This window comes from Acomys russatus, chromosome 2 (genome assembly GCF_903995435.1).
Source record: "Acomys russatus chromosome 2, mAcoRus1.1, whole genome shotgun sequence".
In the NCBI taxonomy this organism is placed as follows: domain Eukaryota; kingdom Metazoa; phylum Chordata; class Mammalia; order Rodentia; family Muridae; genus Acomys; species Acomys russatus.
Genome location: NC_067138.1, coordinates 57,021,183 through 57,092,610, shown reverse-complemented (window position 1 = coordinate 57,092,610; position 71,428 = coordinate 57,021,183). Strand labels below are relative to the sequence as shown.

At 48.1% G+C, this 71,428-nt stretch overlaps 1 protein-coding gene across 1 annotated transcript; it reads left to right on the top strand.

Annotated features, from left to right (window-relative positions):
• The first annotated feature begins 52,472 nt into the window (after positions 1–52,472).
• Positions 52,473–71,154, top strand: Xpa (XPA, DNA damage recognition and repair factor). Its single transcript, XM_051161652.1, has 6 exons — positions 52,473–52,726; positions 55,724–55,840; positions 57,383–57,488; positions 58,671–58,836; positions 60,027–60,144; positions 70,847–71,154. Exons 1-6 carry the CDS (start codon positions 52,552–52,554, stop codon positions 70,993–70,995), a joined length of 831 nt encoding a protein of 276 aa, XP_051017609.1. The 5' UTR covers positions 52,473–52,551; the 3' UTR covers positions 70,996–71,154.
• The last annotated feature ends 274 nt before the right edge of the window (positions 71,155–71,428 follow it).

The window sequence follows — 71,428 nt, the reverse complement described above, 5'->3', positions numbered from 1 at the left end:
AAACCATTCCAGACCACTGTTGGCTGTTAGGAGATCCAGAGTTTTCGTGAATGTCCAGTGTTCAGGACTTTCTGCTGAGCAGAAGGAACTGACCAGTGTCCAAACCTCAGTCCCTCCTCCTTTACCTGGTGTCTTAAGCACTGACCTGAGGAACACACCACCTGGGGAACAGCAGAGACACGCGGATATGTGTCCGAAGAGCTGGAGTTTTAGAGCTGTCTGCAAACCCCAACTATGACTAGTTGATGCCACTACTGTTCTTCCCCCGGGAGCCTCAAGCTGTACTAGGCTTCCTGAGGACTGAGAAAGGTCAAAGGTTGTGCCAGGTGAAGGAGCCATTGTCGCTGACAGTCTGCTGGGGCTTGGCTGCCATGCACATATGAAGACAGTTCCCAAGAGGCAGGCAGCAGCATCCCATTCTACCTAGGAGGCGACCAAGGCTCTGCACGGGGAAGCAGGAGAGTGGTCCACACCCCAAGGGATGCCAGCTCTGATGCTTTAGATCCATAAACTCCCTCATCTCTTCCTTCTGTGTGACTCTGCAAGTATTCACATGCAGGGAGAAGGATTTGACTTCGGTCTCCATCTCTTCTGTTTCCTCCTCTCTGGGTCTTTCCCATCTCACAAGCCACATGTCAGAAGGGATCAAATGGAGCTGGGTGTGGGCTGGGGAGACTGGCTGGCATCAGGAAGCAGGGGAGGAGGCTGTTTGTCGGAACATGGTAAGGAAGACAGTGGTCACCTCTCAACAGTATCACTTTACAGTTTTTAAGAGCCTTGCTTACTTAATTAGGGAATGTGGATGGCTGAGTGATGCTTCTCTTTAGATGTGGGAAGGTGGTTTGTGGTGAGAGGAACTTCGTGGGTATTGATGTGTCAAAGTCCTCATCAGAGAAAGGGCAGGGCGAATACTGGGACATGCATTAGGCGTGGGACCAGGAGACATGGATTTAGTTTCTGTGCAGAACCCTGTTGACAGTGTGATCTTAACCTCTGTGCAGCCGTTCCGTCTTATGGGTAGAAATGTGCAGTGTTGAGCAGTGGCATGGATAAAGACTTACACGGTTGCTAATAAGACAGCCGTTGATAAGCCTTACCTGAACAGCGAGAGGGAAGTTCCATGCGGCTGCCACCATCATGTGTCAACCATGGAGACCACAAAACTTTCCTTAAAACCCCAGGTTTAGGGCTGGAGAAATGGCTCAGAGGTTAAAGGCACTGACTGCTCCTCCAAAGGTCCCGAGTTCAATTCCCCGCAACCACATGGTGGCTCACACCCTCTATAATGTGATCTGATTGCTTCCTCTGGCCTGCAGGTGTACATGAAGGCAGAACACGGTATACATAACAAATAAATAAATATTTTTAAAAGCTCCAGGTTTATTATGACAACTGTAGCTGCTATTGCCCGAGCATCAATTTTACTTCAAGATGAAAAGATTATGACAGTCCTCACAGATGTATTGGCAGCCTCTTCTGTGTGGTGAATTACTAAATTTTATCCTAGCTATGTTTAAGGACCCAGGGAGATCACACAGCTGTGGGGTTGTGAATTCTAATGATGATAATGCTTTAATGTAGGGCCCTCACATGTGCCAGGCACTACGCCGCTGGCATTTCCCCACTCAACTGTCATTCCTGTGACGTGCCATTAGCACGTGGCTCATTTCCACACAGCAAGCTGAGGTGGAGGGAGCATGCAGCTTGCTACCTGGGTCTCGGTGGGAATCAGAAGTGCCTGACCACATACCTGTGGGCTTTAATGAGTTACAGCTGAGTGGCAGGGAAGAGGGAGGAGTTGGTGATACTGAGACCCAGAGGGTAGCAGAAGAGAGAAGGAAGAATGGGGGGGGGCATGACCAGGACTCTGGGCACAGATACTCATGGAAGCCATGGTCTAAAAGAGCTGCAGGCACTTGTCTTGTAGGAGCCTGGGAGATGCCATCTGCAGGCTTGATCTCTCAGGACAGAAAAGGATAAAGCTGGCATGTAGGGGGTCTATGAAGAGGTGCCAAAAAAAAACCCCAAAACAACAACAACAACAACAAAACCCAAACGCTCACTGGCCTGGAGTGATGCCAAGCTTGGTTCAGATACGCACCAGAGCCTGGAAGGTTTGGTCCTATGGAAAAGACACAGACACAGCAAAGAGCAAGGGCTACCGGAGGAAGGGAGGCAGTTGTGATGGTTGGATTTTGTCAACTTGACACAAACTGAGACACATCAGGGAAGAGAGATCTTCACTGAGAAAATGCCTGTTAGATTGGCCTGTGGGCAAGCCTCTGGTGCAGATTGATGATTTCTTGATTGATGATTAATATGGGTGGGCCCAGATCATTGTGGGTGGTGCCATCTCTGGGTTTGTGGTCCTGGGTTATATAAGAACACAGACTGAGCAAGCCATGAGGAGCAGGACAGTAAGCAGTGTCTGCTCATGGCCCTGATGCTCTTCAGTGATAGAGGTCAACCTGAGAGTTGGAAGCCGGAATAAACCCTTTCTTTCAAAAGTTGCTTCTGGTCCTGGTGTTTTATCCCAGCTGGAGAAGCCCTAATTAAGGTGGCAATGTAACCAACGACAGCCCATCTCTTCTGCACACTGTCTGTGAGGGTGAGCACATGGTGTCTGTGTCCATCACAACCATGGAGCTCTGCGGCAGCTCAAAACAGGAACCCTTGGGGCCAGGGTGTTGCTCAGAGGCAGAGCACTCCCCCTAGCAAAGCAAGGGTCCGGGTTGAATCCTTAACATGGTCAAAGAAAACAAAGCAAAACCAAAAAGCCAGCCTTAATATGAATGAGTTATGCGTTTTTGTTAAAAATGTATCCCTAGGGCTGGAGAGATGGCTCAGCTGTTAAGAGCACTGCCTGCTTTTCCAGAGGTCCTGGAACCACATGGTGGCTCATGACCATCTATAATGAGATCTGGTGTCCTCTTCTGGTGTGTAGGTGTGCATGTAGGCAGAAAGCTGTATATGTTATAAATAAATAAATCTTAAAAAAAAAAAAAGAAAGAAAGAAAAAGAAAAGAAAAGAAAAAAATGTATCCGTGTCGGCTCATCAGTTGTAACAAATGTACCAAACAATTCAAAGATGTTAATAAGGAAACTTGGGAGGAGGGGGTGGAGGAAGAAAGGACTCAGAATTCACTCTACTGCCCCTTACATTTTTCTATAAACCTAAAGATACTCTTTTTTTTTTTTTTTTTTTTTTTTGAGACAGGGTTTCTCTGTGTAACCTTAGCTGTCCTGGACTCACTTTGTAGACCAGGCTGACCTTGAACTCACAGCGATCTGCCTGCCTCCACCTCCCGAGTGCTGTGATTAAAGGCACGCACCACCATGCCTGGCTCTAAAGATAATCTAAACTGGAAATATTTTATTCGCTAATTTTAAGTTACATGCAAAGAAATGGGGTCTTATTAGGGTATTTTCATATTATAGATATATGGGGCATTGAAAGTGGTGGAACACTTCTGTTATACACATATCAATATTGCACTGAAGTTGAGCACCGTGGTGTACACCCAATTTCCCAGCACATTGCAGGTGGAAGCAGGGGGATTAGAACTCCAAGGCCAGCCTTGGCTGTATTATGAATTTGAGACTAGCCTGGGCTATATAAAACCCTGATTTTAAAATGTAAAAACAAAAACCAACCAACCAACCAACCAAACACAACACAACACAACACAGCAAAAACAGGGCAGGCAAGATGGCTCAGGGGGTAAAGGCACTTGCTACCAAGCCTGATGGCCTGAGTTCAGTCCCCAACACCCATGTGGTGGCAGAAGGAGAGAATAAACTCTGCAGGTTGTCTTCTGACTTCCACAGCATGAGTGCTCCCCCCTCCCCCCCTTTCTCCCTCTCTCTCTCCCTCCCCCCTCTCTGTGTCTGTCTGTCTCTCTGCTGTCTGTCGCTGTCTCTCTTTCTTTTAAAGCAAATAAATGAAAAACAAAACCCAAACGAAATGAACCAATAAACAAAACCCCAAATACATAAGCAAAACAAAAAGCCACAGCTGGAAAGGGAGGGGTGCTGCTATTTCAAACAGAATCAACAGAGCTTCCCAAGCCAGGCGATGGGGTAGCATGAGGTGTCTTCTCACGGAAGGGAGACCCCTTCAGGAAGAGGAGCCAGTGGAGACAAAGGCCTAGCCACACTGAGACTAGCTTTGTGCCAGACATCCTGGTGAGCACTTATGAGACGTCCTGGTTTGTTGCAAGGGCCTCCAGGAGCTTCGGGCTCTCATATCTGCGTTTATTTAGTAAGAGAGCAGGTGCCCTCCCAGTCTGGCAGGTTCCAACCCAGTGACCTGGATACAGAAAGGAGTGGACACTTGTGTCCCCTGAAAGTGCTTCAGAATAGAAGAAACTGAGCAGGGGGAGGAGACTGCCATCTGCAGAACCCAACCTGGAGCTGGAGACATGTGATATTAGGGTCATTTCAGACACTGAAAGAGTACAGGAACACTTCTTTGAGCCCCTGTATGCTTCCTCTCACGGCTCATGTTAGTGGTAGGGAGCCACAGAGCAGAGCTCATCGCAAGCATTTCACCAGGAGGAGGCTGAGGTGGGGAGGAAGGTAGGCGGTTGTCTCATGCCAGCATGGCCAAGGAGTGGCAGAGCAGAGGTTTGTGATGTTTGTGAAAGGCGGAAGGAAGGGAGCATTCATATTTATAAACACAGAGCTCTTGATAAGCATTTTCTTGCAGGAGCACAGGTAAGTGAGGACAGCAGGATCTGTGTGGTCTCAGTGGGAGAAAACACCCTGGAAGTGAGCACAGGGGCAGGTAGGGGTGGACGCTGTGAGGGTAGTTGGAGCTGAAACCAGCAGTCTTAACTGTGGTTATCTTACTATATGCAGACTGACACAGAAATATATGCACATGCTGCCTGCACATGTGCATATGAACACTTACAGGTTGAACATCTATTATCCCAAATGCTTGGGACCAGAAGTGGCTTAGGCTTTTTAGTTTTTAATAATATTTGCACGGAGTTAATCAAGTGAGCATCTCTACTCCAAAATCACAATTCTAAAGTGCTCCAAAATCTGAAAAAGATTTAAAGTCGTTTAGACTTGGCCTTTGAGGTCAGGGACTTACATATGTCCTGGCTCTGTCCATCTGCAGGGCCCAGAAGCAGTGCGGCAGAAGCCAGAGTTTCTTGGAGAATCAGCTGGGTCTAGGACTGAAGGGAAAAGAAAAGGATATACATCTATAAAACCCAAAGATGGGGCCTGTCATCACCTAAGGCAACAACGGGAACCATTACAGGATGGAACTGTGATCCTGAGAAAAGGGAAAGACTGATGACAGAGCGGATAGGGAGGTGTAGACAAATGCATGTACATGCACACGCTTGGGTATTTGTGTGTGCGTGCGTGTGTGGGTGTGCATGTGTGTGCGTGTGAGTGTGCGCACACATGCCTGTGTATTTGTGTATGTGTACATGTGAGCATATGTGTTCATGCGTTTGTATGTATATGCACATATGTGGTCAGGCACATGTATATATGTGTGTGGTGTGCATACATTTTTATGTGTGTGCTTATATGTGGGCGGGTACACTTTGTGTGTGTGTGTGTGTGTGTGTGTGTGTGTGTGTGTGTGTGTGTGTGTGTTCCAGAAATATCCTCTTCTCTTTCTCTCTACTTTTGGAGACAGGGCCTCTCACGGAATCTGGAGCACATGACTTCAGCTACAGGCGCTGAGCAGTAAGCCTGAGAATCCTCCCTCTCTACTTCCGTGGCACTGAGGTTAAGAGCACACACCACTGCACTTCGCTTTTTACCTGGGCATTGGAGATTCAGCTTGGGTCCTCATGGGTGTGTGGCCAGCATGTTACCTGCTAAGCCACCTCCCCAGTCCACCTTCCCCAGAGAAGTCTTTTCCATAGAAGAACTGACAACAGCGAGTTGGCATCAGAACATCACAGCGATAATTACACAAGCCCCTGCTTAGGATAAAATTGCCAGGTGAAACTTTCAGGAGAAACAGGATATTTGTTAGCATCAAAGAAGCTCTCCCCAAAGTTTATTAGTCATCATGGTGATCTAACAAGTCCATGTACTCTTTGATATCCTCCCTCCGGGAGGTGGGGCTTACACCCTCACTCCTTGAACTTGGTGTGTGGTTCCCACTGAGCTCAGCGGTGCTCTCCTCTGACCAGAGACTGGGAAGGGAGAAGCTCTGGGCAGTGGAGAAGCTGGTGGACACCACCTCAACCAAATGGCCACCAGCGACAATGTCAGTCCCATATCATGGACACAGCCGTGAGGCGGGAACTCTGGGACATTCTTTGCCCCAATCCATCAACTTCCCTAGGTCAGGAAAGAAGGTCAGACAGATTCAAGTTGATGATATCACAGAAAGGCTTGCACAGTGCTCTTCCAAAGCGTCGGGGACTGTGGAACAGCAAGGTGAAATAGCAGCTGTGTAAAAGCTGATATCCTGGGTTGTATTTCTGAAACAAGAAGGATGTGAGCAGGAAAAAAGCCTGTGTGTCAGTTGCTAACGTCTTACAATGCCTGGCAGTTGGGCGCTGGGCGAGTCTGTGCGGGGGTGGGGGGTGGGGAGTGGGGAGGGTGGGGGGAGTGGGGAGGGGTGGGGGGGCGACTATCTGATATTATAACTTTGCAACTCTCCCAACAAGTGAAGAAGCCTTTTCAACATAAAAAGTCAGGCATTTTGCTTCTTGTTTTTAAAAAAGATTTTGTTGTGCAATCTGGTGGGAGTCACCACCAAGGAAGTGTCCATGTTGGTGAGTTTTCTTCCCATATGCTATGGTTCTAACTCACACTCCATCCGAATGAGAACTTTGGTTCAGATCTCATTACCTTAAGTTGACTTTATGGTGATGTTTCTAACGACAGAGAGGGGGTGAACTCAGCTAATGTCCATTGCCCAGATGGGTAAACTGAGGCACAGGTCCTAGAACCACATCTCATGCTATAGATGAGGAGACTAAAGTGCAGAGAACGAAAAGCCCGTCTGTGGCCCTGGTCATGAAGCAAGCTGAAGGGCCAACCGAGGACTAGAACTCCCAAGCGTTGAGTCCTCATTATTTAAACCCTCGTCTGCTGACTCAAGACAGCCACAGACAAAGCTTGAACGTAGACTATTTGAGGGTGAAGGCGAGCCATTCTCATCTCGCCCCCACCTTCTTCTCACCTTCCAGTTAAGCAATAAAGCTGAAAAGATCCTTCAACAAACAAATCCCTCCTCGTTATGGAATCCACAGGCCCAGGGTTCTTCAGAAACCTGAAAGGCAGGCTCCTTAGGAGGAGGGCTGTTGGGACACGCCTGTCCGCCTGTCCAGACGCCCACTTCCAGCTCCTTCTAAGAGGGCTGAATGCCTGCCTTGGGGCAGCAGAGCAGTGGACACTCCAGGACTCCCCACCTCCAAGGTGGAACTGAGGTGGGACCAGCCTGGGTGGGGTGAGCACCTTCCAGGAAGGCTCCTGGACCCATGGCCAGCCCTTATTCCCCAACCAAGGCTGACTTCATCTGGACACTGGAAACTTCCCCCAAAACCAGCTCACTGTTGACTGGGGAGAAGGCAGCTATGGGGTAAGGGCCAGGTGCATGACTGCCAAGCAAAGAATAAATCTGGAAAACATGGGCCTTTTTCTCTCCATATGAAAAATGAAGTCTGTTGTGCTTTATGAACTAAGACCCAACTGGACTTAGGGGGAGATGGGTTTGCGCCTGAAACCGAGGAGCAGAAACTCTGGGTAAGGTTTGGCTGCACCAAGGGGTGATATTGCCTTGGAAAGGGAAAACATTCACATATGTCCTTGAGAGGCAATGAAGCCCCCCCCCCCACAAGGCACCTTGTTTAAGAGAAAATGGGGACTGGTTTCTCTATTCATGGAATATTAAAGCTCCTCCAGGGAAAGGACTTTGATCATCCCGCTCACGAGCCATCCCCTCTGAGCAGTGGGGAGCGGGGGGCGGGGGGGGGCCGGTGTCCCATCTAGAGTTCCTGATTTTGGTTGTGTGGCTTCTCAGAAAATGCCACATTCTTCCCCAGGGCCTTGGAGATGGGCACCGACAAGAGGACACCTGTGATGTCAGGGTCCCATGTCCTTGCCTACACAGCTCGGAAGAACAGGACCTAGGTCTGGGGAGATGCCTCCGTGGATTAAGCGCTTGCTGCATGAATATGGTGACCTGCGTTCAAATCCCCGGAACCTGCATAAAAGTAGCGTATATGGAAGGTCACCTCTGTGAGTGCAGTGAGATGAGAGAAGTCCCCCAGAAACTCTTAAGCCAGTATTCAGCAATGGACAACAAAGGCCCTGTCTCAAACCATGTGGAAGGCGAGGACCAACGCCCTAGGCTGTTCTCCGACCTCGACACACGTACCACACGAATGCTTCTGTGTACATCTACATATGCTCATACACACTTTAAAAATGTTTGGAAGCTACAGGGTGTCTCAAGGAAAGATTCTAAAGGGCACTGTCAGTCATGCCAGCCTGGGCTTGGCTCCTGGGCCTCTCTGGAAGTTTCTGGCTGACCTTCAAAGAGCTAAGGAACCACTCTGATCCTTTGGCTTTTCCTCTTTAAGGGAGTGATGGCACCTCCCCAAGTGAGCAGAGGCCTGGAAGGTGGGGCCTCAGAGAGGACTGACATTGAGCATCCTGAAATATCTTTTAAAATAATTTTTGTTTATTTATCATGGATGTTTTATCCGCATAGATGTCTATGCACCACGTACTTGCCTGGTACCTAGAAGTAGTAGTTGGATCCCTTGAGACTGGAGTTACAGACAGGTGTGAGCTGCCATGTGGGTGCTGGGAACTGAACCCTTGGTCCTCTGGGGGAGCAGCCAGTGCTCCTAACCACTGAGCCATCTCCCCAGCCCCCTGGAGTATCTTTATTTGCTCTTGAAGTTTTGTGTCCCAGGAAAGGAAGTTGATCAAGGGTGCCTCACTTTTTTCCTTAGGATAAACAAGAACTCCCTCCTTCCTCTCATGTCATAATTGCTACAGGGAACTTCTCAATCTTGTTTTGATGTCCTCTCTCAAAACATCCGGCAGATTAGCTAGCACTTTCTACTGGAAGCAAAGCTAATCACCTCTCCGTGCAGCAATTACCACTATTTTAATTGGCTAATTAATTGTGAAATTAATTGTTTAACAAGGATCTGACTCCCCAGAAGCTTTCTGAAGGTAGGGACAGTAGGGACAGTGGCGTCTGTTATATTCACTGCTGTGTCCTTCATACTGGGAGTTGGCTGTGTGTGCCCACACATATGCACATATGTGCACATGTGTGTGCCGACGTGTGTATCTATGCACGTGAGTACTGACACACATACACATTACATGTAGTGTGAGTATTGTCATTCTTTGCTGTTTTAAGGACAATATTATTTAGAGGGATCAGCCAACAGTTTTGTGCATCTGTAAATAAATGACCAAGAGAAGAAATAGGAGGGATTCTGGTAGAGACCGAATGCTGTTTTTATTTGCTCCACCATCACTGGACTCATGTCAGCAGCTAGAGGTCTGCTGAGGCTGGGTGCTCTCTGGCTAGGAGAGGAGTCATAGTCACACCTTGCCCCTGGAGGGCTGGCCGGGTAGGCTTTTAGAATGGGAGCTGGGCTCTGCTGCCAGATGAGAGGTGAATTTGTTCTGTGGCTTTAGGCAAGCCCTTCCCTTCTCTGGACTTTTGTGTCAAAGCAGGTCCATTTGGCAAGACTTGTGGAAGTGGCTCTTGGCGTTCGCTTGTTCTATAGTTCTTTGTATTATATGGTTGTCCCTTCCAGCAGTTTCCATCTCTTGAAACCTGGGCGGCCTCTACAGGAGGGTGTGTGAATTCCACCTTTGTCTTGGTGTGAAGGTTGGTGCTGACCCTGGGGAGGGAGTTGGGGCCACTCTCTGGGCCTCAGAATCCCATGAATGTACCATGGGGCTCAGGGTTCCCTTACAGCTGTAGAAAATAAGTTAGCTAAAGCACAGCCAGTTTTATTAAAAAAAACAAAACAAAAAAAAAACAAAAAACAAAAAACAAAAAACAAAAAAACAAAAAAACAGCCAACGCTTAAACTTTCCACTATCACCTCCTGCTATTCCCTATCCAGAATTCACCCACCCAAAATAGTTAAACCACATCCATTTTTTCTAATTTATTATTATGTATACAGTGTTGTCCTGCATGTACACTTGCAGGCCAGAAGAGGGCATCAGATCACATTATAGATGGTTGTGAGCCACCATGTGGTTGCCGGGAATTGAACTCAGGACCTCTGAAAAGAGCAGTCAGTGCTCTTAACCTCTGAGCCATCTCTCCAGCCCAAACCACATCCTCATATTGGGTCCAAAATACGTGCAGGGGGCCGTCAGACTCCCAGTGTGGACTTCTCTACCACTTGAACCCTGACCAATCATTTTAAAGGTCACCTCTGTTAGCCAATCAGTTGTTGACGAACCACTGTTGCTGAGTTCTGCCTCTGTAAAGGGTATTTAAACACTCAGCCTTTGCAGGACAGGGTCTTCCATCTCCTCAGAGCTTGGTGGACCCCTGGCGCTTAGGCTCAATAAAGCTCTTTGCTTTTGCATCGAGCTGTGACTCATCTCTCATTGGGCTTCCAAGAAGAGACTCCCGAGATTCGAGTCCTACATAGCTTTGTCCTGTTCTGCCCCATGATTCACCTTTCACGGGCTGTATTTCTTCGGCAGAGCACTGGTGCTCTGTGGGATGGAGCAGGCAGTTGCTTCTGTCCTAATTAAGCTTAGTTTCATTCCCACAAGGATCTTCTGGATGTTTAATGTGCTAATTTGTCCTCAAGGGACACTACTGTGGACAGAAGGGTAGATTTACAGAGTGGCAGCTGGGCACTGACTGGAGGCCTTCGCCTACTGCTTCCTACCCCTGTGACCAGTCTGGAGTTTACTAGCCTTTCTAGGTTTTCTCAGTTGCAATTCTGAGAAAAATGGACTTTCCCATCTCAGGATCTGGTGGAATGAAATACAGCCTTGTCCGTGAGGTGCTGTGCACAGGGCCTGATGCCTGTCAGGCGTGGTGTTGTTATGAGGTGGGCGGGGACAGGGGGGCGGCAGTTACCCACACAGCTCGGGAGATGTTCATCCAGATGTTTATTCTGGGTGCTTTGTTCTTTCTTCACATGGACCCCAGAAGACCTGGCTCCACCTCTTTCTTTATCCATTTGCTCTGCATGAAGCTACAGATTTACAGGCCTGTGTGTTGAGTCTGTGAAGCTGTGGAGCATCACAGATGGTGCTGTGGGAGGTTGGGCACCTCTGGACACGGGGCCTGACTGGTGGATGAAGAGCTAGAGGTGGGTCTGGAGGATAATAGCCTGACCCCCATTCCGCCTGACCCTCTCTACTTCCTGTCAAGAGGCAAGGATGCTGTGTGCTGCTGTGGCCGACTTCCCTCCCCAACAGGGAAGGACAAGTCAAATGTGTCTTCCCCTTTAATGGCTTCTTCTGGGTACTGGATGAAAATGGCACAATAGCCACCAATGCAGAGCAGAGAGAGGCGTATGGCTCTGTGGGGACACTTGGGAAGGAGTGAGAGGCGAGGATGGAAAAGTGGTGAGAGGAAGTCAGGGAGGCCTTGGTCCAGGATAAACCATTCCTCACCTCAGGACAACCAGAGTCATACTGGAGGTACCAATGCCCCCAAAATGCCCTGAGATGCTATCTCCTGTTCTGCCTCCCCTGGACATCCAGGGTCAGACCAGAAGGGCAGCAGCAGTGGCATCAGGACCAGGAGAAACGGCTGTGAGGCTCACTTTTCCATAAACAAGCAGGCCCGTGACTGCTAAGAACTTGAGCCACTGGCGGCAGCTAAGGATCCAGGGAGACCAAGTGCTTAGGTGGACACATTACGGTGAGGTCCTACTGTGTGCCACATTCACACATGTCCTCATTCTGGGGAAGATGGAGAACAGGGAAACATGACTGCCTCGAAGGCCCTCCTGTCAGCTTGTCACTATGTGTTAAGCTGGGCACTGTGGTGAGGTTCAGGCCACCGACGGGTCCTTCGCCTGCTGTGGGGAGAGAGGGGCATCCACTAAGTTTCCCTGAGAATGTCTTTTCCTTTCTGGCTGAGTCCTAAGGCACAGAGGGGGCATTGGTGGAGGAAGGAGGAATGAAGAAGTCTCCAGGTAGAGGAAACAGCATGTGCAAAGTGGCAGGGAAGTGAAATGTCACCTTCTATACGGGTGAGTGGCCAATAGGATTGTCAGGACCCACTGGCCTGTCCATGTCTGTTCCTTCATTCTTTCGTTTGTTCCTTCCTTCCTGAATTGCTGGGGGTGGCACGCTGGGCCTCCTGGTGTGCATTCTACACTCTGTTCCCAGCTGTTATTAAGACTTTGGATCTGAGCCACAGTATTGAAGAATTAATGGCACAGCTGGCAGGAATGGTATTTGGTTTTAGACAGAGGACACTGCACCAAGCTGGAGATGTGTAGCTCCAACCGCAGAATCCCAGGAGCTGGTTGGCAGGAAACTTTTTTGTGTCCCCGACAGGGCAGTCTGTTCTGGTCTCTTTGTGATGTAGCCATGGTGGAGGGCGGACCACAGGCCCGACCTGGCCCTATGCACCATGCTGAGGGGTTTGCTCTGTCATCTGCAGGCTAATGGAGACTCAGGCAGGAAAGCCAAGGATTTAGATTGGAATCCATGGCATGCCCCACACAGACAGAACTGCCTGAGCAAAGAGGTTTCCAGAAGAAGTGCAGAGAGACCTTTGCCCTCTTCCTGCACTTAGGTGAAAGGCAGAATTAACATGAGGACCCCCACCCCCCATCCCTCCCTTCCCCCAGTGATCCAGCTATTGTGGCTTTGTGGCTTCACCGTCCAATCTGCCACAGTGCAAGGGCTTAAGGCACATGCTGCCCTGGAAGCCAGGCTGTAAGCCTTAGCCACTACCGAAGCTTTGGGGAGCTTCCACAGGCAATCAAGCCCGGGATACAAAAGAAAGGGAACAGACACTCCCTGATGGCAGACACCCCCTCCCTATGCCCTCCCCCTGTAGGGGATGTCTCTCAGTTTGCTGCTCCTGTCAGCATGCATCCTGAGCGAGGCAGGTAAAGCCTCTGATCTACACACACATACACATATGATCTATCTCAGGAGAAGGCGACTCAGACATGCAGAGAGATGAAGCGGGTTTGCTGCGATCCTGTGTCAACGGAGGTCCACTCGTTTACATGTTGAATCGTGGGGCACGGGTTTGAGTCGGACTCACCTGTCTGTACCTCGCATCTGTGAACCTCATCTCTGAACCTCAAGTATGACGGACGTTAAGGGTGTCATCTGATGGCTGTCCGTTGTCCGTGATGATCATGGATGATGGTGCTCAGTCCATGCTAGCACACGCAATCATGCTTGCTGGTCCCCTTAGGGACCCTCATCGTTATCATATATTTTATTTAGCATATACTAATTATATCCAACAGTGGGTCTTATTAAGACATTTTCTTTTTTTTTATTGAGACATTTTCATGCATGTACAAAATATATTGGTCTCTCTCCTGCTTCCATTAATCATCTTCCTTTTGCCAATACCCCCACTTCTATTTTCAGGCCTATGTGTGTGTGCGCGCGCGCGGTGTGTGTATGTGTGTGTGTTTCATTAGGGCTATTAACAGGAGCATGGCTTACCACTGGCTACGCCAACCGTTAACTGAGTTTAAATCCTCAGGGATAAAGGGTTCCCACGAGCTCCTCCTGCTTGCGTGATTGCATGCTGACAGGCCCAAGACAGGGTTTCTCTGTGTAACAACTCTGGCTATCCTGGAGCTTGCTCTATAGACCAGGCTGGCCTTGAACTCACAGAGATCTGCCTGCCTCTGCCTCCCAAGTGCTGGGATTAAAGGTGTGGACCACCATGCCCAGTTGACAGGTCCGGTCTTATGCAGATCTTGTGCATATAATCCCAGCTGCTGTGAGTTCAAATGACACAGCCATGCCATGCCTGAGGTTTTTAATTTTTTTTTTGGTTTTGGTCTTTTTTGTTTTTGTTTTTGTTTTTTAGGTTGGTTTATTTGTTTTAAGACAGGGTTTCTCTGTGTAGCCCTGGCTGGCCTGGACTCTCTTTATAGACCAGGCTGGTCTTGAACTCACAGAGATTTGCCTGCCTCTGCCTCCCTGAGTGCTAGAATTACAAGCACGCGCCACCACGCGCGGCTAGCTCAGACTTCATGAACAATGTAAATCTGATGGTTAATATGGATCATCAACTTGGCAGGCTCTAGAATCACGGGAGCAACAAACGTCTAGGCATGCCTGCAAAGGCTTGTCTAAACTAGGTTAGTGGACGTGGAATGGTGCACCGCAGATGTGAGCAGTACATTCTGAGGACCAGGGTCCCAGAGTGAGTAAGGAGAAAGCGTGAGCAGCGGCAGTAGGCATCTGCGTCTGTGTCCTGGCTGCAGGTGCAGCGCCACCACTGCACCTACCCCACCGCGACAGACCGCACCAGCAAACTGTGAGCTAAGACAAACCTCTCCTTCCTGAAGTCATGTTGGCATCTCAACACAGTACTCAGAACAGTAACGGACACAGGAGTGCTCCTCTGGCCCTGCCTGCCAGCCTGACACTCTTTCTTCTGCTCTGTCTTGTCTGTTGGTGATGCTTGTTGTCACGTTTAGAGTTTGATTCACCGCGTCTGTCCTTCCATTTTTGTCTGCTCATCCCGCCCACCACGTCTCAGTTTCCTGCTGAGGTTTCCTTCTGTGTCGCTGGTCTGTTTCTTCGTATTGCTGTTCTCTCATTGATTTCGCAGACTTTCTCATTGTTTACTTTCCTCTCTAGTTCCTGGGTGCGGTCCACCTGCTTGCTTGTGTCTTTCCCCAGGACATTAGTCACTGTTTCTAGAAAAATTTGGGATTCCCTCACCCTTTTTTTTCCCCCTGTACCTTCTTCCGTATCTTCAGGGTGCATGTTTCAGCAGCTATGGAGTTAGGCTCTTAGCGTAGTTTTGCTGTTTGGCCTCTGTGTTTCCCGCGCGCGTGTGTGTGTGGTTTGTGCGTCTATTGCTTCGGCGCTCTCTTCCAGTTTTCTTTGAGGATCTCCTTATTAAGCAGCCCACTCTGGAGGGCTCGGCCCCCAGCCCCACCCGAAGAGGGGAAAACAAACCACTGTAACAGTGACAAGTGCAAGATATCAAAATACCCTTAGAAGACCTCATGGAGGTCTAAGGTCCCAAGCAAGATGCCAACAGGGATGCACATCCCGTGTAGGCTCTAGATAGAGTCCAGTCCTTGCCTCTTCTGCAGGGAATCAGGGAAGGTGAGGTGGGTGGGACCCTCTGTTGACCAGAGAGTGACATTCTAACCAGCTAAATCCAACAAGTGTCTTCACTGGTTCCTGCAGACCTCCACCCCCACCCCAGGAGGCTGATGAGAAGCCATGGTTGGTTAGGATGGTGGCTTCATGATGGCTGGCCAATTCAGGGACCATTTTCTAGAGTCAATAGGGAGGGGACGATTCTCCATTCTTAGCTCTAATTTAAAATTCTAACAAAACCTGATTGGCCCATTTTGGGTCCCATGATTGATTTTTGGGTCAGTCATCATGGCCCAGGAGATGTGACACCCTGACTCAGTTTACTCCATTCCTGTGCCTGGAAGAGGGATTTTAGTTGAGGTGAGGAGAGGAAAAAATAGGTCCCAACCCATCCGACTGCAAGTACCCTCAGGGACTCCCCTCCCTCTGCCATTTAACACACAGGGACATTGATCCAAAGGTCAAGAACACTTATAAGATCACACTGTGAGTAAATGGAAGTAGGAAATAAAGAGCCAGGGGCTCCTGGCTTCATCCAAGTGGCCTTTCTGTCCCCGGGCATCCCTTGTCACCACCAAGAGGTATTTGACACCCCTAAAGCCAGCTATACTCTCAGGCAGGCTGAGAACAAAGGCCCCAGAAGTCCTGCCAGGCCCCTGGCAGGTCCTGGTCTTCACACCCAGCTGCATGGTGGGAAGACAGGGGTCATCCTGGGGACATACTCAGGGGACAAGTGAGCTGACTCCAGGTTGGTGTATGATACAGACTCAGTGCCCCTGACTGTCAGAGAGGCAGGACATGGACTCCTGATATCAGTCAGGACCTCAAGAATTGCTGGCAGGGTTCAGGAGGGAGTCTGGCCCTGGATGGTGCTGGATCTTGGCAGGATCACAGGTGTCCACTCCTTAATGGATGATGGAGAAACTGGCCAGATTAGTAAGGGCAGTTTCAAATATGAAAAAGGAGCAGTGGACAGTGAGGAGACATAAAGGCATCCATCTTGTACTTTTTATAAATCACTTGGTATTAGTTAGCTAGCAGCCCCCACCCCTCTGTGGTCCTGAGGATGGAAACAAGGACCATGCACACAGTAGGTAAACACTGATCGAGCCTCCCAGTCCTTGGTTTATTGCAACAAGGTCTCACTATGTAGCTCAGACTGTCCTTGAACTTGTGATTTTCCTGCTCCAGCCTCCTGAGTGCTGGAACGATAGGCTTGTGCATTGTTTTTTGGTTTTGTTTTTAAAGAAGGCAGTTGCCATGCAGGTTGGTGGTGGTGCACACCTTAAATCCCAGCATTCAGAAGACAGAGGCAGATGGATCTCTGAGTTCCAGGCCAGCCTGGTCTACAGAGTGAGTTCCAGGACAGCCAGGGATACACAGAGAAAGCCTGTCTTGAAAAAAAAAAAATCAATCAAACAAACAAACAAACAAAAAACAACAAACAACACCTGCATTCCTTTGCGTTGTCCTACAAGTAGATGCTGACACAAAGGTTGAAATGGAAGTGGTTTCTCTGGAAGAGATTTCGGGAGAACCATGTGAGGGAAGAGAGAGAAAGAATCAAAAGGGATTGTTAGAAAGCAAGTGCTGGTGGGCAGTTAAGCTTGACCCTGCTGGGGTGGGAGGTGGAGCCAGCAGATGTCTGAACAGCCTTAGAATGATCTTTTTGTGGGATGGCAGCAATAAGACATTGCAGCTACCACCTCTGATCACTCACTTGGGGAGGGTGCTTGATTAATTCCCCAGCAACAGTGCTGGGGATAGCCCTCAGGGAGGTGCCCCACAGAGAGCTGGAGAGGCAGAAGGGGGTCAACCCTCAGGCCAGTCACTGGTAATGAGCTGCAGAAAGTCACCTGCCATCTCTCAGCTTCGGAGTATCAAGGAATCTCTCAGAAATTCTCTCACCCATCAAATGTGAATGGGTGCCACCCTGTCCTCAAGGGAAACCAAACTGCGAATTAAGGAAAGGGGACGGATGCAGATGCTTACATGCCCCGCTCCAAGCCATTCCCTCTGCCTGCCCCGCTGCCCTATGAACTCCTCACAGAAGCCATGGACACTCCCTCAGCCCCCAGCCCAACCATCCCCAACACAACTCCTAGAATGGGAAAGGATTTTACATCTAGGAAGATGTAAGATTTCTATGTTCGGGCTGGAGAGATAACTCAGAGGTTGAGAGCACTGGCAGCTCTTCCAAAGGTCCTGAGTTCAATTCCTGATAACCACATAACCGCATGGTGGCTCACAACCATCTGTAATATGATCTAATGTCCTCTTCTGGCATGCAGGTGTACAGGCAAATAGAGCACTCACATAGATAAAATAAAATTTTTAAAAATTTCTATGTTCGAGGGAAGTAGAATGGCATGGCAGACATAATATGGGTCTGGACATTAGCAGGTCTGGAATGAAATCTGTGATTATTCAGTGTGTGTGTGTGTGTGTGTGTGTGTGTGTGTGTGTGTGTAGCTGGGAATTTAACCCCAAACATTGCCCACCTTAGACAAATGCTTTACCACTGAGCTACACCCGCAGCCCCCTGTTTAACCCTCTCTTTATCACAGATGCAGCAAACGCGTGGGGTGAAGGTGCTTCATGGGATTCTTGCCTTTTTTAGGGCTGGGTGACTCCAGAGGTCCCTTCCAGCACTGTCACTCTTCGCTTCGGGCACATGCCCATCTCCTTGGGATCTGCCAGACCAGTGGAGGAAATGGGTGCCAGAGTCCTGCTGAGGTTGAGGAGTTGGGGGGCAGGGAAGGTCCATGCTGGTTGCCCCAGGGAGCTAGCCTAGATGCCTCGGTCTTGTCTACTGTGAACACAGTGTAAGCTCTGCCAACAGCAGCTGAGGAAGCAGGATTTAGTCAGCATTAAACTGTATTAAGCTGTGCTGTCTCTACAAAGAGTGTGTTTTAGGATAAATACAATGCCAAAGGCACCCTGAGAGGAAGTGGCTCTGTGCCATCCAGCCCCTGGTGCAGAGAGCTGGTCTCCTACGCATGCACTGGGCACAGGAAAGCCAGCTTCAGCCTCTTCTGGTTTCTTCTGGCAAAACACCTCCCAGGGATAAGCATTCAACCCAGGCTGAACCATTTAAAGGACTCAAGGCTTCTGGGATTGTCCCAGGCTGGACCACTCAAGGGACTCCAAGGCTGCCGGGATTGTTGCAGGCATACCATGTGACACCAACAAGGCAGAGTACTTTCTTGGGATCCTTTCCACTGGTGGGAAAATCCTTGTTACCAAACTGTTGGAGGTCACAGAGCACCTCTTTGGTAGGACAGAAGGGCGTGGCTGTCAGAGATGACAAGTGAGTCTCACTGTTGTCTGAGTCTCTGACCTCCCAAAGCCAGCTCCACTCCAGAGCTTCTTGATTCCTTACTAAAATACTTTGTTTATTTATGGTACTATTTGATTTTTAAAATTTTTTTTTATCACTCCAAAAGAATTTTACGTGGGCTGATTCCCCACTCAGTTCAGAGCTGCGATGCAACTCGCCTAGGCTTACCCAGCACACCTGGTGCAGTGTAGAACTCAGGACCCAATTCTTTTTTTTTTTTTTTTTTTTTTTGGGTTTTTCGAGACAGGGTTTCTCTGTGTAGCCTTGGCTGTTCTGGACTCACTTTGTAGACCAGGCTGGCCTCGAACTCACAGCGATCTGCCTGCCTCTGCCTCCCGAGTGCTGGGATTAAAGGCGTGCGCCACCACGCCCGGCCCCAGGACCCAATTCTTCACTCGATGTAGTCCCTTTTCTGATAGGTACCCTTTCAATTCAAGGTACCAAACCCTCTGCCACAGGATCCAGGCTTAGGGCACAGTGGCCGCGGTACAAAAAGAACCTACTTCGTGCTTCCTAAAACCTGCCAAAGCCGTGGGCTGAAGATATGCACTTGGATTCAACGAGAGACAGCCCCATGTCATATGGGGGCCACAGCAGCCCCTCCCTTGACTACCAACTTCCCACCTTCCAAGAAAAGGCAGTCACACCTTTACTGAACAGTTTGTAGACAGAGGCATCCACACTGGCCAGCAAGAGGCATTGCTGTCCCTTCTTACAACAAATAGTAAACCTAAGCCGAGGAGTGATTACAGAGGGGTGTGTTGTAGAGATGGTATCTCATGTTGCCCAGGCTGCCCTCACACACCTGGGCTCAAGCCATCCTCCTGCCCCAGCTTCCTAAATGGCTGACCCTACTGATGGGAGCCACTGCGTGGACACCTCAGTGTAGCATCTCTTTTAGGAACCGTGAATCAGAGGGTTCTCTGGCCATTAGGCAGATCTGACTTCAGGAGGTTGCAGGGGTGAAAGGGCATGACAGGTGTTTTGAGGTTGAAATCAGCAAGTCTGTATCTGGTTAGTATTATCTATGGCTTAGTCACGTCAAGGAAGTCTATGTAGCTTATATGATCTCTTAAGATAGGGCAGACAGGGACTCTGGGCATGGCTCAGAGGTTAAGAGCACTGGCTCTTCTTCCAAAGGTCATGAGTTCAATTCCCAGCAACCATCTGGGGGCTTACAACCATCTATAATGAGTTCTGGTGTCCTCTTCTGGCCTGTAGGCCTGCATGAAGGCAGAATACTGTACACATAATAAATAAATCTATTTAAAAAAAGAAAGAGGAGACAGTTTTATTCTTTGCTATTCTTGGGGGCTTCTTGGATGAACATTATTATTTCAGGAGAGTCTTCCTAGTACTGTGCAAGTTGCAAAGCAACATTTCGTGTTCCTCGATTGTACGAATCCTTTGGGAAAGCAAGAGTAGCTGAAGGCTGAGAGGGGGCTATGCCGTTCATGAGTGTGCAGCTGTGTTTTCACATGCATGTGCTTTTGTGTGTAAGAAGGGCTGTGATTGCTCCTGTGAGAACGGATTCCAGTCGTGAGGAGCTTGTCAGCACGGAGGTGTGCGTTCCGCCCGCTGCCTGTGTTTAGAGCCACTCAGGCTTAGCTAAGTACACAGCAGCCAGGAGCCTAATTTCAGCAGCTGACATCAGTAAGCAACACAAAAAATGTAGGTGCAGTTTCCCCCCCCCCCCCTTACTTCTCCCTCTTCGTGGGCCTGGCTCAGACAACAAGTCTGCACGAGCAGCATGCAGAGAACGAGTGCAGGGCAGCTCTGGGGCCACGTGGGAGAACATGCACATGTATGCACCATATGTCCATACAAGTGGGTTTCTGGGGTGTGTGTGTCAGAGGTGTGGCCTGTAGCTTCTGGCCTAGCTCAGCTCTGACTCCTCCCTCTGAGCTTTGACCGCCCACCTGTCCAACAGGCACAAGGATGCCTGCCTCCCAGGACTGTTGACCCCTACACAGACAGCGAGGTGGCAGAACTCTGGCCTGAAGGAGCCTTGGGAGACATTTAGCCTCCGATTTCACTTGGTGGACAGGGATGATGAGACCAAGATGAGGACAGTCCGGTGCAGACTGACTAGAGCGCTGGCCTCCTGACTCCCAGGAAGGGCACGTTAAGCACATGCCAGTTCTGGAAAGACAAAAGCAAGATGCTGTCAAAGACACACTCTAACTGGCTTCCCTGACCTTGCATGCCAGTGTCATTTTGAGGGCAACACACTCTGTAAACATTACTTACGAGCACAGACTCACATGGATTCTGCCGGAGGGGGTCTTTCTTGTGGCTTATTAGCTCAGAAAAACATACAAAAGAGGGTATGATCTGGGTTTGCTGAGCATGTTTGATTTACTTTATAAGTTCATACAGAGTTCTCAGGGATCATTGGCTTCTTTATTGGATGACACTGCACAAACCCAGCTTTTCCTAAAAGATAAATTACAGAATGGATGGAGATATGGTGGCCAGGTTTTAGGACCACTTATCATTTGGCTTAGTCCTGGCCAGGCAGTGACCCTTCTGTAAACTGCTAGGTTGATTCTCTTCCGTGTGCTAGCTCTGTTCACACCCGTGCACTGCAGACCTCGGCTCATCACCACTGCTTCTCTGGGACGCTCATCTCTCCCTCTGTGACCACGACCAGTGGGGGGTCGACTAAAACTCAAGAGGAGAATCACCTGAATGAGGGACAAAACACAAGGCACAAAGAAGGACAGCAAGTCTGAATGTTGATCAAACTCTCAAGCTTTTATTTTTCAGGCAGCAGTTTATATAAGGTGGAAGACAGGGAAGCATATTGCTATGGCAACCCAGCTCCAGGCTATCTCAAGACACAGGGAATTCCAAGCAGGTCATAACGTTCTGCCACACCGAATATTTTGCTCTATCTTTATCTAGTCTAACTGATAAACCACAACAGGGGGCCGGGCGTGGTGGCACATGCCTTTAATCCCAGCACTCGGGAGGCAGAGGCAGGCGTATCGCTGTGAGTTCGAGGCCAGCCTGGTCTACAAAGTGAGTCCAGGATGGCCAAGGCTACACAGAGAAACCCTGTCTCGAAAAACAAAAAAAAACCAAACAAACAAAAAACACAACAGGGTGGCTCCATCTTAATCTTATCTTTAGTCTGATTGCCGAACCACAGTTACTGGTAAATGGCAGACTGCTGGAGAAATAGAAACCTAAAGGTGCAGGCTCTGACAAGATGGTTGAACATTGGCCATATGGCCTACTGTCCCCAACATCTCTGCACTATGCTCCCCACATGGGAATCCATCTACCAGCCCAGTTTGCTCCTAAAAACAGGAATGGGAAAGCCTCCATCCCACCTCATGACCCAGTCCAGGGCAGCTGCGGTGGAAATGAGTGATGGCTCCTAAAAGAACTCGGATGCAGGTCCTCTGCTGCCATTCAGCCTACATGACACTTCAGGAAACACGCTGATGCTTCCTGACTGATCTAGACCCTCCACATACAAATCACAGGCATCTTTTTTGGCCATCCACCAGGCTCTTCATGCACACTAAAGAGATTCTTGACACTACTGTACCCTCATGTTCATGAAGAGGCATCCAAGGCTCAGAGACCTCATCACTTGTAGCCAAGCAAGTCACCTTTGACCTCAGGGCTGACCTCCTGGTCCATGCTCACACAGTAATAAATAGCACAGGGCTTCTTCCAGTGTGCTGTCTTCCTGGGAGATTCGAACCCAGGACCTTCCCCAGGCAGGAGCTCTTCTCTTAGTGTGTAGGGTGGCTTTTCCCTGAGGTGGACTCCTCCGGTCCTTGCTCACATTAGCCTTCAGTTTTCATATGAACAGGTAGTAAAGGGACCACACAGAGCCAAACTACTCTGTGTCTCCGGTAACCTGTCCAGTTTTTGCTGTGGCTTTTTACTACAGAGGCAAAGAGGCGGTGCCCAGGGCATGGACTCTGTTAAATTTTCTGCCCTTAGATGGGGCTAAGAGGGACCAGAACTCACCAGGATGTGGTAAATCACCCTCTACAGAAGCCAGGAAGATCCTCACACCTGCTGAAAGGCAGAATCACCTTGGGATTTCTGACACGTGGGTCCCTGTGCTCTGCTCCCGAGGAGACACAGTGGGTCTTTCACAGTGTTCTGGTGAGCAGACCCAGAGTGACAAACACCATAGCCAAGCACTCTACCTCCGAGTCACAGGAGGCCTTGCCTGGGATCTGGGGCCAGGGATCCTTTTGAGGCAACATTCCTAACTGCTGAGCCATCATTTCAGATTCCAGAGATTTTTTTTTTTTTAAGTGTGTATGTGTGTATGTCTCTCTCTGTGTATGTGTGTTTGTGTCTGTGTGTGTGTATGTATGGTGTGTGTGTGTCTGTCTGTCTGTTTGTGTCTCTGTGTGTGTATGTGTGTGTCTGTCTGTTTCTGTCCCTCTTTGTGTGTGTGCCACCTGCAGAGACCTAATAGGGTGTTGGATTCTCTGGAGCTGAAGTTACTGGCATTTGTGAGCCACCAGGACATGGGTACTAAAGGCCAATTCCAGCTCCTCTACCAGTGCAGTATGCACCCTTAACTGCTAAGCCATCTCTCTAGCCATTAAAGTATAATGCATTTATACAGTAGGCTGTGCATCTGTGAAAATAAAGCAGGCCATTGTTTTCTGCAAAAGTATGAATGAATCTTCAAATAGTGTAGAGTGAGAGAATCCTGACACTAAAGAATAAATATCAAGCCGGGTGTGGTGGCAGAGGCAGGCGGAGCACTGTGAGTCTACAAAGCGAGTCCAGAACAGCCAAGGCCGCACAGAGAAATCCTGTCTCAAAAAACAAACAAACAAACAAAGAATAAATATCAAAAGAACCCCCTTTACGAGAACTTCCAAACTTTTATAAATGGAAAAAGTAATCAAAGTGGGTGATTTGAGAGTGTTGATTTCTTTGGTGTGGCAATGTTTGTGACCCATATGGTACAGATGTTGGTACCTGCAATGGTGGGAACTTATGAACTGTACACATGGTATGTACACCTTACTATGTGGGTGTTATACTTCAGGGGTTCTGTTTTTTTTTTGTTTTTGATTTTTCAAGACAGGGTTTCTCTGTATATCCCTGGCTGTCCTGGACTCGCTTTGTAGACCACGCTGGCCTCGAACTCAGAGATCCACTTGCCTTTGCCTCCCAAGTGCTGGGATTAAAGGCGTGCATCACTGTCCGTCTACTTCAGGGTTTTGTTTGTTTGTTTGTTTTTTAATCTAAGAAAAATAGTAAGAAGTGGAAGTCTCAATGAATTCTAAACCATTGGCATCCACCACAGGCACTGACCAGATAATAAAGCAATCAGTCTGTTGAGTTGCAGCTCTGCCTTGCAAATCCATGCACCGGGCCACAGGAACACACCTGTGGATAAGTGCTTGCCTGATAGAAAGTGACGCCATTAGAACTGAAAGACGAGGGCACCGTTAGTTCCTGACACACTCAGATGTTCACTGAACCACATGATCTCATGATATGTGGAGTCTCTAACAGGGCAAACTCATAATGTAAAATGGAGATTAACAGGAACTGAGGGTGGGGGAAGGGCAGCTAAGTCATCTTTAGTTGTAGAAGATGAGTAAGGACTGAAGACTCGTGGTGACTAGGAGTGATGATGTGTGCTATAAGTGAAAATTACCTCATGTGTTCTCGACACACACACACACACACACACACACACACACACACACACACCATATACTACACATACACATGTGTACATGCTTACACACATGCACACTCACCATATACACATACACATGTGTACACACCCACACCACATACAATGTTTGTGAAACATTGGATATGTTAATCAGCTTGGCTGTGAAAGTCATTTCAAAACGTATCCATATGTCAAAGCCTAAGTGTACTTCCATAAAACTAAAAATAGTATTTGTTGAGTGATTGGGTAGCAGACTTGTTGGATGTTGCCAAAGTGGTGCTCAGCGAGAAATTTCTGGGTTTGTTTGTTCTCACTCTTAAGAGTGACATGAAGATGACGAATGAGGGCAGAGGTGGTGGTGCACATGCGAAATCCCAGAGTTGTCGCAGTGAGGCCAGCCTAGGCTATACAGTGAGTCCCAGGTCAGTATGGGCTATTCCAAAATGAAGCAAAGTGAGGAGTGAGACCAGCTGAACTTTTAGTCCAAGAGACTAGTGAAACTATCAAAACACCGGCTGGCGAGATGGCTCAGAGGTTAAGAGTACTTGGCTGTTCTTCCAGAGGTCCTGAGTTCAATTCCCAGCCACCATATGGTGACTCACAACTGCCTATAATGAGATCTGGTGTCCTCTTCGGGTGTGCAAGCAAACATGCAGGCAGAACATTATATACATAATAAATAAATAAATCTTTAAAAAAAAAAAAAAAGAAAATACCAAAACACAGGCTCAGGGGAATAAACAAGAGATGAAGTCAATGGTACAAACTCCTGAATAGAGCAACTGAGTCCCAGGCTGGCGCTGGGCACAGCAGTAGAGCTCTGGCCTAGCATGCACAAGGTCCTCAGTTCGGTCCCCAGGACTTCAGCAAGCAAACAACAGCAAAACCCCTAAATCAAACCAAAGTAACACAGAAGGCCAGCCAAACAGAACTAGTTCCTCTAGAAACATAAAGCAGACCTGCATTAGGATATAGGAAGAATAGAGAATGCCAACAGCAAAGGGTCAAGTTGAAGGAGAAACTCAACTATAGACTTGCTGATTTATAGACAGGTGAGAAAAGCACACCACCAATGGAGGTGGCTGGGGCATGAACTGTCAAGACATCTTAGGGCATCTTGATGCTTCCAGTCTCACTAGCATCCCAGGTAATGGCAAAGGCCAGGCTCTGTGCACAGTGTGGCTGTGACAAACACGTTGTGTGGGACATGAGAGATCTCCAGCCTGTCTGGACCTTTCTCCCCTACCTAGCTTCCTCTTTTTGGGCTGTTGTCTGGAGGGGGCTGGCATCAGGTTGCCATCTGCTTCAGGGATGCTTTGAAGGAGCCACGTCTCTCTCTAAGAGCCTCAAGGCGTTTCCTCCAAGGATGGCCTGGCTCAGCTCAAACTCCAGCAGGCTCACTCAGTGGGAGGTTGAGAGTACCACACCCAGGAACTTCTTCTTCTTCTGCAGAGCTGTGTGGGCCAGGGCCCAGGACCTGAGGAACCCAGGTTATGGGTGAAGCACCAGGAGACAATAGCCACCTCCTTTCCCACTGTCTCACTTGCTGTGAAACCCATTTATTTTCAAATCAGCCCTGCTTCTTCCTCTACCTGCTGTGGCCCTGGCTTTTCCTCTCTTCCTACCTCATGCTTAGGGGAGCATGTGACTACTGTTTAATGATAGCTGACGTCCCGTCCCCCCCAGAGCTGTATGTGTGCACTCTGTGTATAGAGTTATTACAAGTCTCCCTGGAATGAGGAGTGTGTAGCCCACACACCTTTGAACTCCAGCTCTCCCTCCTGCCTCATAAACCCACTATCTGGTTTTGAGCTCTTATTGCCAAAAGTCGTGCTTTGTAACCACCTCTGAGAGTGCTATCGAGTGAGGTGAAGGAGACCCTCCGCCATAACCGTTCACGGATGAGGACTGACATCTTTACTTGCACTCCGTAAGATAGAAATGAGACCAGGGTCATGTGTGACAGAACCTCACTTGGTCGTCAGGGACAGACATAAGGTTTTTGGTTTTAAACACAACAAGTTCATCTCTTATGCTATTCAAGCTTTAAAGAGCTATCAACATCACAAAGGTTTCTGTTTTTTCCCTTAAGTGATTAGGTATCCTGCATGCCAGGCTCTTTTCTGTAATCTCTGTATATGGGAGACTGAGGCAGGAGGATGGCTGTGAGTTCTGAGCTAAGTACAGTGTGAGAGTATGTCTCACCAAAAAAAAAAAAAAAAAAAAAAAGCAGAGAGGAGGAGAGAGGGAGGAGGAAAGGAGGAGGGGGGAAGGCTAGACTTGAACTCCAGGGCTCAAGTGATCCTCCTGCCTCCGTCTTCTGAGAAGTGACGATTGCTCCTAGTTTGAGACCTTTAGTCTGCACTATGAGTATTTCCCTTCCCTCTCTGAAGTCCAGAGTCTAGACCACAGACACCCAACGGAACGGTAAATCATGTCCTCATGTATGGAAGCCGTGGCCACAATGGCCGCCATACCACTGAGTGCAGAGGTGGAGAGATACACAGGAGCATGTTATTCTGCAGTCTTCCTACTGCAGAGGCAAGAAGAGCACCGTGTGTGTCACGAGCAGAGGTGATAATAAATACAGGGAAGGTATTCAGACCTCCCAGGGGCACCAGGGGTTTATTGTTGTTATTGTTGTTGTTACTGAAATAGGGTTTCATGTAGCCCAGGCTGGCCTCGAACTCATTCAGTAGCCTAGGAGCATGCTTTTGTTTGTTGATTATTCATGCACTTATTTATTTAGAGCAAACGTGTGTGTGTGTGTGTGTGTGTGTGTGTGTGTACACTAACACTCATGCATCCCACAGTGCACGGGGTGAGATTACAGGACTGCTTTCTAGACTGGGCTCTCTCCGGCCACCAGAGGGATCCGGGAATCCAGCTAGCTCATGTCTTCAGTCTGTGTGCATGTGTCCTCACTCACTGAACCATATTCACTCACTCACTCATTCATTTATATATTTGTTTGTTTATTAGTTTTGTGGGTTTGGTTTTTTGTTTTTTGTTTTTTGTTTTTTTTTTTTTTGAGACAGGGTTTCTCTGTGTAGCCCTGGCTGTTCTGGCACAGAGATCTTCCTGCCTATGCCTCCCCCAGTGCTGTGATTACAGGTGTGTGCCATGGTGCCTGGCTCCACGTTTATTTTTAATACCAGAACCCAAGCACTGAAAACATAGCACTGGCTTTCTAAGCTCACAAACCCTCTGGAGCAGGTTGTATTCGTTACCCTGTGTCAAGATCCCGGACCACATACTTCTTGCTCACTCCAGCCAGTGAGTACAGTACAGCTTCCTGCCCACCCCCGCACCCCGTGTTTGTGTGCTGGCTACCAGCTCTGATCTGCCTCTGTCTTGGGGCCTGACACTGTGCAGGTTCTCTTGTACAGGTGTGTGCTGAAGCCATGTCTTGGAGCTGTCCTCTTTACCCTAGCCCCAAGCATCTTCATGACCTCATTCTCTGTCACACACCGTTTTTAGTTTTCTAGGTTCACGAGGGCCATGTCATTGCCAGAAGTGCTTCGATCCAGAAACTGTGCACTAATTTAAACAGCCTGGCTTTGTTGCTGTTCTATGGTTTTGTCTCAGTGACTAGAGCTGTTGGGCATTTTGCTGTCAAGTTTTCCTCCTGTGAGTCTCCTTAAGCAGAGAGTGAAATTATGAGTCGCTACCAGCCCCAGGAGCCCCTGGAATGGATGGATAGGCCTTTGACCTTGAACTGTGGCTTTGAGTCAGCACAGCTGCCACACTTACTCTTTGGGGTGCTTCTCCTATCAGTTAAATCTGTCTTTTTTCCGGGATCAGTGGGCCAACTTCTCAGTCTTTATTTGCTTCCACCCTGAGAAGACAGAAACACTCACCAATCTTGTTAGATGTCTTAGGACACGCACACCCACTCCCCCTACACCCCCACACTCACATGTGACCCCCATTCTCCTACATCCCCCCACTCCCATATACCCCTATGTCCCTACATCCCCACATTCACATGTAACCCCCACTACCCCCATTCCCATGTACCCACCACTACTCCCACACTTACCCCCCCCAACACACACACATACACACACACACACTGGGCATTACAGCCTGGCTGCTTCATTTTAAGGGAGGTATGTGGGCTCATGCTATGGTGCTCAGCTTCCCAATGGCCCTTCACTGCACAGCTCTTGACTGGTCTTTGAGTGTCCCAAGATGTTGGATCAATCATCCTAATAAGCAAGGGTGACTACCTCTGGTTTTAGTAAAATCATGCACAAGTGCATTAAACACGACCCGTGCCCTTTAGATGCACTGCTAACCCCCCAGCTGTGTGGGACAGGCACAATGTTACAGCTTCACCAATGAGGATGTGTAGATCTTACAGTCAAGGGAGCGGCCTGTGAGGTCTGCGTGACTTGAGGCTCCTGTGTTTGGCTCCCTCACATGTTTGCTCATGTTCAAAATGCAGGATGTGGGGAAACTTCCCTTAGGAACAATAAAGAAACATTGAGCAGATGAGCTCACAGGCTTTTTGTTTGGGACGGTACCTGTTTATCTAAGGGACTCTACTCAAGTCACTCAGACTGCCTTTGTAGCCAGTAGCTGGGCCACCCTGCATCTGCGACATAGGCGTTTCTCACTAGAGTTCATAAGGTCATGAGCCAATCTATCCGGATGCCTTGTTATGGGCAAACTCAAGAGGAAGGGACCACTAGTGCCATTCTGGTGACACCCAGAGGCCACCGAGACTTCTGGGGACAGATGGGATTGGTAGAATGCTGTGGTATTTCCTCTTGGGTGGCCCTCATGGACAAGGCCCCTATCCCACACGGCACAATAATAGCACAGCTCTGTGAAGGGAGGTGGATTTGAGTCAGAAAGACCAAGGCAAACACCGACTCTGCCACTGCTGTGACCCTGGGTAGGCCACAGTCTTCATGTATCTTGCCATGGTCTCGCTTTACTTCAGCCTTAGGAATTAGCCCCTTCTTCAGGCGGACGTCACTGCTTACCCACACCCCTTCAAATTCCTTAGCATGAGGGGTGGTGCCTGCAACCACACCTGCCCCATCAGAGGACAGAGCTCTGCTGGGCACAGTCCCCAGAGAACTGCTGGGGCACAGGGGCGCTGGGGTTTCTTCAGGCCCCTCCGATGGCTGACTGACTGCGGAGTCTCCATATCTCTTGTTCTTGACACTGACAACCTAGGAGTTCCATAGAGCTCCCTAGGGGAGCTTGCCCAGTTGCTCCTGAGGGGCTGAGTGGATTGCTAAATTAGTCTGAGGGCCTGAGGGCCTGCTTACCTTCCCCAGCCTGTTCACCCGTATTCAAGCTCCCCGGGAACACTTCCTAATAATCCACTTTTACAGTACTCCTCCCTCAGGCAGCCTTTAGGAACCTGGACTCTGCATGCAGCTGTGCGGGGTGCCAGCCTTACCGTAAGATGGACTCGGGTTGCTCAGACCCCCTGAGGCACCTCTGCTCAGAGTCAAAAGTTATCCCAATGGACCATTCACTTAAAAAACAAACCCAAGCTGGGTGTGGTGGTGCACACCTGCACTCCTGCAGTTCAGGAAGTGGAGTCAGGGGATCAGAAGATCAAGGTCATCTTCAGCTATTTAAGGAGCTTGAGGCCAGCCTAGGCTACCAACCAAACATGAAAATAGCCATAGTTTCAGAAGTTTTTTAAGGAAACCTTTTATGGGCCATCAAGCAGCCTCAGTGGGTAAAGCCACCTGCCACCAAAGCTGATGACCTGAGTTCAATCCGTGGGAACCCACATGATGGAAGAGGAGAACCCACTCCTGAAGGTTGTCCTCTTTCCTCCACACATGTATCATGCCAGAGACACCCCCACGCAGGCATGCCCCCCACAAAATATACAAACATTAAAAAATTAATAATAACTGCTGAGTGTAAAGTTTAAACTGTTTCCATAAGCATGGCTTCATTTGAGTCTTGTTGCATTGTCACTACAGGAAGAGACTGTTAGCCCCCTTCTCAGAGGAGCACGGAGACAATCCATTCCACTATACTGCTAAAAAGAAAAACTGATTTAGTTAATTTTCACTATTATAAAAATACTTTTTCAGCACGTGAAATTTAAAGTGTACAGAAAAAAAGAGAGCAATATGACTTTTCCCCTCATAGCTCCAAAGGATGCTTTGAGTCGACTAGTCGTTCCTTTTCTTTTCTTTCACTGTGTAGCAGCCCTGGCTGTCCTGGAACTTGCTTTGTAAACCAGGCTGGCCTCGAACTCACAGAGATCCAGAGATCTGCCTGCCCCTGCCTCCCGAGTGGTGTGTCACCAAGCCTCACTTTATTTCTTTTTTTTCAGTCTGTATTTGGCTATTTGCTTTTGAGCTGTGAGCTCAAGAGTGATTATTCTTCATGGGCTCTCAAAGCTGCCAGCGCACAGTCACCTGCACTCATCTCAAGGCCCTCTCTGCTCATGGTTGCCTTTTACAAGATGAGCTTGTACAAGATGCTCACAGGCTGTTAGTTGCAAAGGAGGAAAAGGAAAGCTGGGCAGTACCAAGCCTGGACCTCAGTGATGACGGATGGAAGATGTGTCCCTACTGATGAACACTAGCATATCCTGGGATGACACAGACTCACTTATGTGTTGCCTCAGGAACGTAAAACCTGAATTTAACCAGATGAGGACATGTCAGAAGCCAGAGAGGTGTCAGAGGCCTGTAATCCCAGCACTCACAAGTTCTGGGTTAGCCTGACCTATATAGCTAGACCCTATGTCAAATCCTCTTCTACTCAAAAGGTCCTGTATTATTCCAAAAATGTCAATGCTGAAGAAAGATGAAAGTGTGAAAGAACTGCTTTAGATTCAAGGACAGTAAAACATTGTACAAAGGGGGCTGCAGACATGGCTCAGAGGTTAAGAGCACTGGCTGCTCTCCCAGAGGTCCTGAGTTCAATTCCTAGCAACCACATGCCATCTAGAATGAGATCTGCTGGCGTCTTCTGGCATGCAGGCACACATGCGGGCAGAGTACTGTACAAATAAAATAAATAAATAAAAAAAACATTGTACAAACAGTGCACTTTTTTGAATCTGGATTGCCTTGTGGACTGAGGGCAAGCGGCCAGGAAAGATGCTATCAGGAAAGATGTAAAGTCTGAAATACCAGCAATGGGCTGATTAGAATTATAACGTCTGTTGTACTTCTTTTTCTATTTTAAAATTAGACTTATTTATCGTGCATGCACGTGTGTGTGTAAGACACTGAAGAATGTAAGGTTTAAGAGGCAAGATGTTACAGCTTCCGCCTGGATGTGTGTTACTCAAGTGGCTTTTATATGGCATAAAGAAAATGAAAAAAATAAAAATAAAAAGGCTAAAATGGTAAGAATTGGTGAATCTAAGCAAAGGGCACAAAAAAGTTCATGTTCTGGTATTTTCTATAAACCTAAAATTATTTCCAGGTAAAAGGTTAAATGTTCAGGCTGGAGAGGTAGCTCAGAGGTTAAGAGCACTGACTGTTCTTCCAGAGGTCCTGAGTGCAATTCTCAGAAACCACATGGTGCCTCGCAACCATTTATAATGTGATCTGATGCCCTCTTCTGGCCTGCAGGTGTACATGCAGGCAGAACACTGTATACATAATAGATAGATAGATACATAGATAGATAGATAGATAGATAGATAGATAGATAGATAGATAGATAGATAAGATATGTTTGATGTCATCAGAGGATGCTGTGGGCTGTTACATGTGACCTTATGCCCACACTTCTCCATAGGGACAACTTGGGTGGCTGGACTTTTAAGTTCAGAAGACATTGGCATTTCCCCAGCCCAGATAGGGAAGAGAGGAACAGACTCGGCCTTGTCACCATGCCCCAGAAATAGTCACAGTCATGGACTGCAAGCTCAGCTGGAAAGATGGCTCAGCTGTTCTTGCAGAGGACACAGGTTCGATTCCCAGCACCCACAAGGCACAGCTGTTTAACACTCCATTCCATGGGATCTGAAGCCTTCTTCTGACCTCCACGGGAGCCAGGCACACATGTGGGGCATAGACGTAGATGCTGGCAACACAAAATAATACACACACAAAATAATACATAAAAGAAAGAAGGAAGGAAGGAAGGAAGGAAGGAAAAAGAAAAGGAAGGAGGAGAAGAAAGGAAAGAAGGAAGGAAGAAGAAAAGGAAGGAAAGAAGAAGGAAGGGAAGGAAGAAAAAAAGGAAGGAAAGAAGGGAGGGAGAGAGGGAGGGAGGGATGGGGGGGTGGAGGGAGGGGGAGGAGGATCAAGTAGCCTGAAGCTGGTTAGAACCACAAGCGGGAAAAGAAGAGCCCCTTTCCCATTGGAGGAAGTGGGTGTTTGTGATCAAGCACATGCCAGTTTGACCCTATCAACCAGCTAGGAAAAGCAAATAGTTCAGGAGGCTGCAGAGTGCTGACCCAAACCCAGGACAGGGCGTGGCTGTACACAAAGAGACACAAAGAATGCCGCCTAAGGACTGTCTCTCTGGAGCCAGACAGGGGCAGCTCAGTCTGTCCGCTCCCCCCTTCCCCTTCCCCCAAAACACCCCAAATCAGCCCCCCTATTCAGGCGAGGGGCCCTCAGGCTGGTCCTCTCAGCCCGAATGAGCTGCACACCTGCCCTGACTCAGCGCTGTGCTAAGTGCTTTCTTTGTATGTGTTTTTTCTTGTTGTCTCTCAAAACCCCTGTAAATGGCTACTGCCACCTACTGCCTTGCTTTATAGACAGAGAAAGAGTTCCAAACAAGTCCTCAAGCACCTGTGAGTAGGGGATGAACCCCTAAGCAGACTGGTTGGTCTTGGGAGCTGTGATGCCCTCCCAAGTTTCAGTGCAGGCATGACTCTGCTGTCCCGTGGCCAGCTCTGCAGAGTCAACAGCTAAGGCCCACTTGGGGAGAGATTAATTTTCCCTCCCATCCCCTACTGCACTTCCTCTAAAATTCCTCTACTACCTACAACCTCTGAGCATCTGCCCCTCAAACCTAGCTCTGGTCCACTGTCCCCCTCGCCCACCCCTCACCCCCCTGCCACACACACACATCAGGAATCTTTTCCTAAAAGTCCTGTCATTACCTCTCTCCTCTCTTACAATGTGGCTAAAACTCTCAGGGTTCCATTCTCCCTGATGACATCATTCCCTCTGATATAATTTTCTCTGATGACCTCACTTCCTGCTAAGACCCTTTCAAGAATCCTCAACACTTACACAATGAAGACCATCTTTCAAGCCCTGGCCCCCAGGTCCCCAGGGTGTGACACAGCCAAATGCTCCTTTCTCCCCCCTTCTCTATTCCTCAATGTTTGTACTTCCATGTTTCTCTGAACTGAAGTGTGCCTTATCAATTCTACCCGCACCCAGAACCTTCCTGGCCCAGCTGTCTTCTCCACAGAGCTACCATTTCTATTTGGTGTTGTCCTTGTCTTGGTACTGACTGTGCTATGCCTTGGAATAAAGTTGACACATCTCTTCTTTGGGCCAGGCTCTAGGACACACAGCACTTGGAGGTTGAGGCAGGCACAGTGTGCTTTTGAGGTTAGCCTAGGCTACATGCAGAGTTAGCCTGGGCTACATGCAGAGTTTGAAGCCAGCCCGAGTTACCTAGAACCCAACCCAACAACCCAACAGAAAGGAAGAGGAGGCAGTTTAACGTCATCCCACAAACTGTGAGGAGAGCTATTACTGCAAGAATTAGAAAGGAGCTGGCAGGAATTTCCTCATGGACCAAAAATCCTGACCAGAGGCCTCATGTTTCCACAACTGCAGCACTTACCTCTTTGTAAGCCTCGCTGTTACTGGTCAGTGGAGAGCAGCCAGGGGCTGGCTGTAAGCAAGTCACTCTGGCTTTGCTATTGTGTGGAAGGGGCTAGCTGCTGACCTGGATTGATATCCCTTCAGTACACTGTCATCTGGGTTGAGTCCCTGCAAGCCGGACATCAGCATACATGGCTGCATGGGGACCCATCTGGGAGCATCTCTGAGCACCCTGGAGACATCTCTCACAGTACCATTTCTGCCTCAACATCCTCATTAGTGCTGGACAAGACCTGCTACACTCCTATAGCCTGGCTGAGTTTTGTTATTTTTATTTTTAAAATTTGTATATTTGATGTGTGTGCATCATGTGTGCATGCTTGTGTGTGTGTGTGTGTGTGTGTGTGTGTGTGCAGGCAGTATGTATTACAGTGTGCATATGGAGGAGAAGAAGGGACAAGCTTGAGTGTTGGTCTCTCAGTGTTCCACCTTGTTTGAGGCAGGTTCTCTCAGTTGTTGGGTGTTGCATCCATGAGGCTAGCTGGCCCTGCAGCCTGTCTGCTCTCCTCTTCTGTCTGTGGAATTGTTTGCAGACACACACACACACACACACACACACACACACACACACACACACACACGGCCACACAAACTCTTATTTGGTCTGGGGTTTTTAACTCAGGTCCTTTTGCTTTCATAGCAAGTGCTTTGCCCACTGAGTCTCAGTTTTATTGTGTTTATGGATTTTTTTCCCCTTGATGTTCTAGGTATGAGAGGAGGTACATAGGATGCCTTGTAGCTTTACTTATCTTAGAGTAAGGCTTTTGGGCTTTCTTTCAGCTGTAAAGAGCATGTTCTGTTGTTTTGGCTTTTGTGATAGGGAAAAAGGAAAGGTTTTAAATTCCAGGTCATAGTAAACGTGGGTGGGAAGCTGTTTTCTAGCTTTATACAACCTGGTGAGGATGAAGCCAGGGAGACAAACATCTGAGAGTGACGTGTCATTTGAAGAATGTTTACCCATCCCAGGTAGGAACCATTTGCTCCCTGACCAAGTCTGTCCCCATCACCATGCCATGTCACCCTGAAGAAGGTCAAGTGGCCTTGTACACTGGCTAATTCTCTGCATTCCTCATTAAGAGGCACAGGGGTGGGCGAAGTCACTGCTGTCACAGCAGCTGGTGTCCCGGAGATTAGGACCAGAGGCCACAGGGAAAAATCAAACACTGCAGCCTTATTTTTAGAGGCTAAGAAGCAGAGTTCTGAGACTTCGTCCATTTGGGATACAATTTTTAGAAAGAAACTGACAGGTGGATTAAAGCCTCGTGCTGGTGAAGATGGTGAGATTTACATAGTATGTTTGGATCTGTCACGCCCATCTCTCTAGCCTGGTGGGCCTTCTCAATGCAGAGCCCCTGCTCCAGGCCTGCCGCTGATCACCAGGGACTCTTGGGCCTGCAGCTCACCTTCTTCTCTGCTGCCACGTTCCCATTTTTCAGATTCTACAGCTGAGGCTCACTAAGGAGAGGGATCCTGAAGCACCTGAGTGAGTCTGAATAACCCAACTCATCACATGGAAAACCCCATTATGTAGTTGACTCTGAAGTCATAACTCCAGACAAAATGTGTGCCTGTCAATGGCTCACTGTGAGAAAGGGCCAGGGGTCCTGATTTTACAGTCCAGGCAAATGTGCAACCTTTCCCCCCAATGATGCTCACCTGCTCTCTGTAGCAGTTTGAAAGGCTGCAGACATGGCTGCCTTAGCACTTAGACAGGATGGCGCAGGCAGGCAGGAATGAGCCCTCCAGGGCAAGAGGGCAGCCATCTCTCTTAGACACTGCAGTAAAGAGCCAGCTGATGGAGTCCACCTCAAAAGGCCTGAGCCGAGAAGCAACCTCATGGGACACGTGACCCCCAGCGACATCGGTGTAAAAGACGAGAGGGCCTGTTCCGGCTACCAGTCACCTGTTCCCCAGACATGGCTCCCACTCTTCGGCGAGCTCGGGTTGCAGGCATCCTTGTCTCTACCTGTTGGCATCCTTCTGGCCCTTCAAGGCCAAGCAGTGCTGGCCGCTTTCCACTCACAGCAAGCCTTTTCCTGGTCTCAGCCTGCCCTGGGAAGCAGCAGGGAAAATGTACCTTGTGCACCAAAAGAACCAAAGCTGAGGCCTACTGTAAGACACAGAGTTTGACTTAGCCAACCATAACAGTGACTATGCTAGAAAAATCCTCAGTAGTCATGTGGTCAAACTTGGTCATCTTTTAGACGAGGAAACTGAGGCTGCCTTTCAGGGAACTCTAAGGGCATAGAAGAAAAAGCAGAAACACGTGACAGGCTCTATTAGTTCCCCCAACTTGGGGATATATTAATATGTAATGATGTTACTGTATTTTTGGGACCATAAGGTGTACCCAGTTTTTAGAGCAGTAAAAACAGCAATCGGACCATAAGGCACACTCTAACACAGCCCTCCCCCACTTTTGGGGAGGGGGGACATGTATCCTATGGTCCGAAAAATACGGTACACGGATGTTATGTGTTACATGCTTTTCATAATGAAATGTGCTTGTTTTTAAAGAAGATAATAGGATATGGTTTCTTTCTCACTATTCTCTAGCTGTTACCAACAAATTCCTACTCTAATCTCATATGGTCTTGGTTAGAATGCTTCTTTTAATTTCACTCTAGCTTTAAAAAAAAACCCTCTCCTTCCCAGATGTAACCCTGAACCACCCTTCAGAATCATGACTGGGAGGCTGGTTTTGAGAGTTCTACTTTCCCAAGGGAAAGACAGACAAGAAAATGCAAGTCTGCCTCCCGTAGCAAATCCCTCTTGTCTTGTAGAGCCTCAGAAAGGAGAACCAGCTGTCGTCATCAGGTCTTTGTCGTCTGGCAAAGTGTGAAAGGGGTGAAGCCAAAAGACAGAGCAGAACACCTGTGGCCATTATGAAAGAAAGCCAGGGCCACCTCCCAGGCCTGCGTGCTTTTCACTCTGAATACCCAGCACCTGCCAGCTCAGGCTGGAAACCCAGCCATGGAGGACCCAAGTGGGCTCAGCGGAGTTGACAGAAGAATTAGGAGCATTCTGTAATCAACCCATCCATCCTGTCACATTCTTCCAACTCCACACAGTCATGCCTGCCCGGAAGGAGGGAAAGCCTGCACAGAAGAGGGAAGGACCAGAGACCAAGACCCCCCAAACCAGGGCTGGGGCTCTAAAAGCTATCAGGAGCCAGCTGCAATGGACCTTGTCCAAATCACAGATGCCCCCTGGGTTTCAGCTACCACATTGTACAGGTTCTCCTCAGGGCCACTTAAGACCATTTAAAAATTTTTAATTATGTGTCTTTTGGGGGTATGTGCACACACATGCAGGTACCTAGGCGAGAAGAGGACATTCGATACCCCCGAGAGCTAGAGTTACAAGCAGTCATCAGCTGCTGCCCAAGGTAGGTGTGTGTTTTTTAAAAGCAGCATGCAAGCCAGGTGTGGTGGCACACGCCTTTAATCCCAGCACTCGGGAGGCAGAGGCAGGCGGATCGCTGTGAGTTCGAGGCCAGCCTGGTCTACAAAGTGAGTCCAGGATGGCCAAGGCTACACAGAGAAACTCTGTCTCGAAAAACCAAAAAAAAAAAAAAAAAAAAAAAAAAAAAAGAGCAGCATGCAACCCTAGCCACTGAGCCATCATCTCTCCAGCCCAGATAACGCACGGTTTAGCCGTGAGTGCCAAGTCAATTGCTCATCCTATAACCAGCCTGGGAGCAAAAGAAATACAAGGCTCGATGATGGCGCCACCATTTATCTGGACATTCTCTGTTTTGGCCCTTCAGCTTACAGTGATTCCCAGAGAGATGACTTCATACCCAGGTAAGAGGAGCTTCATAGGGACCCAAGTGGATTTAGGGTGGGGACAGGTCTTTGGTGGGGCGAGATGGACTCCTACCTCATGGACACTTAGAGTCATCATAGATGATAGCTTGTATGCCTGCGCCTTCCAGGAGGAACATGACCTCTCCTCCCGGATCTCAAATACTTGCTGTTACTGGCACCCCTTGGAAAGGAGTCTCATCATCTTTCTTTCTTTTTTTTTTTCTGGTTTTTGTTTTGTTTTGTTTTTTGAGGCAGGGTTTCTCTGTGCAGCCTTGGTTGTTCTGGACTCATTTTGTAGACTAGGCTGGCCTTGAACTCACAGCGATCTGTCTGCCTCTGCCTCCTGAGTGCTGGGATTAAAGGTGTGCACCACCACTCCTGGCCTGAGTCTTGTTTTCTTATTTCTTTGCTTAGGAGCTGCAGAGATGGCTCCCGGGGATGAAGAGTAAGTATGTCCTCATCTTGCTGAGGACTCAGATTTGGTGCCCAGGACCCACATCAGGCATCTCACAACCACCTGTAACTCCAGTTTCAGGGCATCTGATGCCCTCTTCTGGCCTCCTCAGGCCCCGGCAAGCACATAATACACATAGTACACACATGCCCAGGCACACATACATGCACCTAACATAAGAAAGAAGTAAATCTGTGTGTGTGTGTATGTGTGTGTGTGTGTGTGTGTGTGTGTGTGAGAGAGAGAGAGAGAGAGAGAGAGAGAGAGAGAGAGAGAGAGAGAGAGAGAGAGAGAGAGAGAGAGGGTTTCTCTGTTTAGCCTTGGCTGTCCTGGACTCGCTGTATAGATTAGGCTGGCCTCAAACTCACAGTGGTCCTCCTGCCTCTGCCTCCCAAGTTCTGGGATTAAAGGTGTGCCCCACCACACTCAGCAAGAAGTAAATCTTTCTTAAAAAATTATTTTTTGCTTACACAATTGTCACATATAAAAAAAAACAATGTAAAGCCGGGCGTGATGGCACATGCCTTTAATCCCAGCACTTGGGAGGCAGAGGCAGGGGGATTTCTGTGAGTTGGAGGCCAGCCTGGTCTACAAAGCGAGTCCAGGACAGCCAAGGCTACACAGAGAAACCCTGTCTCAAAAAACCAAACAAAAACAAAAACAAAACAAACAAACAAACAAAGACTCCCCCTGAAAAAAATCAAACCCAAAACAATGTAAAATGCTGCTGCTAAAATGTTGAATCATTAAGTACGTAAACATCATGAAGGCAGATTTTAATTATGTGAAAACTGTATACACATACAGAAAGACTGATGAAAATAGTTGTAATGTTTGTTTTGGGGAGCAGAGGTAGAATTTTATGCTTTTCTATATTTTTCTAAGCACTTGAAAGGGCTCATACTGAACAGAAGTCCAACTTGAAGCATTTTAGTGGTCCGAATGGAAAAAAATCTGTTTATGGATGTTTGTGGAAAATTGCACAGAATGATATCATAAAAGTTAACAAGGATATTGCTGAGAAGTTTAATAATAGTTATACATTAATAATAATACCACTCATAAGAATGCTGGCATAAGAATATTAAGATGTCTTACTAATGACTCCAAGCCCGAGTCAGTCAAGAGTGCGTTACAACGAACATATATTAACGACACATTTCCTATGGAGTAAAGACATCTCACAACCTATATTGCATACTTAGAAACACATCATGGGGCCAAGAGAGATGCTCGGCAGTTAAGAGCGCTGGCTTCTCTGACCCAGGATTGGTTCGCAGCACCTGCATGGTTGGTTACAACCGTTTGTAATGTCCTCTTCTGGCCTCTGCAGGCACTGCAGGGGTGTGTTACACAGACACACATGGAGGCAAAACACCAGTACACATAAAGTAAAAATAAATCTTGCAGGAGGTGCTAATGATTTAAAATATTGCAGTTGTCACTAGTCAGTGTGTATGATACAAACATCTTTTCTTTTTCTCGTCAGCCACCGTCTGAGATAGGCTCTTGTTCTGAGATCCAGGCTGGCTGCTCCTCACGGTGTAGCCTCAGCTGGATTGAAACCCGCCACAGGCCTCAGGCCTCAGCTTCCAAGCATCGGGATTGCAGATGTAAGCCACCACACCCTGCTTAGAAATAAATGCATTTTCCACCTCAAACTTAGTTCCACAGGAAGGCTGTCTCTAAGAAGTCTTGAATGTTGCCTGAGAAAAGGTTCAAAGTCAGAAGCACCGGGAAAACCCTAGGAAGAATTCGACAGGCCCGTCCTTGAGACTTCTTAGAGTGTCAAAGGGGTGACTTGTTGTCATGGTCAGTGTGTCAGAGCGGTGTACAATACACACGCGTCACCCCCTGGGGAGACGTGGGTATGGCATGCAGAGTCACTGGTGTGCAGAGGCCTTTTCCAGATCTTCAAGTTTCAGCTTCGAGGCTGTGAAGCAGAGCGTTTATCTATCTGTGGTAAGAAGGGGTTTCTGTTTGTTTTTTATGAAGGGGAAGCACATGAACAGAGCCCAATAAACCGTCTCAATTAGTCACGTTTCACAGAACCCAAGCCGGGCTCCCACCCTTGGGTTGTGTCCCATCCTGAGCCATTCCTTTGCAGGAACCGAGGTACCAAAAGACCAGAAGGGACTTTTCAGCTTCGTGGAGGATTCCAGGCTTGGCTCTCCTTTATAAAGGTGGCTTAGGAACGACTTGACGAGTAATCTTCTAACCCCCCTTGAACCCCCACCCCTATATGCACACCCTTTGCTGGCATGCGAAACGTACTTAGAGAGGGGAGGAAAATCCAGGCCACAAAACCCACATTCCTTTTAAGGGCTGTCTGTGTACACACCTTGGACCTTTGACTCCCTTTCCCTGGGGAACAGGGGATTTGGAGGCCTTTGTGGGGGGCTGTTGCTGTAATGGCCTTACGTATTCCCATTCTGAGTCTCTCATTCTGAGAGTTTGTTCAGCTTTTGCCTTTTTGGGACTTTTTTTTTTAATGTCCGAATCGGCCTAGTGAGATGGCTCAGTGGTTAAGAGCATCACCTGCTCTTCCAGAGGTCCTGAGTTCAATTCCCAGCATCCATATAGTGGCTCACAACCATCTATAATGTGATCTGGTGCCCTCTTCTGCATATAAAGCACTCATATACAATAAATAAATATTTTTTTAAAATTGGGGATATAGCTCAGTGGTAGAGTGCTTGCACAGTGTATATGAGCCCTGGGTTCAACCCCTCTTATCATGAAAATAAATAAATAGCAAATAAGTCTTTACAACAATTGGCAAAAGTCAAGAGTGTACCTTCATAGAAAAAAATGGTACAGAAGGCTAGCAGATGCATTTTAGGGCACATTTTGGCATTGAGCCCAGCCTGGTGCATGCTGGGCGAGCACTCTACCACAGAGCCACACCCTTTCTGGTTATGCTCACTTTATCTGGTGTTATTTAACATATTAATGATAAAGCTTGAATTTACTATGTCGTAGAGGCCGAGGTGGATGCTCAGGCTTTATGAAAATGCCAGAAGTTGATGGCAAACAACTCCTGCTATAAGCATGTGGCTTCCTAGCCATGTGCTATTAAAATAGATACAATAGTTCAGAATGCAGAGCAATCAGCGGTCATACCCTGGAGAGAAAAGGTAAATTAGTTTGGGGAGATAGTTGGTTTTTACTGCCAAAGCTAAACATATATATTGACTATGACTTAGCGGTTGTATTCCTAAGCATGGGGTTAGCAGTACACACATGCGTTCACCAATGACACTGAAGAATGTTTTAAATGGCCATATCTGGGATAGCAGTATCCCACAGGGCAGGGTAAAAAAAAAAAAAAAAAAAAATCCCTGCATGCTGAGCTACACCCTCAGCTGACACAGGATTCTTTGTTGTCGATGTTGCTGTTGTTGCTTTCTCAGACAGGGTTTCTCTGTGTAGCCCTGGCTGTCCTGGGCTAGTTTTATAGACCAGGCTGGCCTCGAACTTCCAGAGATCCACCTGCCTCTGCCTCTCTGAGTGCTGGGATTACAGGAATGCTCTACTGTGCCCAGCAGGATTCTTCTGAAAATAAGAAAAGTCATAGCTTGTTTCTAATTCAGTTTTTAAAATGCAATTATATCGAGGTAAAATTTGTACAGTGCGAAGTGAGGGAATTTAACGCTAGCAGTTGAACTTGTATTTTACATACTGGCCATCACTCAATCAAGACACAGTTCCATCCCCAGGAAGTGTCCCCACATCTCTTTGCAGTCAGCCCCCAGATTCTCAGAAAGCAGCCAGCACCTTAGCTTAATTTTGACAGCTTTAGAAATTCCCAGAAGTGGGAATTAAGCAGTATGCATTCATTTATTTATGCATCAAACTGAGAGCATATATCCAGTCTTTCATATGAAAGACTTCTTTGATCCAAAATGATGCTTTTGAGATTTGTTCTTTCATATCAGTAATTCATCACACACACACACACACATATACACACACACACATATACACACACACATATACGCACACACGTATACACACACACATATACACACACACACATACACACACACGTAATACACACACACATATACACACACATACACACACATATACACACACACATATACACACACACATATACACACACACATATACACACACACACATATACACACACACATATACACACACATATACACACACACATATACACACACACATACACACACACATATACACACACACATATACACACACATATACACACACACATATACACACACATATACACACACACATATACACACACATATACACACACATATACACACACACATATACACACACATATATACACACACGTAATACACACACACGTATACACACACATATGTGTGTAAACATACACACACACATATATATGTGTGTGTGTGTGTGTGTGCGCGTGTGTGTGTGCTGTGAGTAGGGATTAAGGGCTCAAGCTCCTTGCTTGCCTTCTCATCAGCTGAGTGAGAGCATCCTAGCCCTGAGCAGCCTCTGGAGCCCAGCTTGTTCTTGGGCAGCTCGAGGACCTTGCTTCCCACCTCCGCTGGCAGCAGCACCCGTCTCAGGTGAGAGCCACCCTGCTCGCTGCCATTGTTCTGCGAGTGACAGCCTCCGGGGCAAAAGCAGAGCCGTCAACCTGAGGGCTGTCAACTGCACACAAGAATTCCTTTCTTTGTCAGGCTGGGTGGTCTCGGTGGCTGCAGCGGCAACCTGCACAAAAGGTTTGGGAAAGCTTCGTGCTCCTGCAGGAAAACACTCCGCCACCCAGGTCTCTGAGGGCACTCCTTTGTGAGACTGGGATGAGCCGATGCGCCCTTCACTGGACCCGCACCAAATCACAGGGCAGCCCGTGCGTGCAAGGGCGTGCAGAGGTTGGCTGGGGCCCGCCTCTCCCGGGCCGCCGCACCTAGATGCCGCTCGCCCGGCAATGATTTTAACCAAATCGTTGGTGATAGGTAGCTGGGGTCCCTTAGAGGTACCCTGGCCTTACCGTCTTTGTGTCCAAGAAGGGAAGGGTTCAAACAGATTGTCATTGCCAAGGTCAAACAGTCCCCAAATCCTGTCCAGGACAAGAACACCTTTGCGCTTTGGTGTACTGTTTGCTTTTGTTAGATGACGGCTCCCAAGTACAGTGTAAAGTGTAATTTAATTTATAACTTGCCAGCCAACTATGAGTGTGTTCACTTGGTGAGTCTCCTTTGGTTTAGTTTGGTGCCCTCTATTGGCTATGGGTGACAACCATTGCACCTACTGCCTGGACCTTGAACAGGCACCGATTTTTCTGAATCCAAAGAACACGTCTGTGGGTAATTTTACCCCCATTTTATAGGTGAAGAAATTGAGGCTTATGAAGAAGACATAACCCACCCAACTGGCTGAGCTGAGTTAAAACTCATCAGCTGATGGGATTCCATGTCCACCTGCCTCCTAGTGCCTGTAGCGCTGTTATGCATACCAAGGGAGACACTTGCTGCTGCTTACAGTGGTGTGTTCAGGTCACAAGGGTAACCTCGAGCATCTTTCCTGGGCCAATTTCATCTGGAGTAAAATTAAAGAGGTGGTGTTCCTACCAAGCAGATGGAGACGGCATCTGGGTGTCCTCTGTCCCAGGCTGTCGGGGTTACCAGAAGTAACGGGAGAAAAGAAGAAATGTAGTGCAAGGAAGCCTGGGGGTCAGTGGCTGAATGAATGAGCGAATTATCGAATGGTTCAGCCCTGAGCAGTGCAGGGCAGGGTGGTGGGCAGGAAGCTGGCTTTTGATGTTATTTCTGTTAGCCTCAAGCAGGCAGCAGGTAGAGAAGGCCATACATACCCTTAAACCTGAGCTCCGTGTACTGGGGTAGGTGGGCAGGGCTGCGAGGACCATGGTGCAGATGCTGGGGGTGGGGTGGGGGGACTACAAGACGGTGCATGTTCCCTATCTTTGGTGTAGACCTTTAGAGACTGAAGGTTTCACATATAACCCTGGGTTTTCAGCTCCTCTTTAACAAAGCGCAGGCTGTGGCCTCGTTGGGCCTGCTCCAGCCTGTTGCTGCCGCCTCCCTCCCTCTTTATTGTCCCCTTAGACTGAAGATGACTGGCAGGTACCATTTCATCTTGAGCATATGCTATTTTTCTTTTTTATGGAAAACAATAGCAGGGCATGCATGGTGGCACACACCTGTAATCCTAGCTACTCTGGAGGGTGGGGCAGGAGGACAGCAAGTTCAAAGCCAGTCTAAGCAACTTGGCAAGATCTCGTCTCAAAGTGTGTGAGCAGGAGGAGGGATGGAGTGCAGTAGAGATGCGTCATCCGGCATGCTCAAGGCTGTGGGTTCTGGTCCCGCCACTGTAAACACAGAGCATCAATAAAACTGGAACCATATTTCTAGTCAGGGATGTATTAAAGAGAGAGCAGGAGCTATGTAATTCAAGAAAGACAAGATATTTCATTAAAAATGAAAACTGGCCGGGTGGTGGTGGCACACACCTTTAATCCCCGCACTCGGGAGGCAGAGGCAGGCGGAACTCTGAGTCCAAGGCCAGCCTGGTCTACAGAACCATTTCCAAGACAGCCAGGGCTCCACAGGGAAAGCCTGTCTTAGGAAACTAATAATAATAATAATAATAATAATAATAATAATAATAATAATAATAATAATAAATTTGATGGCTGGGGAAATGGCCCTGTTGGTAAAGCAAGCAAGCAAGCAAACAAACAAACACACAAACAAAGCATGGTACGCAAGCTGATGACCTAAGTTTGATCCTTAGAACTTATGTGGAAGACCAACTCCCCCAAATTGTCCTCTGACTTCCACATGTGTGCATGTAAAATAATAATAATAATGATGATGATGATGATGATAAATAAAGCTATAACAACTACAATCTCATACAGCAATCCCATTGAGTATACAGAGTAGGTGCCTAGTGTTCTGTGGGTCATATGGAAGTTAATTGATTTAGTTATTCTACAATGTACAGGGTCTTGCTCTGTCACCCAGGCTATCCTGGAATCCATGGTAATCCCCTACTTCAGTCTTCCAAGTGCTGGGATTACAGTGTTAGTCATCATGCCCAGTTAAAAAAAATGTTTAGCCAAGCGGTGGTGGCGCACGCCTTTAGTCCCAGCACTTGGGAGGTAGAGGCAGGCGATCGCTGTGAGTTTGAGGCCAGCCCGGTCTACAGAGTGAGTCCAGGACAGCCAAGGCTACACAGAGAAATCTTGTCTCGGGGGAAAAAAAAAAGTTTAAATAAAAAACGTAAAGGGAGGGGCTGGGGATGCGGCTGTAGAGTGCTTGCCACAAATGCTCGAAGCCCTAGGTCTGGGTCCTAGCACCACATGAAGCAGACATGGTGGCTCATGTCTGTACTCCTAGAACTTGGGAGGTTGACGTAGGAGAATCTGGAGTTCGAGGCTATCCTTGGCTATCTATTAAGTTTGAGGCCAGCCTGAGATGCATAAAAAGGAAAAGAACAGAACACACATTTGTCTGAGGAAGTGAAGAATTTCTAAATGGTTGAAAGATAAACGCCCAATTTACCTGAGCTGCTTGCTGTGGCTTGAATCTGAAATGTCTCAGGCAGACGGATGTGTTCGATCCCAGAGGGAGGGATGAGAAAGCAGGGCCCAGCTGGAGGAAGCAGGTCAGCCAGGATGTGTCTGTGAAAGTATGCCTGGTGGCGCACGCTTGTAATCCCAGCACTTAGGAGGCAGAGGGTGGTGGATCTCTGTAAGTTGAGGGCCAGCCTGGTCTACCAAGTGAGTCCAGGACAGCCAAGGCTCAAAAACAAAACAAAACAAACAAACAAACAAAAAGAAACAAAGAAAGAAAAAGTTTGTCTGGTCAAAGTGAGCTACTCCACTCCACTGCGCCAATTTGCCATTCCCAGCACCAGGCTCTGCCTCTTTCGACACTGGGAGCCAAAGAAACAAAATTCCATCCCCCTTACATTGTTTGTAACCAGGCGTTTCTGTCACAGCGACAGAAAGTCTAATACAGATTGCTGCCGGCTCGAGTCCAGCTCCCTGCATAAAACCCAGTGAAGTCTTTAATGCCTTCTTGTCCATGCGGGTCAAACTCCTGTCCTATTGTCACTTCTGTCTTCAACATCTGAGAATTGTGGCTCTTGGAGACAACTGTGACTGTGATCATGCTGGGAGTCTGGGCGCTCACACTGCCTGTGGCTGCAAAGGCGACGCAGGGACAGGAACTGGCTCTGGGTGTCACACTTTATTCAGAGAACAGATAATCCAGGAAGGTAGCAGATTAACTTCTTGAATTTACATTTGCTTGTTGTGTACTTGTGCATGCATGTGTGAGAGTATGTGTGCATGTGCCATGGCACATGTGACTTTCCTCTACCACATGGGTCCCAAGGATTGGATTCAGATCGTCACCTTTACCTGCTGAGCCACTCACTGACCCCAGATTACCAATCTCAAAAGCAAGCAAGCAAACACTTGCCTCTCATCTTCACCCAGGAAGCTTTATAGGGAGTGGAAGGAGGGGTGGGAACAGAGGCTGTCAGTCATCCTGGAGCTCCGTCTTGCCGCCCCTTGGGACAGTCACACTCTGGAGGCCATGGCTGGGACTCTCGTTGTTTTCCTTTGTAACCCCTACAGGCTTTCTTCATTCTGTGTCTGGATACTTGCAGAAGCATTGAGCTTAGTTAGTGTCTGCCAGTGTCAACTTTGAGCTTCTCCAGGGGATTCTGAGCCAGTAGGAGGAAAGGCGAGCTCCAGAGAAGCAAACCACTAACAGTGTGTGCACGCTGAAGTATCAATATGTATGTTGCAATTCTTTTACCACGTGGAGTACAAATGTGTCTTTCTAATATGGGATATGAAAGTGTCTCTATCATGCCTGTGTCTGCATCCAACAGAGACAACATATGCTGGTACCTGGATGCTCACAGCAGGGGTCCCATCAGTATTTATTTATGGGTAAATAAAATGTATGTCTAACTAATGGAATATTGTCAATAAAAAATGAAGCCTTGATACGAACTGCAGTGTTGATGAAGCTTTATACTATCATGGGTTGAAACTTTATGCTAAGTGAGAGATGCCAGGTACAAAAGGCCCTGCGTTCTATAATTCTGATTATAGGGAGTATCTAGAGGGGGCAAATCTATTGAGGATGGAAGAGATTGATGCTGGAACAGGGCCACACACAGGTTTCAGGTGGCAGTGAGGGAGGTGACTGTTACTGGTTGCAAGGTTTGTTTCCAGGGTGAAAAGGACATTCTAGAATGGATTGTGGTGACATTTGTACAACCTGTGAACATATTGAACATGACCAGACTGTTTGCTTTTTTTGAGGGCATGTGACTTGTTTCTGAGCAAAGCTCAGAGGCAGCACCTGCATCAGGGGTTTGCTCATTTGCTCAGGGTTGTGTCCACAATTGGCTCATGGTGCCTGCAAGGACACTCAATAACTGGTTTGATAACGCCCACTCTGGCCCAGCCCTTCTGGTTCCTGGATGCCAAAGGCTTCTGCCTCAAGCCTAAGTGCACCTTGTATCGTTCAGAGGTCTAGCAGTCATGGAAGGTGGCTGGGGGTGGCTGGAGGACGGGCTGAAGAGCAAGGGAGCAATATCCACTTGGAATATCAAGAAAAGAGCTTCAAGGTGTGGAGAAGAGAGCCCTTTCAGATAGAGTGTGACAGGTGGTCATGTGACCAGATCAGATTAGACTTTAAGCTCCTGGACTGGAAGAGTGTGAGTAATTTGTTGCTGGGTGCCGGGTCCTCAGTTGGCTCAAGGGAGGCACATAGTAAACTCATGAATTCCACGAGGAGGAGTGAAGGCTGAACGAAAGAGCAGGAGGAGAGTGAGCAGGGGCTGAGCTCCGATGAGAGCAGGGAAGGGTCTAGAACATGCAGTTTCCTTCAGTTTGTCTAAACATTAAGTCCATGGGGAGGTTTGACAGGAGCAGGTCCTCCAAAGGCTGCCAGGACCAGATGTGAACTTACAATCTAGGAGGAGGAGTCAGTCAATGGTGTCTGAGCAGAGGCCTGGGCAGTGCTGTAGAAAGTGCTGCAGCCAGCCTGGGTAGAGGATGGATGGAGAGGCAGCAACAGGTCAGAGGCTGCTCAGGAAGACTCAGCAAGGACTGAGTGAGGCCAGCAGCGCTGGGCCCAAGGCAGGGATAGAGGCTGAGACACTTGGCCACTTCCCAGGCACGATACAAACTGCACTAGTAAGTGCATCTGCTAAATATATTTGGCAGAGATGTAACTATTAGAGGACACACTCAACAATAAATACAAGTGGTCTGTGCTTTGAAGCTACAGGCAGGGTGTTAGAAAGGTAGCGGAGGGGAAATCCCCCCAATTAGTGGTAGTAACAGAATTGGGACTGAAAAGCTTAACATGGCTAGAGTTCAAAGCTGTTAACGGGTGAACCCTAGACCATGTTCAATGGCCACTACCTGGCCTATGATAGGCAACAGCCACTCTGGACCAGGCTTGAGATCTGGTGTCTCAGTGTCAATCTGTTAGCACACTGTTAGCCACGTGGAGATTCTGAACCACTGCTGTGCACTAGCCCGGACAAGACAATCTAGTGAAAGAGGTGCGAGGAAGACTTGTTCTCATGGAGAGACATTTGAAGCCAGCTCTCACTCCTAAGCGTTTGGAAGGTCTGTGCCACCTTGGTGCTTACCTTTTCTATGAACCGAGACTAGTGAGTACAGCCATTGAGCCGTTATGAGGATGCTATTAATTGGTGAATTCTAAATGCTTTAAAATGACCTGTGCATGGGGCTGGAGAGATGACTCAGAGGTTAAGAGCAACCGGCTGCTCTTCTAAAGGTCCTGAGCTCAATTCCCAGCAACCACATGGTGGCTTGCAACCGTCTATAATCTGGTGCCCTCTTCTGGTGTGTAGATGTACATACAAGTGGAACACTATATACATAATAAATCTTTGAGGAAAAAAAAATGACCTGTGCACTCAGGAGGCCAAAACAGAAACAGGACTGTGAGTTTGAGGCCAGTCTTTTTTGTTTTTTGGGTTTTTTTTTTTTGAGACAGGGTTTCTCTGTGTAGCCTTGACTATCCTAGAACCGCTTTGTAGACCAGGCTGGCCTCGAACTCACAGCGATCCACCTGCCTCTACCTCCCAAGTGCTGGGATTAAAGGCGTGTGCTACCAAGCCTGATTTGAGGCCAGTCTTAACCATACATACATACATAGTGGGCCTTGTCTCAAAACAAACCAAGAACCTTGCATATAGTCAGCTTCATGCAAATGTTGGCTATCATTGTTGTTATTAAAATAGAGACAAAGCTAGAAAATAGGGGGAGAGCCACTGAAGAGTGTCTCCTGTCACTCCTGTTAAACAGGCATGCAGGCAGAAACAAGGTGTTTGCAAGGTTCCGCTCCGAATTTGAGTTTCCGTGCTGGACAGATACACTTGGCTTATTGACAGAAAATTAAATTGATTGAATTTATTAAATTTATTGCTGAAGCAAGCATTGGGTAAGCAGTTCCTGCATGTGACCCTGGAGTAACAAGTGACCCAGGAGTCCCTGTTCTTAATGACACAAAACCCTAAGTAGGACAGCAGGCAGCTTATGGCTCAGATGGTGTACAACCCTCTGCCCCAACACCAGCCCCAGGGATACGCAGAGACAGCCAGAGAAGGGAGTGAAGACATTTCTAGAAGAGGCAGTGGGAAGCAAGGCTTGGGCATACTCAGGATCTGGTGGGGCCCTGAGTTGCCCATGCTGGTCTGAGCGTGAAGACTAACTGCAACGTCCAGAGCAGGCAGTAACTTGTCTTCGGCCCCGTCCTGAATTGAGGACCCTTCTTCATCCACCTGCCCATACAAAGACAATCTTTGAGGGTCTGGAGGCATTTTCCTAAGTCTTCCTGCATGCATATGTTGTCAATCAAGGCTCTGCTCTGATAATTTTGCCTCAGTTGCTGTGCTTTGGCTCAGGGAGGTCACATTCCTGCTAAGTCCACACAGCCCAAGCCAACATCATCATCAAGCTCATCCCTGTTGCTGCAGCCTTGACAAAAACCAAAAACCAAAAACCAAAACAAAAAAATTCCCACCTTGGTGTGTCCTTCTATTGTGAAAGGGTGCCTGTGCCATGATGTGTTCCAGATCACAGAAGTTCCCGGGCTGTGAATGGATGCCAAAGGTGTCCAAGTGACCACAGTAAGGGGTAATGAATCACAGGACAAACAGCACAGTCTCGCATGTGGAAAGCAGAGACTGGCAGGGCCTCTGCCAGGTTTCTCATCTACATTGTGGATTCCTTTTTTCAGAGCTTAGGGCTTTCAATGTTCAGCCTCCTTTTTGCAGCTTCCTCATTTAGCGAGGATCTGTCAACCTGGGAGAGGAAGGAGGTAACTGTGGGGAGGTGAGAGATGAAGGAGGTAACTGTGTGGGGAGGTGGGAGATGAAGGAGGTAACAGTGGGGAGGTGAGAGATGAAGGAGGTAGCTGTGGGGAGGTGAGAGATGAAGGAGGTAACTGTGGGGAGGTGAGAGAGGAAGGAGGTAGCTGTGGGGAGGTGAGAGATGAAGGAGGTAACTGTGGGGAGGTGGATGTAGTCATGGTTTCCCCAATAGGAGACAGGATGGAAAGAGGCAATTAAGAGGCCCCTGGCTTGTTGTCTTTATGCCTTTTTTCCTTTTGTGCCCCCACCAAGGTGACTCATGTGCTTTGCTCTGAGCAAACCCATAGCTTTTGTCTCTGTGTGGGGTGTACAGATCAGGGCACGTACTCCTCCTTTCTCTGAGGAAGGAGTCTGCTTTGAGCTTCGCCGAGGCACCAGCCTACAGTTCAGCTGGTTACATGAAACTCTTTCCCAGAAGTTCCTGTCCCAAAAGAAAGGGAGTTCCCTGGAAAGGGAGACCAACAAGTTGCCAAGGACTTCAAAACAGTGGGGCCCATGACGCATTGGAGCTGCATCCTGCATCCTGCCACATCCGGTCCTTGGTTGGGGAGAGGATTCTGAGCACTGGTCACTCTCAGAGATTATGTTTTGGGGAACACTGTTGCCTCAATCTCTAGAAATATTCTTCAGCCACCAAGCCAGAACCATGCAGAGACTATAGTGGTCAACAAAGGTTTGGTGCCAGGGAGCTTTCTACAGTTCTGATGCTCAGATTCCCCGCTCTGGCCAGTATACAGCCATGACGTTGCACAATCATCAATAGTGTCTAATTCTACAGTTTTTATCACCTCACAAGGAGCCCCATACCTACTGAGCACTGTCTCCTCTCAGTTACCACTTAGCTTCACCCTCTGGGAATCTCTAAACTGCTTTCTACTATGGTATGATTGCTTATTCTGTGGGTTTTATATAAATGCATTCATATGCTATGGCCTTTTTGGGAATGGCTTCTTTCTCTTAGCATAACCTTTTCAAGGTTCAGTCATGTAGCTTGGTGCGTCATTATTTTTCATGGCTGAAGAAAAATAGTTCATTCTCTGGTAATGCTATGCTTTGTTAGTCACTCAAAGTTGATGGACATTTGGGTAGTTTCCAGCTTTTGGTTATTGGGAACACTGCTGCTATGAACATGGCCCCTGGCATATCGGTTCAAAACACAGGGAGTAACAATGTGCATTTCTTTTCCAAAGCCATTTTGCTACAGAGGCGGAGTCATGTCACGTTATATTCCCCCACTGGATCAAAGGTTTTTGAAAACCGCGGGTTTCTTCTGTGTATAGAATAGCCAGTCTGTTGTCATGGGTCTGCCTGGCTTCGACATGGTTATGGTTTTGGCTCTTTACTAATGGCCCGCAGCTGGTGGTGGAGCTCACAGTGTCCTACTTTTCTCTGTTGCCTTCCTGTTTTCTCATTTTTTTTAGCTGTTACACTGCCGTTCTTCAGTCCTGATGCATTTCACCACGCTCTCTTTACTTTGGCGCCCCTGTAGCGCAGGCTTCTCCGGAACATACTGTGTAGTTAAGGATGACCTTAAAGTCCTGATCCTCGTGCATCCCTTAATCCAGGTTATAATTCAACAAGTGCACTTCCATTCCTTCCGCCACTACCCTTCGACTGCGCAGGCGCGCCGCCTCGCCCACCACCACCCCTTCCGCCACCACTCCGACTGCGCAGGCGCACTTCTTCGTAGCGGCGGATGGTGGGGTGTGGTCAGCGTTGTAGCTGCCAGAAGCTGCCGGCGCTACGCGTGCGCTAACTCCGAGGGTAGGCTGGCGATGGCTACCGCGGAGGGCAAGCGAACGTCACCTGAGCCCGCGACCACGGAGCAGCCCGCGGAGCTGCCGGCCGCCGTACGCGCGAGCGTGGAGCGGAAGCGGCAGCGGGCGCTGATGCTGCGCCAGGCCCGGCTGGCGGCGCGGCCGTACCCTGCGGCGGCGGCGGCCACCGGAGGTGGGGTCCTCTACCGGCGCGCACAGGGCCTCCCTCCCGTGGATCTGTAGCCGCACCTCGGACCTTCCCGCTGCCCCTCGGCGGCCCGCTCGGGTCCGCTGTCCGGGAACAGAGGTGCATGGCTGCGCCTCCTTGCTTCCAGACCTTCCGGGTCGTGCCCTTTGCCTGGCGCCTCTATGGTGCAGAGGGTTCAGCCTGGCAACCATAAACAAGTCTGTAATGTCTCCCAGTCCGGCACCCAGCAGAAGTGATGATCCTGGCCCAGTCTTTTCCGTGGGCTGCGCCTTCCAGGGCTTCGTAGAGTAGTAACACCCGCAGTGTCCTGCACTTTGGAGTTAACCGATTGGATTCTCATGGGCACGTCGGAAAATGGAAAGGCCAGGGCTTGGCACTTGACATCAGTAAAGAAAAGGGATTTTTCTCAGGTTAGTCAGGACCAGAAGGGGTCATGTGGCCCCGGATTCATTTTGGCTATACTTGGCATCTTAGGGTAGCCCCTTGCCTTCCTGTTTTCGGTATTTTTAATTGTGCTTTTGGCTGCTGGCGTTGTTCTTGGGAGTAACTCCACCCAAGTTATTTCTGCAGAAGTAATTTACTTTTAAAAAATCTCTTTTGTCACAATTCAACATATGATATATATTTGTATGTATAATGTACTTGTTTTGGCAGTATGTACCGAGTAATAATTCGTATGTTTTATGGCAGTTTGAACTTTTAGAGTTGCCACTGAATTTGATTTCTTGTTCCCGACCAGCGGAGCTCTCTTGTAACTAACTTAGATTTGGATCTTTCGAAGTCACTTGAAAGTCTTTATATGCCATTTTGTAATGCAAAACACTATTTTCATCATCTTTGTTGGTCATGGTGCTGATCTTGTAAGATTTCTATGCAGTCTCGCTTTCTCACCCATATGCGGATAAATGCAGATAAATGTCTTACAAATGACCTCCTCCTACTTGTTGGGCCAGTCTAAAGCCGCGAGAATCTTCCCAACTTCAAACAGCCTGGCAAGTGTACAGAGGAAGAGTGCAGAACACCTGGGCTACCAGGAAACTAGCAATATCGTAAGATGCCTGGGCCTGGTAATGCAAGTCTGTTGGGGAGGCTGACACAAGAGGATCTTGAGTTCAAGGCCTGCCTGGGCAAGTTAGGGAGACCTTGACTCCTAAAAATTAAAAAGAGAGCTGTGGCAGTTGCTCAGTGGTGGAGTGCTTGCCTGGTGTGCTCAAGATCCTGGCTTCACTCTCTGGTGTTGGAAGAAGAAAAGTAGCCTAAGAATTGGGCAAGATTGGTCAGTCCACTTGGTGAGTTTGGTTGCCTTTGAGAGCAAGTGAGTTTTGTATGTTGTTTGAATACCCCGCTCCTCATTTCACTCACCACCCTGGGGTGGAAAGGTGTTTCCATTTGAGAAGATTTATACCTTATGAGTTTTAACTCTTTGCTACAGGCTTTGAAAAACTTCCCACCAGTTTGTTGTTTGCTGTCACAGTGAATCACTTCTGCCTCTTCGAGGTGCTTCTTCTTCTTCTTCTTCTTCTTCTTCTTCTTCTTCTTCTTCTTCTTCTTCTTCTTCTTCTTCTTCTTCTTCTTCTTCTCCTCCTCCTCCTCCTCCTCCTCCTCCTCCTCCTCCTCCTCCTCTTCTTCCTCCTCCTTCTTTTCTTTCTTTCTTCTTCCTCCTTCTCTTCCTTCTTCTTCCTCCTCCTCCCTCTTCCTCCTTCTTCTTTGACAGACTTTTTCTGTGTAGCCTTGACTGTGCTGGACTCACTCTGTAGACTAGGCTGGCCTCGAACCCACAGCGATCCTCCTGCCTCTGCCTCCTGAGTGCTGGGATTAAAGTGTGGCTCGAGGTGCTTATTAAATATTAAATAGACAATTCTCCAGCTAGGCTTATCCTATTTGCTTACTTTTGAGTTTTGATTAAAATACTCCTCTTAAAGTGATTTTTGACAAGTATGTGGTATAGCTTCATCGAAGTAAGTATTAGTTACTGCCACTATGCTCTCTGTTAGAGGCTAGGCTGTCCCGGTCTTTCCAAGCCTTGTGTAGAAAGGAGTTAACCGAGCAGGACTGGAGCTGTCCTCAAGGCTTGGCCTTTGGCTGCTGTCTAGAAACTAAGGTTTCAATGAACTGGTGGTTTGCTGTGGCTACATTGTGTGTAGAATGTATATAAAATTGATTTGTGCCATATACCTGTGTAGCTCTCTGGAACTCAGACATTTGGGGCTGGACTATGGGGAAAGAAGCACCCATACTTGGGGCTCTTTTAGACCATCACTTGCGCAGTGTGTCTTTTTACTTGACTTTTAATTTGTATTTAAAATTCTTTGAAATTAATTGGTGAATGAAAGTGAATTCTTTTTCAAAGTTGTAGGTGTTGCTGTAGGGGATTAACGGCAACCGGGGAAGCAGCTTTGGAAATTCTGATTGATAGTCAGGTGATTAAAGTCCCTGGTCTGTAGTTAGCATCTGAGGTTGGGTAGGCAGGAACCGAACCCTCAACCGGTGGGTTTCAACTCCAGGTAGACAGCGTCGGAGTGGAAGCAGAGGGCGCCCAGTTAGAATTCAGTGGGGAACTGTTAGGGGTGTAGGTGTTCACTGAGTACTGCTGAGTGGTCTTTCTTGTCTATAATTGGAGCTAAACCTCCAATGAGCTGGGAGTTCACTGAGACTTGGGGTTTGGTGTGGCTTTGTTGTGACTGTAGGAGTGCTCTTCAGAGGTCCCTTTTCCTAATTATACAGGCATGCGCCCCAGGGTTCTCTGTAGTCAGTGTGCAGCTTCAGGAGAGTGTTCTTTAACTGTATGGTAGGTTCTTGTGGCAGTTTCCACACATGCTCACATCACTTAGGCTTTGTTTGTTTCTTTTGTTTTGTTGCCGCGCTGCATGGGCTGGGGCCTTTGGGACAGTTTGAGTAGAAGGTGGTCACGCTGTTGTTTTCTCCTGTTGACCTGCAGGCCTGCCTGCATCAGCTGATGACTGCTGTATCTGCTTCCTTTAGGCGTGGCTAGTGTAAAAGCAGCTCCCAAAATGATTGACACCAAAGGCGGCTTCATTTTAGAAGAAGAAGAAGAAGAAGAAGGGAAACACAAGATTGGAAATGTTGTTCAAGAACCAGGTAAAGCACAAGTTTTTCCACAGAGGAAGTGTTTACATTGGTTATTCAGAGCAACATGAAGAAGTCTTTGCCTACTGATTGGTGAGATGACCCGGGGAGGTGGGAAGGAACTGGAGGGAGTAGATGGAGGCGAAACCAATCAGGATATATTATATGAGAAAAAAAAATCTATTTTCAATAAAAGGGGGAAAGTACAACTATATGCATATGTGTGTGTCTAACAGTTTATAACTTTTCTTTCAAAGATTTATTATGTATACAAAGTCCTGCCTGCATGTGTGCTTGCCAGCCAGAAGAGGGCACCAGATCTCATTATAGATGGTTATGAGCCACCCTGTGGTTGCTGGGAATTGAACTCATGACCTCTGGAAGAGCAGTCAGTGCTCTTAACCACTGAGCCATCTCTCCAGCCCCTGTCTTTGTACTTTCAACAGTCCCCAGTTGGCAGAACAGAAGCCCCCCCCCCCCAGCTGTCCATATTCTAATTGCCTTGGAGCCTGTGTATATATTACTTTACTTAGAGGAGACTTTATAGACAGGGTAAAGTTAAAGACTTGAGATGGGGAGATCACTGTAATCCCAGTGAGTGTACTCAGGGCTTCCTGAGGCACTGGGCTTGCAGGGGAGGCAGTGTTGGCATGTGGGAAGCTGGTCTAAGTCCTGAAGGTGGGAGGTGGGAGAGGAATATGGGCCGCCTCTAGGAGCTCGAATGTCCCCAGGAAGGAACACAGCCATGCCAGCTACTTGGGCCTCCCTGGACTTCCAGACCACAGATGGGTGAGATGACAGGTGGAAGGGCAGCGCTTCCTGCTTACCTGATATGGCCGATGAGAAATTAATCTTAACCAGGCTGGCTTGGAGGGGTCTCAGCAAGACTGAGGCTGAGGCACATTTGTTCCAAGCAATCAGACTTTGTATATTTTATCAGAAAGAATATACAACTGCAGCTGCCAGGATCAATGCAATGGTAGTTTCCAGGATACAGTGATGTTTGCAAATTATACAGGGCACACAAGATTCATGTCTAGGACCAATTGTCCCGGCAGACTTCTGTATGCTTTGTTGACTTGTAGGGAACACGGAGAATCACAAGGTGGTCTGAATGACCCACTGCCCGAGGGATTGCCTCCGTTTCTCAGAAACGTAAAGGCACACAGTGTCCCAGGAGCTGTGGACTGTAAACTGAAAAACCTATGATGCATGCCTCTCAAGGCAGCTTGGCCAGGCCAGTTCTGAGTCCCTGCAGACAGACAGATACTGTAAGCCAGTACACACTCCTTACGGCAGTGGTGGAAGCAATGCAGTGTTGATCGTGGTTAGGGTTCAGAAGGACTTGGTGAATTATAAGCTCTTCCCCCTTCCTTAATTACTTTTTCCCTTTTTAATCCTCTTAGGAAATTGCTTTCCATAAGCCTAACATTAATCAGTTTTTTCATAGGCACTTGTGGCAGGTATAAGATCTCTAACAATAAGCTAAGGCGATAGAGGAAAATATGTATTGTTTAGTACTACAAAGGAATCAAGAGCCCCTTCGTCCTGCAGGGCCCGTCATGGAGTTTGATTATGCATTCTGCGAAGAATGTGGGAAGGAGTTCATGGATTCGTACCTCATGAGCCACTTTGACTTGCCGACGTGTGACAGCTGCAGGTGCTTCCTTAAACACTGCTTGTTTCTGTGTGCTGGGGACGGAAGCGTTCTAGGCAGCCCAACTCCTCAGCCATGGCCTGTGTGCACTGAGCTGTCCAGGCCGATGCTGAGCCTGCAGTCTTCCTGCCTCAGCCTCCCAGGTGGAGATCTCACTGGTCTCTTATCCACCAGCACCCCCCACCCCACCCCATCCTACTCTCTCCAGCTTGCACCTCTTGACTCTCTTCTCTCTATCTCAAATCTGTTCAAATGGCTTTTAATTCCATTTTAAATATGTCTTTGTTAAAGCTGCAGGTCCAGGTTGCACCTGACTACCTCTGCTCACCACTTGCCATCAGTTACTGTGGATACGTGTGCCGTCCACCCTGCCCAGCAGCCTCTGTGCTTAGGAGCTTTTTTGTGGCTTCCTCTAGGCTCTGCTCATCAGTGTCCTCACCAGAGGTTTCTCTTGGTGACCCTCCTGCCAGAAAATGCCTGTCCCTTCACTATGTTCTATGGCCTTAGAGCACCCTCCCTGTCATTATGTGGACCATCTTCTGACTAGAACAAAGAAAGCCTCATTAAACAGGGCCCTAGTTTATCCATTAGATCACGGCTGTCTTACCATGTTGAACAGTGCCTGTCAGTTGTCTAGGTGGAGAACAAGTAAAGGAAAAAGCTAATTTAGCCAATTCATGGGCCTTTCATACACTCTCTGGTGCATCAAGTTCCCACTCTCTACTTTCACCTTGAGCTACCAGACCCAGCTGTGTTCAGGAGATGAACCTTGCGGAGTCACATTTCTTTCTTGCCCATCTTTCCAAGGCAGGGCCTGTTTTACCCCAGGCTGGCCTTGAACTCATGGTCCCCTCTCCTCAGCCTCCTGAATGCAGGGATGATGGCATGAGCTGCTGCTTCTGGTGACCTTGTCACTCAGTTTATATTTTCTTTCTCGTGAGTTCTTTTTTTTCCCATTGTATCTTCCCTATTCTTATCTCACTTTTTTTTTCTGGAATAAGAAGGACTTAAGAAGATTCTTAATTGTTCTATGATTGGAGTCTGCTTGAATTGTTATGACTTTGAACATGAGATCCAAAGGCAGGGAAGTGATGTTTGCATCTTAGGGGGTGCAGCCTGTGGTTGCTGGGCTGTCTGAAAACTTAGTTTAAAGTAGTTTATATAATGCTCTTAATCTCTTTTCAGAGACGCTGATGATAAACACAAGCTTATAACTAAAACAGAAGCCAAGCAAGAATACCTTCTGAAAGACTGCGACTTAGAGAAGAGAGAGCCAGCACTGAGGTTTATCGTGAAGAAGAACCCTCATCACTCACAGTGGGGCGACATGAAGCTCTACTTAAAGTTACAGGTCTCTAGCAAGCTGGACTTGGGATGTCCAACTGGAGGCGAGCTTCCAGTATAGCTGGCCAGCTGTAACCAAGCCTGGCTTTGCTCACACAGTAGAGAAGATCCTTTTCTTGTTTCTGTGTCCGTCCCAGCCACAGCTAGTGACCGTGCAGAGCACACACTTTCTCACCTTGCTTTGCTGTGGCAGCTTTGGCATGAACATGTTGCTGGCAGGTGGTGTGGAGGATAGCCCGAACTCTAAAAAAGCCTTGGGAAAGGTCAGATCTCATCTGCCTATCAGTTTTCTTTTACCAAACAAGAAAAAGAAAGGCCCTTAAGGCGGTTAGCATTGCAGTTCAGATGCCTAAAATTGAGTTGCATTGGGAAACACAATCTGCAGTGCTCGAGTGCCCTGTAGCTTGCACAGCTCCAGCTCTGAGCAGGTCACACATGTGCTGTGGCGGAGACCCGCTTGCTGGCTGCTCCAATGCCCAGGCCTGTTCCCTGAATTCACACGTACTCTCCTGTATCTACTCCAGAATGGCTAAATAGTATATTTGTTATACCATTATATGAAAATATGGACAGGTACTGCTTTAGAGCTGTTTGTACAGGAACATTAGAAATTTCCTCATCTATAAATAAAATTAAGCCACATTGTGAAACAAAACATACTGAATTCCACTAAATATATGACTATTAAAAAAAAAACTTCACCATCTATCTTAGGTACCATTCAAAATAAGTAGAAATAATGCTAATTACAGCAGCCCAGATTTTCTTATCATTTGGTGCTTTGTGCTTAGTGAGAGGGCAGGCAGGTTTTATTTCAGTCTGTGAGTCCTCATCAACACAAGGAAGAAACCATCAGGACAAAGACTTCGATGGCTTTTCCTGATTGGGTTTTATGTTTTCTTTCTCATTGAGTCTTTTCTTCGTGTTTGTTTTTCTGTACTTTTTTTTTTTTTCCCTAGAGCTGAGGGCCAAACCCAGGGGCCTTGCGCACGCTCTACCACTGAGCTAAATCCCCAACCCCTTTCTGTACTGTTATTTCAACTCCTTCTGGAAAAAAATGGACTTGAAGGGAACTCTCCAACTGTTGAATGCCATGGCTTCGCTCCTAATGTGACTTAATGGCATCTGTGAGCTTGTGGTTAGGCCTTACACTGTGCAACTCTGAATCCAACTTGCTGACATCTTCCTGTGTTGCAGGTTGTAAAGCGGGCTCTTGAAGTTTGGGGTAGCCAGGAAGCGCTGGAAGATGCAAAGGAAGTGAGGCAGGAAAACCGGGAAAAAATGAAGCAGAAGAAGTTTGATAAAAAAGTAAAAGGTAAGTGGCCAAATTTTCTTCCTTTCTTCCTTTTTCTCTTTTAGGTTTTTTGAGACAGGGTTTCTCTGTGTAATCCTGGCTGTGCTGGACTTACTTTATAGACCAGGCTGTCCTTGAACTCAGGGATCCACCTGCCTCTGCCTCCTGAGTGCTGGGATTAAAGGCATGTGCACTACCATGCCCAGCTTCTATCTTTCTTTCTTTTTTTAAAAAATGTATTTATTTTTTATATAGTATTCTGCCCACATGTGTGTCTGCATGCCAGAAGAGGGCACCAGATCTCATTGTAGATGGTTGTGAGCCACCATGTGGTTGCTGGGAATTGAACCCAGGACCTTTGGAAGAACAGACAGTGCTCTTAACCTCTGAGCCATTTCTCCAGCCCAAGTGGCCAAATTTTCTATTACTTGTTTAACCACAGAGCAAAAAGCACTGATCTATTTCCTGTTTGTAGGTGTTGGAATGCCTTTTCCCTAGTGAGAAAGCAGTGGGCTTGACCTTTGGCCTTTGTGGGCTGGGATGTGAGGCTTGGCTCGAATCTCAGGCCTCCATTTCTAAAGGCCATGGGACTCTTTCATGGGAGTCGTTTTTGTGCAGCAGAGGTGTCAGGATGGCATGGTGGGATTAGTCAGATCTTATGTGGCCTGCAGCGTTTAAGAAAACAGTCACAACATAACAAGACTTAGTAACTACCACTCTCGCTGCTTGAAACAAAACCGTGAGCTACGTAGTCATTGGGTCTCACAGGTGGAAGGGCTAACTGGCATCATTTAGTCTGAGCGTCTTTATAAATCTGACTAAGAAACACCTAGAGGAGTGGCTTGTTACATATGTGGGGACCGTTGTCAGGTTCTTGTACTGTCATGTGTACAGTCATTCCTCCATCTGTGTACCTGTCTCCATGTAGCCCTCCGTGCCCTGGTGGCTCTGTCTCTGCATTCACTGTTCATGTGTGTATCCAGGTGTGAGTGTCTCCATAAGTCTGTCCATCCATGCACACATCTAGGTTTTCCATGTGCTAACCAAGGTGCTGGGTTGAGTGTCAGGGAAGAAACTTGAGATACCAATAGTGTGTGCTGGGTGTGGAACCACAGGAGGGGTGTAGTAACAGTGCACTGGGTGTGGAACCACAGGAGGGGTGTAGTAACAGTGCGCTGGGTGTGGAACCACAGGAGCGGTGTAGTAACAGTGCACTGGGTGTGGAACCACAGGAGGGGTGTAGTAACAGTGCGCTAGGTGTGGAACCACAGGAGCGGTGTAGTAACAGTGCGCTGGGTGTGGAACCACAGGAGCGGTGTAGTAACAGTGCGCTGGGTGTGGAACCACAGGAGGGTGTAGTAACAGTGCGCTGGGTGTGGAACCACAGGAGGGGTGTAGTAACAGTGCGCTGGGTGTGGAACCACAGGAGGGGTGTAGTAACAGTGCGCTGGGTGTGGAACCACAGGAGGGGTGTAGTAACAGTGCGCTGGGTGTGGAACCACAGGAGGGGTGTAGTAACAGTGTGCTGGGTGTGGAACCACAGGAGGGGTGTAGTAACAGTGCGCTGGGTGTGGAACCACAGGAGGGGTGTAGTAACAGTGCGCTGGGTGTGGAACCACAGGAGGGGTGTAGTAACAGTGCGCTGGGTGTGGAACCACAGGAGCGGTGTAGTAACAGTGCGCTGGGTGTGGAACCACAGGAGGGGTGTAGTAACAGTGCGCTAGGTGTGGAACCACAGGAGGGGTGTAGTAACAGTGCGCTGGGTGTGGAACCACAGGAGGGGTGTAGTAACAGTGTGCTGGGTGTGGAACCACAGGAGGGGTGTAGTAACAGTGCGCTGGGTGTGGAACCACAGGAGGGGTGTAGTAACAGTGCGCTGGGTGTGGAACCACAGGAGGGGTGTAGTAACAGTGCGCTGGGTGTGGAACCACAGGAGCGGTGTAGTAACAGTGCGCTGGGTGTGGAACCACAGGAGCGGTGTAGTAACAGTGCGCTGGGTGTGGAACCACAGGAGCGGTGTAGTAACAGTGCGCTGGGTGTGGAACCACAGGAGGGGTGTAGTAACAGTGCGCTGGGTGTGGAACCACAGGAGGGGTGTAGTAACAGTGCGCTGGGTGTGGAACCACAGGAGGGGTGTAGTAACAGTGCGCTAGGTGTGGAACCACAGGAGGGGTGTAGTAACAGTGCGCTAGGTGTGGAACCACAGGAGCGGTGTAGTAACAGTGCGCTGGGTGTGGAACCACAGGAGGGGTGTAGTAACAGTGCGCTGGGTGTGGAACCACAGGAGGGGTGTAGTAACAGTGCGCTGGGTGTGGAACCACAGGAGGGGTGTAGTAACAGTGCGCTGGGTGTGGAACCACAGGAGGGGTGTAGTAACAGTGCGCTGGGTGTAGAACCACAGGAGGGGTGTAGTAACAGTGCGCTGGGTGTGGAACCACAGGAGGGGTGTAGTAACAGTGCGCTGGGTGTGGAACCACAGGAGGGGTGTAGTAACAGTGCGCTGGGTGTGGAACCACAGGAGGGGTGTAGTAACAGTGCGCTGGGTGTGGAACCACAGGAGGGGTGTAGTAACAGTGTGCTGGGTGTAGAACCACAGGAGGGGTGTAGTAACAGTGCGCTGGGTGTGGAACCACAGGAGGGGTGTAGTAACAGTGCGCTGGGTGTGGAACCACAGGAGGGGTGTAGTAACAGTGCGCTGGGTGTGGAACCACAGGAGGGGTGTAGTAACAGTGCGCTGGGTGTGGAACCACAGGAGCGGTGTAGTAACAGTGCGCTGGGTGTGGAACCACAGGAGGGGTGTAGTAACAGTGCGCTGGGTGTGGAACCACAGGAGGGGTGTAGTAACAGTGCGCTGGGTGTGGAACCACAGGAGGGGTGTAGTAACAGTGCGCTGGGTGTGGAACCACAGGAGCGGTGTAGTAACAGTGCGCTGGGTGTGGAACCACAGGAGGGGTGTAGTAACAGTGCGCTGGGTGTGGAACCACAGGAGGGGTGTAGTAACAGTGCGCTAGGTGTGGAACCACAGGAGGGGTGTAGTAACAGTGCGCTAGGTGTGGAACCACAGGAGCGGTGTAGTAACAGTGCGCTGGGTGTGGAACCACAGGAGGGGTGTAGTAACAGTGTGCTGGGTGTAGAACCACAGGAGGGGTGTAGTAACAGTGCGCTGGGTGTGGAACCACAGGAGGGGTGTAGTAACAGTGCGCTGGGTGTGGAACCACAGGAGGGGAGTAGTAACAGTGCGCTGGGTGTGGAACCACAGGAGGGGTGTAGTAACAGTGCGCTGGGTGTGGAACCACAGGAGCGGTGTAGTAACAGTGCGCTGGGTGTGGAACCACAGGAGGGGTGTAGTAACAGTGCGCTGGGTGTGGAACCACAGGAGGGGTGTAGTAACAGTGCGCTGGGTGTGGAACCACAGGAGGGGTGTAGTAACAGTGCGCTGGGTGTGGAACCACAGGAGCGGTGTAGTAACAGTGCGCTGGGTGTGGAACCACAGGAGGGGTGTAGTAACAGTGCGCTGGGTGTGGAACCACAGGAGGGGTGTAGTAACAGTGCGCTAGGTGTGGAACCACAGGAGGGGTGTAGTAACAGTGCGCTAGGTGTGGAACCACAGGAGCGGTGTAGTAACAGTGCGCTGGGTGTGGAACCACAGGAGGGGTGTAGTAACAGTGCGCTGGGTGTGGAACCACAGGAGGGGTGTAGTAACAGTGCGCTGGGTGTGGCCACTCCATCGATAAACAGAGTGTGGTAGGAGCACCCAGGAGTCTTCAGGAATACCAGCACATACCCTTCATGTGGATGCTATGTAGAGTCCCTGAGGGGCACGCACTGTGTCTAGGGAACATGCAACCTGCGTATAGGTTGGCTTATACACTTACTTGATCCATTTCAAATCAGTATTCTAGCTATATTAACATTTACTGTGATTTTAAAATTTAGAAGAGGTTGTACAGGGAGAAAGGGATAGCCCACATATCTTAAACCCAAAGAAAAGGCAGTGGTGGTACCTGTTGGTAATCCTAGTACTGAGGAGAGCGGCAAGAGGGTTGGGAGTTGGAGGCCGGCCTGGGTATAGAGTGAGTCCTTGGGTCAAAAAACAAAACTAACACCCCACAACAAAACCCATCTCCCAAGCCCAACTAAATAATATCAAAAAGCCAACCAGTCAGGTAGCCAACCAAGCAAATGAAAACCCAGACAAAGCAAAGGCAGGGCAACACAGTCCTTCCTGGTTTCCTCTTGGGGTTGCCTCCTCTCCCCCGGTTTTCACTGGGAAACACAGAAGGTAGAAAAGCTAGAGGAAGGCAGCCCTGCTCTGTGACTCCCCCGCTTGAGGCCCTCTAACACTTCTTTTCCACTTGTCGACTCTTACACATCTCATAAAAGTGGTAGCACTGTTGAGCACAAGTGACAGTTCCTGAGCAGAGAGGAAGTCCACTTGTAAGGCTTAGCTGAGGTTTCCCGTAGCTAACTGCCACAGAAGAGCATTTCCCTGATGCTTCCCAAGCCAGCCATGGCTGTGTCCCAGCATTCAGAGGCTGGCTCCTTTTTTTTTCCCCCCAAGATTGGGTTTCTCTGTTTAACAGCTCTGGCTGTCCTAGAACTCACTCTGTAGACCAGGCTGGCCTCGAACTCACAGAGATCTGCCTGCCTCTACCTCCCAAGTGCTGGGATTAAAGGTGTGTGCCACCACCGCCCGGCCTGGAGTCACTCCTTTTAAGCTGGCCTTTTCTCTAACCTTTTCTAATGTTTTGCACTGGCCCCTCTGTCAAAACAGCAGAGGTGCCAATACAGGATCTACCCGTCCTGCACACCTCACCCACCCCTCAGTGCTGAGGCTTCTCAGCTATGCTCCTTTTTTTTCCCCTGGTGCTGGGGAATTCAAATTCAGTTCCTCATGCAGCACTCTGACCCATAGGGCTGGTAGATCCTTCTCAGATCATGACACTGCAAGGCATCTCTCCAGCCCAAGTCCAGGGGTTTAACCCAGCTACTAGAAATCACGATACTTTTGGTACAGACAATGAAATATGGATAAAAGAATAAATATTAACTAGAAATTTGTATTACAAAGTGAGGAGGAATGCTGTCTATAACTTTTCCTTTGTCTGGGCAAGATGCTATGTAGCGGTAACTAAACTGCTATAATTTGATTAGTAAAAGATGCACTTAATCTTGCCGTTTTAATATATTGATATACACATATAAATACAAATTTTATACAATTTTCAGAGTATGAACTCAATGGGTATTTACTTTTTGATCACCATCTTAGCTTAAACTACCATGTATTACACAAACTACATGAATTTTCCTTATTCCCAGTTGACATTGAAGTTTTTTTGAGGATTGATTTCTTTGGGTTCATTTCTTGTTTGGGTGAAGCATGCTTTTTAAAGAAATGTTTGCAGTGGTTGTATGAGTGTGTACTCCAAGTGTCTACAGATAAAAGGATGCCTGCCGTGCCCCCTTTTGCTTATGACTATGTGAGTTCTGGGTGGTCCGTGTGCCCTTGTTACCTTGGGGTGTTGAGTGTGCAGAGGTCCGTGTGATGCCTGCTTTAATTGTGGCTTCTTGTTGATTCACTCTAGCACTTGGTGGATATGTTCCTGTCCTGACTAGGCCACAGAGGGCTGAGTGGAGTAGACTGTAGAGTAGAGACGAGAGCTGGTGGTGCAGTTTGCTCAGAACAGGAGTCAAAGCAAGTCTAAAGGCTTTTTAGTTGGAAAGAATTGGAACATGGTTCCTCTTGATGCACAGCGAAGCTGACATAAAGCTTTCTTCTGTATGGGAAGGTAAGCAATCACGTTCACCTGCTTTTAACATATGGCTTATGGTAGCATAGTTTGCTACAGAAAAAGGTGTTTTTTTTTTTTTTTTTTTTAAATTTTATTTTATGTGCATTGGTGTGAGAGTGTCAGATCACCTGGAACTGGAGTTACAGACAGTTGTGAGCTGCCGTGCTGGGAGTTGAACCTGGGTCCTTTGGAAGAGCAAACAGTGCTCTTAACCACTGAGCCATCTCTCCAGCCCAGAAAAAGGTGTTAATACCATAAGGTACACACAGACAAGGTTCCACATCCCTGAGCCAGAGAGTAACTGGATTACCAAGGGCGCACTGCTCAGGAGCGGACAAGAACCCTGAATTGGTGCACTACACAGACATTGTTGGTCTGTGGGCTTTCTTGCCTCAAGTAAGGTGGGAATGTGGGCATGTCTTTCATGTTACACACTAACTAAAGGCTACTCAGCTGCCTTCATTGTCTCTATGCATGCCCCCACACCTGCAAGGGCCAGGTAAGGACACCCCACTTGAGGCCCCTTCTGAGTCTGTGGACACATTTGTGACTGTTGGAGATCCTTTCTGAGGCGTTTGAGTAGTACAACTCCATCCTGTTTAGTCACCGAGCACAAACTAAGACCAAAGCCTTGTGCTGTCTTTCCTATAATCTGTTCCCTCAAGGTAACAAGGTTATCTGTCCTCCTACCCAGCATGTGGAAGTGTTGGGTCTCCTTCAGCTGGCTTGTTAGTAGCTTTACCTCAGAAGCAGTAGCACTGGCTCCTTTGATTACAGACTGTCCCCTTTGCAAAATGTAGTTACTGAAAACAAGCCTGGAAGTAGCATGAGTTCCCACTGCAAATAAGCATTGTGAGGAAATCTCTTTGGGTAATATGCTAATCAGGCCTGAGGCTCTCAGTAGCAAGCCTGGGTACTCATTTCCAGGAGAGGTAGTGTCTGGGCATCAGCCGTCTACTGCCAACAACTGCCACATGAAAGGCCACTCACCATTTGGTTCTCTAGCCTCCTTAGGCTCCAGCTTTGTGCTGCCAATCGTACCACCCTAAGCTTTGTTCCCAGAAGAACCCGCTTGGTAGAAGGAGAGAATTGCCAAGTTTGATCCACCTGCCTCTGCCTGAGTGCTAGGATTACAGGTGTGCACCACAGGGCTTGGCACATTTGGCCATTTCTAACCTTTCACACATGCGTACACTTTGCTGAGCCAAAAGTTACTTGTAAACATTGCGATTCTTACAAATCTTTTTTTGTGTTTCTAAGAACCTTTCTCTGTAACTAAAAGCTGCTCATAATTGGGATCCTGGATGGCTGGAGAGATAGCTCAGCATTTAAGAGCATTCATTGGCTGCTTTTCCAGAGCTCCCCAAGTTCAATTCCTAGCAATCATATGGTGGCTTACAACCACTTGATATGGAATTTGATTCTGTCTTCTGGCGTGCATGAAAACAGAGCGCTCGGGGCTGGAAAGATGGCTCAGAGGTTAAGAGCACTGGCTGCTGCTCTTCTAGAGGTCCTGCGTTCAATTCCCAGCAACCACGTGGTGGCTCACAACCATCAGTCTGATGCCCTCTTCTGGCATGCAGGTGTATATGCAGATAGAGCACTCATACACATAAAATAAATACACCTTTAAAAAAAGTGTTTCCCATCACGTGTTACTGTGTCCTCTCACTTCTGCTTGCCGGATCTGGGAGCCACTGGGGTAAGCAGCACCTTTTGTTACCCTTCAGTCCTGTTTTGCCCCTGGACTGCTCAGCATCTTGTTTCTGCTCTATGATAGTCAGGCCAAATGTCTGCAGGAGGAACACTTCTTAGGACATAAAGGGCATCCTGTGAGACCTGCCTGACAGGCATCATTCTCCACTGTGGATGGAGTACCAGCTTTACTCTGTGGTTTTAGTATAAGGAGATGAGCCTTAGTTGAGCCAGTTGTGTGTGTGTGTGTGTGTGTGTGTGTGTGTGTGTGCCTATAAATAGGGGTTGTTTTAGTGTGAAAAGCAGCTTTTCCTTGGGCTGTATGTACTCTTGTTTTCTTGAGACAAGATTCATATAGTCTAGGGTGGACTTGAATTTGTAGCAATCCTCCTGGTTCTGCCTCCCAAGTGCTGGGATTATAGATGCTCATCACTGCCTGTTTTGAAATGGGAACTCACTGTCTAGCTGGAACTGGCGATGTAGACCAAGCTGGCCTCCAGTTCAGAGATCTGCCTGCTTCCTCCTGTCAGGTGCTGAGACTGAGGCGTGGCCTCTCATGCCTGGCCTTTGTTTTGGTCGGGCTGGCCAGTCGGTTCTAATCAGATCCTGGTAGTGCAGCTCCTCAGGCCTTCTTCTCTTTGATGCTCATATTGGCCCAGGCTTGGCCAGTGGAGTCTCCTTTAAGCTGGTTCCTGCCTTTTCCTAAAGCTCTTTTTATTGGGAACAATTTCTGACTTGTAAGAAATCCCTGGAATAATGGAACAGAGGACCACACACACATGCCTCCCCTCATGCTGCCATTTCCATTATGTATATGCTGTCATAAAACTACTTTTTTTCCCCTGAACCACTTGAGCATATGCATAGTCATTAATCTTACATATGTAGTTTCCTACGTTATCTTCACCAGTGTGATGTCTGCAAACTTATTAGTTAGTAGATTTTAATCTAAACTGCTGTGTTCTATTTCTGCTTACTGATTGAACACTTACGTGCTCTCCTAGAATGGACATGGTGTTGGCTTCTTTAGGCCTCAGTTCCTTCCTAAACTGTTGTGGTTTTCGCCACCACTACCTTTATGCCCTGGACATTGTTGAAGTTTGTTTCCTCCTTCCACGCTGTTTTTGGAAGGAAGGGCTTCTGTGGATTTCCTGCTGATGGGGTGCAGGCTAAGTATCTCAGGCAGGTGATGCCTTTTCCAGAGGCCTCACATCTGGAGGTACACAGTGCCCATCTGTTCTCAGTGACAGGAATTTGATTTTTATCCAGTAAGCAAAAAGAAATAGACTGTGCAAATAGCCACCCACTCCCACCCAATTCACAACTGTCCACTGGCAGCTCTGCCAGAACCAACACTACTGTGATGGCTGAGAAATGGTCTTTCCGGCTCCAGCACCCTATAGCATTAGTGGTGGGGACTCTTGATTTTTCCACTGTTGTTTGCTCATGTGTCTGTATTTTGGAGCTCAGACTCTGACCAGTGGGGTCTTATCATAGGCTGCCATTTGTGTCCTCCACACGCTGCACATTTCTAGAACAAAGCAGGTTCATCTGTTTTCATGTATAAAAAGCTCAAACACATACTGCAGGGTGGAACCCACAAACCTGGCTGCTTAGTGTAAGGAAGCAATGCATTTCCTGTTACTCTACTTCCTGTCCTGGTGGTTCCCAACTGTGTGCATGCCTGCTCTCCTGTCTTTAGGCTTTGGACTGCTTACTCGGAGAAGAAGCGAGAAAAGCCAAACTTATCAGCATAGCAGGTTAAACAGCTCTAACCTGAGAGTTCACAACAGGCTGTAGCTGAGATACTAGAAATACATATACCAGGAATGTCTACAGGAAGCACATTAGAGCCAGCTTTATCCATGTCATTACATAACTTGGTAGACTTCACAGAAGTGAGAAAGAACATGTCAGTCTTCAGTCGTGACTGGAAAGCTAAGTTTTTCATGCATGTAGTATACATAAGAAGAAAATAATCCTTACCTCTTCCCTAAGTACATGTAATATTCAAATCCGGTAGAGAGGGTAGCTCAGTCTGATTTGCTGCAGCCGAATTTTGAGGGGTTTTCACAGTGGGGAAGTCAAGGAGAGTGGCAGGCCAAGCTAGGAAGCAGGAACCCCCACTCAGGAGACCCCTGCTGCCACTCTGCAGTCAGGAGGCACACTGACTCACTCAGGTAACACAGTTCATGAGAGGAACCACCAAGACAGAGCTTGGATAACTGGCCTTTTTTAGCAGATGGTGCAGACACTGAGCCTTGTAAATCTCAGAAAGTGATGAGAAAGGCAGTGTGGCGGATGGTAAAGGTCCAGGGCGGGATTGATCCCTGGGTACCTAAGTTGGACTGTACCTCTGCCTGTCAGCTGACTGACCTTGGGCAATGTGTAACTTCCGTAAAACACCGGGGAGACAGCTGGCTGTATTTACTGAAAAGCTTGTAAGTGGATGCATCTGAAGTGCTAAACCCAGGGTACGGTATATCTCCTTGTCTTTCTTTTGCCCGTGATGTGTTATGGCTGGAAACAGATTCAAGTAGTGCTTTGATATTAGTTACAGCAAAATGTCTCAAGGAATGTAGCTCAGTAGATTGAGTACTTGCCTAGCTTGCACAAGGCTAGGGTGTGCTCCTCAGCACCACACAAACCACAGGTGCTGCTGCATGCCTGTGATATCAGCACTCACGAGTTGGGAGTGGAGGAATAAGGCTACATGATTTGAGTCCAGCATGGGCTTACATGAGAGTATCTCAAAACAAAGCAAAAGCTAAGCCAATGCTGCCATTTTATAAGACAGACACAAGGTCACAGCATGAGCAGCTTTCTAAGTGGACACCTATCAGCATCCATCAGTAGAGTTCTTGGCTTCCTGGTCTTGTAAGCAGAACTTGACTGACAAGAGCTCCTGACTGAAAACCTTGGGGTCTGAGTGGGTCCCGTCCCTTGCTTCCCTCAGCAGGCAGCTGCTCTGGCATCCTGTTCTGTCAGATGGCGCAGCACACCCCATTCTGTTGTTTTTGTTGCTACCCTTTCGATCCACACAGGTACTTCCAACTGTCAGTTCACGCTTGATAATGAAATGAACAATTGCACAGACTAAGCAGGCTCACCAAGCATGTATAACCAGCTGTTAAGAGTTAAAGGAAACCATTATATAAATTATATACATAAATAACAATGACAGCCTCATTGGAATTATCTTCAATTAAGCTGGAAACTTTTTTTTCCCTTAGAATTGCGGCGCGCAGTAAGAAGCAGTGTGTGGAAGAGAGAAACAACTGTTCACCAGCATGACTATGGACCGGAGGAAAACTTAGAAGACGACATGTACCGCAAGACTTGTACCTTGTGTGGCCATGAACTGACATATGAAAAAATGTGACTTTAAAAACAATTTGTATTCAAATAAAGACCCTGTTCAAATGAACCACAATGCAGTCTTCATAGAAACAACACTCACATAGCAATGCTTTAGAAATGATTGTGCTTAAAGTCCGACTAAGGGCAAAATGTTGGGTCTGTGGGAGCCCATTGGTACAGCAAGATTCAAAACTGGCAGGTCATTTCATGTACTAACTAAAAGAAAAAAAACCCAAAAAAACTAAGGTCTGCTTTTTTAAAAGGCACACATGTACACCTGTGGATGTGCACGCACACCTAACAGTAAAATGACAGGCTACATCTACTCCATGGGGAGTGAGGGACACAGGTAAATCCTAGGTTGGTGTAGTAGGAGCTTTCAGAGTAAGGTGGGTGGAAGTGAACTCAGCCCAAGAAGATGTACACTGCTGTAAAGTCTTAGCAACAGTGAGATG

What these genes read in the sequence shown, in the direction of transcription:
- Xpa (XM_051161652.1), top strand. Translation starts at nt 52,552, where the DNA reads ATGGCTACCGCGGAGGGCAAGCGAACGTCACCTGAGCCCGCGACCACG. An exon ending in AAATGTTGTTCAAGAACCAG is followed by an intron (nt 55,841 to 57,382) that starts GTAAAGCACAAG and finishes TTCGTCCTGCAG; the next exon opens with GGCCCGTCATGGAGTTTGAT. An exon ending in AGCTCTACTTAAAGTTACAG is followed by an intron (nt 58,837 to 60,026) that starts GTCTCTAGCAAG and finishes CCTGTGTTGCAG; the next exon opens with GTTGTAAAGCGGGCTCTTGA.